Source organism: Oncorhynchus gorbuscha, linkage group LG04 (genome assembly GCF_021184085.1).
Source record: "Oncorhynchus gorbuscha isolate QuinsamMale2020 ecotype Even-year linkage group LG04, OgorEven_v1.0, whole genome shotgun sequence".
NCBI lineage: Eukaryota > Metazoa > Chordata > Actinopteri > Salmoniformes > Salmonidae > Oncorhynchus > Oncorhynchus gorbuscha.
Genome location: NC_060176.1, coordinates 62,069,310 through 62,141,124, shown reverse-complemented (window position 1 = coordinate 62,141,124; position 71,815 = coordinate 62,069,310).

The window sequence follows — 71,815 nt, the reverse complement described above, 5'->3', positions numbered from 1 at the left end:
TGATTCAAGGTAATACTATTCAACTGTCACCCTAAGTAACACTCACAGAGGTCAAGTCCCTATATCAAACCATAACTCTTCTATTTCTGATGTACTGATAAGCTATAACATGTATTCCCGAGCCTTCTATCAGTTTGCAGGCCGTCAGTCCGGGCCGGGATATCATTGACTATGGAGGGAAACGCAGGCTCAGCAACAGACAAGGGCTGTGGGGAAAGCTCTATAATCAGCATGGCTTAGCAGATGATAAATCATGTGTTCACAGAAGTATACTGTCAGTGCTCTGAGGGAGAGAGATACAGAGAGAGAAAGGGGTGGGAGGGACAGAGGTAGGGAGATAGAGAAATAAAGAGAGAGGAAGAGAGAGAGCGAGAGAAAGAGAGAGAGAGAGAGAGGGGGAGAGAGGGAGAGAGAGTGGGGGAGCGTGAGAGAGAGAGGGGAGAGAGAGGGAGAGATAGAGATAGAGGGGGAGAGGGAGAGGGAGAGAGAGAAAGGGGTGGGAGGGACAGAGGAAGGGAGATAGAGAAATAAAGAGAGAGGAAGAGAGAGAGAGAGAGAGAGAGAGAGAGAGAGAGAGAGAGAGAGAGAGAGAGAGAGAGAGAGAGAGAGAGAGAGAGAGAGAGAGAGAGAGAGAGAGAGAGAGAGAGAGGGAGAGATAGAGAGAGAAAGGGGTGGGAGCGACAGAGGCAGGGAGATATAAAGAGAAATAAAGAGAGAGGAAGAGAGATAAAGAGAGAGGAAGAGAAAGAGAGAGATAGAGGGGGAGGGGGAGGGAGAGAGGGAGAGGGGGAGAGGGAGAGAGATAGAGCGTGAGAGAGAGGGGGAGAGAGGGGGAGAGAGAGTGGGGGGAGTGTGAGAGAGAGGGGGGAGAGAGTGGGGGAGCGTGAGAGAGAGAGGGAGAGAGAGTGGGGGGAGTGTGAGAGAGAGAGGGGGAGAGAGGGGAGAGAGTGGAGGGGAACGTGAGAGAGAGGGGGAGAGGAGGAGAGAGAGTGGGGGGAGCGTGAGAGAGAGAGAGAGGGGGAGAGAGAGGGAGAGAGAGTGGGGGGAGCGTGAGAGAGAGAGGGAGAATGAAAGGTTGAAAGGGAGAGGCTGGAGAGAAGGATAGAAAAAGTGGAAGAGAAAGAAACATTACTGATGTTTTTACTGTAATTTAAAATGGAAAAATACAATAATGCTGGCTACCACGTCAGCAAGAAGGAGAGAGAGAAAGGGGAGAGAAAGAAACATTACCGATGTTTTTACTGTAATTTAAAATGGAAAAATACAATAATGCTGGCTACCACGTCAGCAAGAAGGAGAGAGAGAAAGGGGAGAGAAAGAGGAGAGTAAAATTCAAAGCTCTGCCAACACTCCAGTTAATACAATCTTCTGCCTGTCAGATTACCTACTTTAATCCAGAAAGGTTAAACGCCTCTTAGAAATCTGAAAGGAGACATGAATTCAGCTGAGATTTCCTCATGCAGCGAGAGAGGAGGAAAGTGCCTGAAAGAGAGGTTAAGACTCTATGCAACTAACTAACTCTCTGGATCGATGCTCTTAACTCTGCTCCCCTGACTGGTTACACCTCAACAGATAGCTACTATATGAGCCAAAAGGAAGTCCATGCATTTATCTAATGCCTGGCATGGAGCTTTATTAACAGCACAGGACATCAGAGCTGTAATGTGCTACTTTAGTTCAATCAAATCAGCGATATTATGAGTGACATTGATTGAGCCTTGGCTTGCCAATACCTGACTATGCCCAAACTCAACTATGCATACATAGAATGGTAAAGACTAAGTTATCAGGGCAGAGTGGACTCTGTGACGAGGCAGGGGCCACAGTGTTGTTAGTGTGCTGCTGGGACCGGAGCTCACGCTGTGACACAGAGACAGACTACTGAGGAATAGAAATGCTTAGTTCCTTACACTGATTGATGGGTGCAGTTTTACACAGGACGATGTGGCAGTTTCTACTCCTGTCTGCTAGAGGAAGCTCAGACGATAAGACGCCAATGGGTCAAAGAAGTGGGCCACACATGAACTACTGACGTGCAGAGAAGACAAAAGGGTTCCTGGTAAGGTCCACATTCATCGTGCTCATCCCTGGGTGGCAGGTAGCCTAGCGGTGAAGAGTGTTGGGGCTGTAACTGAAAGGTTGCTAGTTCAAATCCCTGAGCCTGCAAGGAGGAAGAATCTGCCTGGGCAAAGCAGTTAACCCAAAACAACAACTGCTCCCGGGTGTGGATTATGTTGAATAAGGCATCCCCCTTCACCTCTCTAATTCATAATGTGGAAGACACATTTTGGTTGAATGCATTCAGTTGTGCAAATGACTAGGTAATGCCTTATGTGGAATAACCAAGTCCATTCTACTGAGAACAAGGGATAGACTTGGCGTGCCAATACCTGCCATAAGGCAACTCAACTCCAGGACAAAAGAAACGTCTATCTATATTCAGGTCATTCCCATGCTGGCTCACTGCACTGGCTCCCAGTGATAACAGAAACATGAAATCAGAGATCCCACCCCTCCCTGCTTTTTAAAATCTCACTGTGTGAGACATCCCCTCCATTGAGCCACCAGTGGGGGGTGGAGAGGCAGGTGGGAGAAGACGAGAGTAGAGATGGAGGGGAAGGAGAGATGGAGGGGAAGGAGAGATGGAGGGGAAGGAGAGATGGCGGGCGGCTGCATGCTTTATTTATTGTGATTCAGATTGCAGTGAGTGCAAACAGTCAGCAGAGGAGAAACTAATCCTCTGGGCTTGGAGATGATGCCATGACTGCACTGCGTCTACGCGGCATCTTACAGATGAATTATGCGCCATAAACAAGTGTTGTGTAACCTTTTGTTTGAGTCAGCCTTGAGGGGAAAAGTAGTATGAAAATGTATGCACTCACTACTGTAAGTCATTTCTCAATAAGAGCATCTGCTAAATGACTCAAATGTTAATCTAGGAAACATTTTTCCGTGTTCAGAGAAATATGTCTGCTATGCATTCTTTAACGACTTAACTAACACATCTTCAAATAAACTGTACTATAGCTCTGATAACAATATATCATAGGACCACAGTTGTGGATTTTGGTCTGAGCTCTATGACAAAGCCAGTGTTTAGGGGGCCAGTGGACCTGACCAATGAAAAGAGGCTCCTCGAGACAGACGTGACAGCAGACACCAGGGAAATGTCACGGCTAACTCCAGTAGACACTAGCAAAGGGCTGCATCCTTTTATGTTAGTAATCTTCAGAACTGCTCAGAGAAAGAGATTCAAATACATATTCATCAGCTTAACCACTCCTGATTAACACAAGCCAGTGCTGCTTCACATCTGAAAGTAGACGGTGACATATTCTGAACTCTACTCAGTTCATCACTTTAACAGAGCCAGTCTGAGGTGACAGGACCTATCCCAAGAGAGAGAGAGAGAGAGAGAGAGAGAGAGAGAGAGAGAGAGAGAGAGAGAGAGAGAGAGAGAGAGAGAGAGAGAGAGAGAGAGAGAGAGAGAGAGAGAGAGAGAGAGAGAGAGAGAGCATTCCAGTCTGTGAGAAGGTAGAATGATAGCTAGCTGCAGTGGGTGTGTGAGGAGATATTGAAATGTAAAAGAAACAGCCCAGTTTCCGGACTGAGAGAAGTGATCTAGTCCCATTTTATAAAACTGAGACACTCTCTTCGTAAAGAGTTATTTGTCTCCTTACACTACTAGCTAAGCTCATCCCTTTGTGTGAAGGAGGAGGTTAGCTGCGACAGCGTGGAGGGTTAGATAGAGTTAACCCTCAACGCTCTCAGGCGGCTCTAAGTGCTTTTTGGCATTGAAGATGAAAGAAATGGCTATGGCTGGCGCGCTGAGCATTGGAAATGAAACACCCGGAGCATTGGCAGCGTCAGCGGTGGCACGTGGAGGGTTCTGAAGGCTTGGCATGGCGGACTGGGGCTTGGCGCTCTGCCTGGCAGAGATCTCCGAGTAGTAGTTCCTCAGCGCTGGGGGTGGTCCTTCCTTCCACCTGAGCCTCAAGAGTATCACACCAACTGTACCGCTAGCTAACCACTAGCTACTCCACTACGAAACTGTAACAGACATCAACTATCACTACACCATAGCGGGACACTTAACATGATACTGCCCCACTGCACCACTAAATCGAATTAAAAATACTTCATTTAGAAGAGGGATGTCCATTTCTATAAGTGAATAACTTGTTAAATCTGACTTAAGAGCACATATTCTGACTGGCATGGCAATTAAGGCATATTTGTTGGATTTGATTAGAGTTTTCTAACAAAATTCAGACCACTCCATAAAGTGATGAAATGTGTCTTTAACAAGATATACAATGAAATGACAGTGTCCAAGGTCATTGTGTAATGCTGACAGACACTCAGAGACGTAGTGGAGTCGGTAAGTCAGAGCATGTCGCAGGCCGATAGAGACTCAGGAGAGGATTTTTGATCTGGCATGTTAAAAGTGTCAGATTAAAGGGATTTATCTATATCCCCAGAGTCAGACGAAATTGTGGATAATACATTTTTATGCTAGTAGATACCCATAGGCTTCCAGTCATTGCGCTAACGCTAGTTAGTATTGGCGCTAACTACCTCTAACTTCCTTCATACTGTACAGAGACATGAACATGGTATCCACAAGCTCAACTGACTCTGGGGAAGTAGATAACATCCTGAATTATCCCTTTAAAAGTGGGTACAGTATGTGACAAAATGCTCTCACACATTCCCACCGTCAAATATATGTGTTTAAATGCAGTCTCCTCATGTCTACTGTAGATTGTATTAGATCAAATGTTAATAAGACACAGATTGCCTAGCCTGGGTTTTTAGTGTCAGATAGGTAGAATCCAGGATCCTGTTTATGGATTTGAGCACCATGACGTCAGCCAGTCAGACAGTACACAGTGTGCCATTCTCATTGTCTGACCTCTGGAATGTGCTGGCTGTGCAGAGTTCACATTGGTTCAGTGAGTGTTACAGTTAAATCCAGTTCACTCTGTGGCCTCCTAGTTCACTGTTATTAACTCACTCAAACAGTCCAGAACGCTCAGTTCTGATTTCCCAACTTGACAGTTATGCAAAGTGCAGTGAAAAAAAAACAGATTGTTTCAGTGATAGCAGCCTGGGTTGTCTTAGACAGAAGTGGTGCATTATTCCAACCTATTTATAAGTAAATATGTGCGGATTGTGGGATTGCCCATGTGTTCTGTGTGCAAACAGAACAGGTCAGTCAAACGAAATGAGAGAAAAGAGATATTCCTAAATGAAAAGCCCCTGTGTGTCTGGGACAGACAGCCAAAGTGTACAAGTGCATAGGAAAGTAGGAAACCACAACCAACCCAAAGCCAGGATAATCTCTGACCAGGCTGAAAAACAATCACTGCTTACTTTGAAACTCAAGATCCTGGATGAGAGAAAAATGCTTTTCCAACCAATTTTGGTTAAACATCCAAATTACTACAGAAAATAACTTGCATGGGACGTATGAAATTAGATTGAATGTGAGAAACATGACAACAGAATACTGTAGTGATAGTGGTGTCTCAGTGAACTGTGTCCGAATGCTACATATTAATAGTCTATTAATTCCACCAACTGAGCACTTCATTCTTTCTGCACAGTATGGATGATGGTGGGTCTCTTACATCAGCCTGAAGGTGTAGAGACAACGCTACTGTATCAAACTCAGAGGTCTGGTGAACCAATCAATTATATCAGTCTTTCATGTTTGATAGAACGAACAGAGACAGAAAGCCTGTAACCCAGTGCTCTATACCAAAACACATTCTAAAGCCAAAAATATCCCTCTAATTAGTTGCATAATATTCCATATTTTTTTAACCAGGCTTTGTATTCGACCACCCATCCTGAATACCAGATGTGCCAAAGAGTAGAAGAAATAACAAAAGCAAGAGAAGTGTCTAAAATCCCTGCTGCATGTTGCATAGTTAAGAGGAGCAGCCCAATTGGAGAGTCCGTTAATAAAACATGACTGTTTGAGTCTCCAACCTCAAAGAGGATAACACAGTAAGATGCCGCGTTCCCTGTGCAGTGCAGAGCAGTGGCTGGGGTTAGGAGCAGGGTAGCGGGAACAGCCGTCAAACCACTAACAACGCTGCAGTGCAACGGTTTAGCCTGGAGAGGATTTTTCTACAACACTCGCTCAAATAACCATCATGCTATAATCCCATTTCTCCAAGAAATTCTTTAAGGATTGATTTACTTGCTGTATTGGATTGTATATGCACGCTCTTTCTTCTTCTCTGTCTGTTTCCCCCACATCACAGGTGACTGGGATGTGTGAGGAAGAGAGGTGTGAGAGGAGGAGAGGAGCGCGAGGAGGAGAGGAGTGTGAGGATGGAAGATGCTGGAGGAGAGGGGAGTGCTGCTCTGGGCTCAGTGAGAGGTGAGAGTCTTGTTCGCAGCAGCAGAAGAGGAAGATGATAATAGAATTCACCACAGCTGCAGGAACGACTATTTCGGGAAACCTAACACCATGACTCTCCACTCCTCTCCTGCTGGCACCCTATCAACACCAGCATGGGTGATATCAAACTGGGCATCCACATTGTAATGAGCAGCCTTCTATATCTGCTGGGCTAGGAACAGCAGCCTATATTATGGGGTGTAGTGGTTGCTGATCTAAGGACATGAGAGTGACAACTAAAGGATGAGAACTTTCTGCTGGTGCCCTCGGTAAACATTCAACGCTGTCGGTGAGTTTGAGCATCTGTCCAAAACCATCGACCGTTAAATGTACCCTGTGGGCCACCGTTAAAGAGACACCCGGCAAGAAGAGAGATGAATACTTTCTCTAAATCTTCCCTGCTCCCATGGTGAACAGAATCTTCAGTTACTTCCCATACTGGACTAGTTAAGAGGCCCAACTCTTAAGGCTGCAATAAACATTCATTGCTGTCGGTGGGTTTACATGAGAACAACTCACTGATCAATGAATGCAGACTGCGGTACAAACACCTCAAGGCCTTTATTTCAGCAGAGAGTGATGGAATAGAATGGATGACATGTACCGTGCCTTCAGGAAGTATTCATACCCCTTGATTTATTCCACATTTTGTTGTGTTACAGCCCGAAATCAAAATGGATTAAATATATGTTTTATTCTCATCCATCCATCCAATACCCCATAATGACAAAGTGAAAACATGTTTTTGTGAAAACATGTTTTTAGAAATGTTTGCACATTTATTGAAAATGAAATTCAGAAATATCTTTGGCAGCAATTCCGGCTGTGAGTCTTTGTGGGTAAGTCTCTAAGAGCTTTCCACACCTGGATTGTGCAACATTTGCCCATTTTCCCCTTCAAAATTCTTCAAGCTCTGTCAAATTGGTTGTTGATCATTGCTAGACACACATTTTCAGGTCTTGCCATAGATTTTCAAGTAGATTTAAGTCAAAACTATAACGCAGACACTCAGGAACATTCACTGTCTTCTTGGTAAACAACTCCAGAGTAGATTTGACCTTGTGTTTTAGGTTATTGTCCTGCTGAAAGGTGAATTCCTCTCCCAGTGGCTGGTGGAAAGCAGACTGAACCAGGTTTTCTTCTAGGATTTTGGCTGTGCTTAGCTACAGTTTCTTTTTAATTAACGATTACAAGCCACCACTATGCTTGAAAACATGAAGAGTGGTACTCAGTAATGTGTGGTATTGGATTTGCCACAAACATAAAATGTTGTATTCAGGACAAAAAGTTCATTGCTTTGCCACATTTTCTCGCAGTATTACTTCAGTCCCTTGTTGCAAACAGGATGCATGATTTGGAATCATTTTTATTCTGTACTCTGTCAATTAGGTTAGTATTGTGGAGTAACTACAATGTTGTTGATCCATCTTCAGTGTTCTACTATCACAGCCATTAAACTCTGTAACTCTGTAAAGACACCATTTATAGAATAACTATGTTCAAAGTAATGACTCGGGACATCGGTTATAAGATGAACGCTTATTTTTAGTAATAATAGTTGTTCACGTTGCATTGTTAGATTCTACAAAATAATAAAATAAAGTTTGCTAGCAAAAGCCAGGATAATCACTTCTCACATAACTGGAGCGTTCTCGTTCGTTTGTTCTTACTTCCTGTCGCAAGGCATTCTGATACTAACCAATACAACAGAAATATGTGCATTGTTCTCTCAATCTCCATCACATGAATTCTAATACAATTACTATTGTACACATGTAAATAACTTTAAAATAAAATATATTTAGTGTCACGCCTTGGTCATTGTATTTTGTGTTTTTGTTATATGTTTGGGTATGCCAGGGTGTGACATGGGTTTATATGTTGTGTTTCGTATTGGGGTTTGTAGTAATTGGGATTGTGTATGATTAGGGGTGTGTCTAGTTAGGCTTGGCTGCCTGGGGCGATTCTCAATCAGAGTCAGGTGCTTGTCGTTATTTAGACAGCCTGACTTTCGCGTTGTATTTTGTGGGTGTTTGTTCCTGTCTTAGTGTTGTAGTCACCAGATAGGCTGTAATAGGTTTCACGTTTCGTTTGTTGTTTTCACATACAGTTATTTCATGTACCGCGATTATTTTCATTAAAGTCGTGAGTAACCTACACGCTGCATTTCGGCCTGACTCTCTTCATACAACAGACTAACGACATTACAGAAACACCCACCACTCACAGACCGAGCAGGGTGTGAACTGGCAGGATCTGAAGGAGGACGTTATGGACAGCAGAAGCATGGAGTATACTAAGTGGGAAGAAATCGACAGGTGGGCGGCCGACCCAGAGCGAGTGCAGGAGCCCGCCTGGGATTCCCTACAGCAATGCGAAGAGGGCTATAGACGTATGGAGTCGAAAAGGAGAGCACGGCTATACAGAGCGAAAACCGAAAGTAATGGGGGAAAGCGCAGAGAGAGAGTGGCTGAGTCAGGAGTCAGACTTGAGCCTACTCTCCCTGTTAATCATGAAGAGCAGTTGCAGTGGGAGAGACTGCACCATTTGGAGATTTGGACATGGGAGGAGGAATTAGACGGTAAAGGACCCTGGGCGCAGCCGGGAGAATATCGCCGTCCCAAGGAGGAAATAGAAGCAGCTAAAGCGGAGAGGCGCAGGTATGAGGAGGCAGCACGGCAACGCGGTTGGAAACCGGAAAGTCACCCCAAAAAATGTATTGGGGGGGCTAGAAGGGAGAATAGTTATGCCAGGTAGGAGACCTGCGCATACTCCCTGTGCTCACCGTTGGGCTAGAAAGACCGGGCAGGCACCGTGTTATGCTATGGAGCGCACAGTGTTTCCAGTGCGGGTGCAGAGCCAGCTGCGGCACATACCAGCCCTTCCTATTGGCCGGGCTAGAGTGGGCATCGAGCCAGGTAAGCTTGGGCAGGCTCGGTGCTCAAGAGCTCCAGTGCGCCTGCACGGTCCGGTCTATCCAGAGCCACTTCTACACACCAGTCCTCCGGTAGCAGCTCCCCGCACCAGGCTTCCTATGCGTGTCCTAGCGCCAGTACCACCAGTTCCAGCACCACGCACCAGGCCTCCAGTGCGCCTCGCCTGTTTAGCGCAGCCAGCGCTTTTCTCCTCTCCTACGCTGCCGGAGTCTCCCGCCTGTTTAGCGCAGCCAAAGCTTTTCTCCTCTCCTGCGCTGTTGGAGTCTCCCGCCTGTTTAGCACAGCCAGAGCCTTTCTCCTCTCCTGCGCTGCCGGAGTCTCCAGTCTGCCCAGCTCCGCCAGTGCTCCCAGTCTGCCCAGCGCGGCCAGTGCTCCCAGTCTGCCCAGCGCGGCCAGTGCTCCCAGTCTGCCCAGCTCCGCTAGTGCTCCCAGTCTGTCCAGCGCCGCCAGTGCTCCCAGTCTGCCCAGTGCTCCCAGTCTGCCCAGCGCCGCCAGTGCTCCCAGTCTGCCCAGTGCTCCCAGTCTGCCCAGCGCCGCCAGTCAGTCCAGTGTCGCCAGTCTGCCAGGATCCGCCAGAAGTGCCAGTCTGCCAAGATCCGCCAGAAGTGCCAGTCTGCCAAGATCTTCTAGATCGGCCAGACAACCTGAATCATCCAGTTCCACCAGCCAGCCAGGATTTACCGGAGCCTACTACCTGCCTGAGCTTCCTCTTAGTACTGAGCTTCCTCTTAGTACTGAGCTTCCTCTCAGTACTGGGATTCCTCTCAGAACTGGGCTGCCTCTCAGTACCGGGCTTCCCCTCAGTACCGGGCTGCCCCTCTGTCCCGGGCTGCCCCTCTATCCCAGGCTGCCCCTCTGTCCTGAGATGCCCCTCTGTCCCGAGATGCCCCTCTGTCCCGAGATGCCCCTCTGTCCCGAGATGCCCCTCTGTCCTGAGCTGCCCCTCTGTCCCGAGCTGCCCCTCGGTCCCGAGCTGCCCCTCAGTTATGTGGCGATCAGGGTGAGGACTATTAGGCCATGGTCGGCGGAGAAGGTGGATTATCCCAAGACGCGAAGGGGAGGAACTAGGACATTTATGGAGTGGGGTCCACGTCCCGAGCCAGAACCGCCACCATGGACAGACGCCCACCCGGACCCTCCCTATGCTCTTGAGGTGCGTCCCGGAGTCCGCACCTTAGGGGGGGGTTCTGTCACGCCTTGGTCATTGTATTTTGTGTTTTTGTTATATGTTTGGGTAGGCCAGGGTGTGACATGGGTTTATATGTTGTGTTTCGTATTGGGGTTTGTAGTAATTGGGATTGTGTATGATTAGGGGTGTGTCTAGTTAGGCTTGGCTGCCTGGGGCGATTCTCAATCAGAGTCAGGTGCTTGTCGTTGTCTCTGATTGAGAACCGTATTTAGACAGCCTGACTTTCGCGTTGTATTTTGTGGGTGTTTGTTCCTGTCTTAGTGTTGTAGTCACCAGATAGGCTGTAATAGGTTTCACGTTTCGTTTGTTGTTTTCATATACAGTTATTTCATGTACCGCGATTATTTTCATTAAAGTCGTGAGTAACCTACACGCTGCATTTCGGTCTGACTCTCTTCATACAACAGACGAACGTCGTTACATTTAGATTCATCAGTGAAATGACTTTAAACATTAACTCTGTAACCCATTAAAGTTACAACACGACTGTGTTGTGTGTGGGGCACAGCGATGAGGTAATCATTCAAAAATCATGTTAACCACTATTATTGCACACAGAGTGAGATCATGCAACTTATATTATGACTTGTTAAGCACATTTTTCTTGTTCTTGTTTGGTGGGGGAGCTCAATAAAATAATAGCCAGTGTTTAGAATAATACAAAGGAGGATATGGTATATTTCTACCATTGTGTACCGATTTAAGATACATCACCATGAAGAGAATGACATTCATATCCATAATGATGCATTTCTGTGTAGTACAGATCAGGGACCCATGATGAAATTCCGTTACCGCAATGCTGTTACTGAGTGTAAATCCACTTCACTTACTGTAGTTCAATAACAAAAAAAGTTTTTTCAAACACAAGGTGTTGTGTCATAGCTGACTCCCCATTCTTTCTGCAGACATCTTTAAAACTGAGTTTAACATAAAAAACTGAGGGAGATTTTACTGAAATTCTGTTACCAAACTTTGTATCTGTACAATTCTTCCAGTTAGGGCTGACCCCATTTAGCCGACTAGTCGATTGTTTGGTTGATAAGCCGAGGTTTCTTTAGTCAAGAGGTTGGAAAAAAAGATATAGTAATCATGGTGTATAAGACACGTCTGAGTGGACTGATCCATTGTGGAGGCCGTGGGGATGGCACAGTCCATCACTCTAAGACATGTTCTACTGAAATTGTATATGGTTATATTACATAAGAAGGAATGGTGCAACACTAATAAAAAATATATTATTTCATAGCAAATGCGCTTTCTCCCACGTTGGATAGTGGTCACTGTCCTCGGTTCTGAAACATCAGTGCGCTGTCGAATTGGCGCCTTTTCCTAGACCATGTTGCTATGTGCATAATAGCAAAGTTACCCAGCATATGTGTGTTGAGAACAATGCAGTGGAGGCAGCAGAGGGGTTAGGAGATGAGAAAACAGCCCTTGTCTTAATTGTCTAAGAAAAGTGAGGAGACTTAATTAGGTCTATAATCAACATCCTAACTGTTAAGTGACTATTCCAAATCCAGTCTTGTTCCTTATATTTCTGCCTTAAATACACTGCCTTCTTCTCTCATCATTAACATATTGTTGCATTCCAGGATGTATGCAATAGGCATGCCCCTTTTAAGAAATTCACAATTAAGGGCAGAGAGAACCCTTGGTTTACTAAGGAACTTACAAAAATCATAAGGGAGCGAAATGCTATGTAGGCTAAAGCAAGAGGGACTGGTTTGGCAGATGATTGGATGGCTTTTAAACATCTTCGAAATATGGATGTAGCTATGATCCGTAAATTGAAAGCAAACCACTACCTGAAATCTACTTCACAAAATGTAAATAATCCATCCAAATTTTGGCAAGTAGTGAAGGGTTTGGGGTGCAAAAACGATACACAGCTTCCCAAACAATTGTTGGTCGATACACAGATTGTAACTGAGAGAAACTCCACTCCGAAAGCCTTGAATACGCATTGCTGTTTAGATGAAGGCAGTTTATTTGAAAAGGTCAAAGTTATAATTGAGCCCCCTATGAATTGACCTGACACCCCTGTGCACTCCTTCACCAGGTTCTCCTTTTCATCCTTCTCTTTTTCAGAAGTGTGTAAAGCCCTGAAAGAAATTGATTTTTTAAAATCCCCTGGTCCTGATGAACTAGACCCCGCCTCCTACACTTAGATACAGACATCATTGCTCCACCCTTAACATGTATTTTTAACCTCACACTTGATGTTAAGGAAATCCCCAATTTATGGAAATCTGCTTTTGTACTGCATCTCCTGAAAGGTGGAGATCCTTCGCTACTTGACAACTATCTAAAATGTATGTATTGTCAAAGGTACTGGAGTACTTAGTTAGTAGGCAGCTAAAGGTCTACTTCCAAGAAAACAAAATCTTAAATGGAATGCAATCAGGTTTTAGGTCTGGCCACAGCACTGTGCTCTTGATAAGAAGTTACATTGTGTGTCTGTTTTTATTGATTTGTCGAAGGCTTTTGACACCATGGACCATGCTGTGTTAGTGCAAAGGTTAAAATGTTGTGAAATTACTCGTCATGCTCTAGATTGGTGTACAAATTACCTATCAAATCGGATGGTTGTCAATCTGAGTCCATAGAGGTGTGCTCAGGTGTTCCGCAAGGTTCTATTTTGGGCCCACTGTTGTTCATTTTGTATATAAACAACATTGGGGATCTTATTGAAACAGTGGATGTTCATTTTTATGCAGATGATACTGTTCTTTATTCAAGTGGTAGTAGTTTATCTTTAGCTTTTGAAAATGCCCAAAGAGCATTTAACATCATACAACAGAATCTGTATGATTTAAAGCTGATTCTAAATTTGGGTAAAACAAAATGCATGATATTTTCAAATGCCAGGCATATTACAAATCATGTCATTGCTACATTGTCTGGACCCACTATAGAGCAAGTTAAAGTGTACAAATATTTGGGTGTGTGGGTTGATGATAAGGTGAGCTTCACTGTGCATGTAGAGAACTTGATAAGGAAGCTCAAGCTGAAAATAGGATTTTATTACCAGCATAAGGCTTGTTTTTCTTTTGAGGCCAGGAAGGAGCTGGTACGATGTACATTACTGTTGGTTTTAGATTTTAGTGATGTTATATATATTCAGGCCTCAGCCACGACCCCGAGAGCACTAGATTCAGTGTATCATGCAGCCCTCAGGTTCATTTCAAATCAGAAACGTCTAACACATCATTGTGATCTCTACAGCGCTGTTGACTGGTCGTCATTGACCTTGCGTCGGCTTAAACACTGGTATACACTGATTTATAAGGCCATATTGGGTAAAATGCCATTTTATCTCTGTTCTTTTTAGTCAGGTCAGTAAATAAATATCAATTACGGTCCCATTCTGATTTGCTTCTAACAGCACCAAAAATTAGAACAGGACATGGTAGAAATAGTTTTAGTTACTTAGCTCTGTGGTCCTGGAATTCTGTCATGAACATTTTAAAATGTGATGATCTAGTTTCGATGATGGAGTTTAAACGCTTGATCGATGTATATATCATAGAAGAGTGTAATTGTTTTTAGGCCAGCTGTTTTTAGTCAAGACGTTTGTGTTTTTAATGTCAAATGTTTTTGTCGTACTGTACGAGTTTTGTTTAATGTTGTTAGTGTATGTAAGTTGTTTTGTCTGAAACGTTGTTCCCTCTGCTGCTATTGGACCAGGTCTCTATTGGAAAAGAGATGTTATCTCAATGAGAAAAAACCTGTATAAGTAAAGGTCAAATAAAAAAGAATAATAAATGTGCCTGGTTATATAGCCTACGGGCCGGATTGAAGTGCGCGGCGGGGTGGATACAGCCCGTGGGCCGTACTTTCCCCCCCTTTGGCCTAGTGTCTCATTGTGAAACAACAATATAATCCAAGATGAATCAATCAATCCAAGATGGCGTTGCAGTAGGACGTGTGTATCTGTCGTTGTCTTGTCCTGTGTCTTATCCCGTGTAAATAGCCAGTCTTTTTCGTATATATCTTAATCTCACTTTCTATCTACGAACTAAATATACTTTCCAGCAACCCGCCTCAACTAATGTGGTACGGATCTGCTAATTTTATTCCTTATAACTGGAACTTCCATCAGGAGCAAGCCAGCTAACTAGCTACTAGTCTTTGTTAGCCATGGCTAGCGGTCTTCGCCTTTTTTCCCCGTCATCAGCCAGCCTTAGCTCGGACAACACCTGCCAGTCTGCACAGCGCTATATCAACCCAGAGCATATCAGACTGCTTCTCTCTACCATATCACCAGATTCCTGCCGCTCTGGATCATTACACCGGATCATTGCAGATAGCTAGCTGCAAACGAGTGGCTACTGTTAGCTAACGCACCTGACCAAAATCAAGCACCAGCTAGCCTTGTGCTAGCCTCGAGCTAGGCCCATATAATAGCACATTCTAGGGCAACAATAGCTCCTTTGCCAATTGACCTGGACCCTTTATTGTCGACATGGAGCTCCGCCTATCCATCATGACTTGACTGCCGACGTGATCACCCGATGTGGTCTCAACAGGCTATTCTGTTACAATGTTGCTGAAGAACCATCTACTAGTCCAGGCCCGCTAGCTTTTCTGAACGCTGTGTCCCCTGCTCGCCTACCGTAGTAGTGATACAGTAAAGGCACCCTGACTCACTTATTGCTGCTCTTTTGACCCTATGATCACTCGGCTACAGAGCTGATGCCCCCTGGACTGTTTCAATAACATGGTACCTCATTTTGTTTACCTGTCGGCCCCAGCCTCAAACTCAGCTCCTGTATGAACCTAACTGACCCGCTCTACCCATTCATCGCCATTTACCCGTTGTTGTCTTAGCTCTCCTGATCAATACCTGTGATTGCTTTATGCCTCTCTCTAATGTCAATATGCCTTGTCTACTGCTGTCTTGGATAGTTCTTACTGTTTTATTTCACTGTAGAGCCCTCAGTCTCAATCAAAATGCCTTAGATAGCTCCTTTGTCCCAACCCACACACATGCGGAGAACTCACCTGGCTTAACTGTTGCCTCCAGAGACTAAACTTCTCTCATCGTCACTCAACGCCTAGGTTTACCTCCACTGTACTCACATCCTACCATACCTTTGTCTGTACATAATGCATTGAATCTATTCTACCATGCCCAGAAATCTGCTCCTTTTATTCTCTGTCCCCAACCCACTAGACGACCAGTTCTTACAGCCTTTAGCTGTACCCTTATCCTACTCCTCCTCTGTTCCTCTGGTGATGTAGAGATTAACCCAGGCCATGAGGCCCCAGTTCCACCCCTATTCCCCAGGCGCTATCATTTGTTAACTTCAAATCCTTGGTTTCATGCATGTTAACATCAGAAGCCTCCTCCTTAAGTTTGTTTTATTCACTGCTTTAGCACACTCTGCCAACCCTGATGTCATAGCCGTGTCTGAATCCTGGCTAATCCTGGCCACCAAAAATTCTGACATTTCCATCCCCAAATACAACATTTTCCGCCAAGATAGAACGGCCAAAGGGGGTGGAGTTGCAATCTACTGCAGAGATAGCCTGCAGAGTTCTGTCTTACTATCCAGGTCTGTGCCCAAACAGTTCGAGCTTCTACTTTTAAAATTCCACCTTTCCAGAAATAAGTCTCTCACTGTTGCCGCTTGTTATAGACCCCCCTCAGCCCCCAGCTGTGCCCTGGACACCATATGTGAATTAATCCCCCCCCCCCATTTATCTTCATGTTGAACTAAGAATAGATATAGCCCTTGGTTCACTCCAAACCTGACTGCCCTTGACCAGCACAAAAACAACATGTGGCGTTCTGCATTAGCATCAAATAGCGCCTGCGATATGCAACTTTTCAGGGAAAGTTGCAGGCAGTTAGGAAAGCAAAGGCTAGCTTTTTCAAACAGAAATTTGCATCCTGTAGCACAAACTCCAAAAAGTCCTGGGACACTGTAAAGTCCAGGGAGAATAAGATCACCTCCTCCCAGCTGCCCACTGCACTGAGGCTAGGAAACACTGTCACCACCGATAAATCTACGATAATCGAGAATGTCAATAAGCATTTGTCTATGGCTGGCCATGCTTTCCACCTGGCTACCCCTGCCCCAGTCAACAGCTCTGCACCCCCCACAGCAACTTGCCAAAGCCTCCCCAGCTTCTCCTTCACCCAAATACAGATAGCTGATGTTCTGAAAGACCTGCAAAATCTGGACCCCTACAAGTCAGCTGGACTAGACAATCCGGACCCTCTCTTTCTAAAATTATCTGCAGCAATTGTTGCAACCCCTATTACTAGCCTATTCAAACTCTCTTTCGTATCGTCTGAGATTCTACTTCTGGCCCTTCTTTGGACACTGTGTAAACAAACCTCCAGACGAGCTTCAATGCCATACAACACTCTTTCCGTGGCCTCCAACTGCTCTTAAATGCAAGTAAAACTAAATGCATGCTCTTCAACCGATCGCTGCCCGCACCCGCCCGCCCGTCCAGCATCACCACTCTGGACGGTACTGACTTAGAATATGTGGACAACTACAAATACCTAGGTGTCTGGTTAGACTGTAAACTCTTCTTCCAGACTCACATTAAGCATCTCCAATCCAAAATGAAATCTAGAATCGGCTTCCCATTTCGCAATAAAGCATCCTTCACTCATGCTGCCAAACATACCCATGTAAAACTGTTAATCCTACCAATCTTTGACTTCGGTGATGTCATTTACAAAATAACCTCCAACACTCTACTCAGCAAATTGGATGTAGTCTATTACAGTACCATCTGTTTTGTCACCAAATCCCCATATACTACCCACCACTGCGACCTGTATGCTCTCGCTTCATATTCGTCGCCAAACCCACAGGCTCCAGATCATCTATAAGTCTTTGCTAGGTAAAGCCTCGCCATATCTCATCTCACCATAGCAACACTCACCCATAGCACGCACTTCAGCAGGTATATATATATATATATATATATTTTTTTTTTTTACCGTTATTTAACCAGGCAAGTCAGTTAAGAACACATTCTTATTTTCAATGACGGCCTGGGAAGAGTGGGTTAACTGCCTGTTCAGGGGCAGAACGACAGATTTGCACCTTGTCAGCTCGGGGGTTTGAACTCGCAACCTTCCGGTTACTAGTCCAACGCTCTAACCACTAGGCTACGCTAGGCTATATCTCCCTCACTAACTTTAAGCATCAGCTGTCAGAGCAGCTTACCTATCATCGCACCTGTACACAGCACATCTGTGTACAGGTGCATCTTTTTTGCACTTTGAACCCCAGTATCTCTACTTGTACATTCATCTTCTGCACATCTATCACTCCAGTGTTTAATTGCCAAATTGTAATTATTTCGTCACTATGGCCTATTTATTGCCTTTCCTCCCTAATCTTAACACATTTGCACACACTGTATTGTGTTATTGACTGTACGTTTGTTTATCCCATCTGTAACTCTGTGTTGTTTGTGTCCACTGCTTTGCTTTATCTTGGCCAGGTCGCAGTAAATGAGAACTTGTTCTCAACTGGCCTACCTGGTTAAATAAAGGTTTCAAAATAACAAAATTATAATGATAATAAATTGTATGGGAAATTACAAATTATAGCGCAAAATAATAAGAGAAATCGTGTGTCTCGTTAATCAATAGGGCATTTCAAAATATACGTAGGTGATATTTGGGTGTCTGTGAATCGTTTAGCCCCTTTGGATCGACAGTGTCTAAGGAATACTGCCATAATTGTCAGGATTTGGCCAGGGTTGTTCCGGTTTTTGGTCACTAGATGCCCCCATTGTGCTTTTTGACCTTTTGTTGTCCCTTGATCCCCATTATTATTTGCACCTGTGCCTCGTTTCCCCTGATTGTATTTAAACCCTTAGTTTTCCTCAGTTATTTGCTCTGTGTTTATATGTTAGCACCCAGCCCTAGTATTCTGTGAACTATTGTTGATCCCGGTGGACTCTTGTGGAATTCTGTTTTTTGTTCTTGTTTATTTATTTTTGAGTATCTTTTGATACTTAGGTAGGCTTTTTATGCTATACCTACCACCTTGTGGATTTACCTTTTTTTTCTTGGAGGATTACCTTTGTTCTTGTGGAATTCCTTTTGAGGTTGTGGAGTTACATGTTTTCCTGAAGGACTTCACTTCAGGAAGTCCTTCATTAAATACACCGTCTCAAGTACTGCTGTGTCTGCCTCATCTTCTGGGTTCTGCCGACTATTCGTGGCTCAGTTGGTTAAGTGACTGTTTCTCACTCCGGAGGCCCGGGTTCGTAACCGGGTCCTGGCAATAATGGCTCTCTTTGTTTTAGTTTACATACAATCAGCTCCTCTTGGTGAAATGGGGACATGTTCTATGGCTACAAAGCGCAGGGAGGAAGGTGTGCCATGGTTGGCTTCGATGCAGTGGCACGCAAATAGCATAGTCTGTGTTTTTATTTCAAATTGCAGCCTTATGTTCTGCAATGCGAAGTTTCAATGTTTATTTTCACCAATATAAATAGCCCTGCATATGCATTTGAGTATTTGTGGTGCTACAATTAATGAAGCTTTGTATTTTGTATTCTTTACCTGTTCTCAGGTGGTAAAAAACGTTAGTATTGGTCGCGGTGTCACAATGTACACAGTGGCCACACTTGTAATTGCCATTGGGTGGGCCTGGGAGCCAGGTGTCACGCTTCTTGGGTCGATGCATGCTGTGTGTAACGGAATCGGCTAGATTGCGCTCACCGGCACAACCCATGTTCTTCTATTAGTGCCAGTGAGTACACTTTAACATTCAGTCTCTCTAGCACGAGTATAAGCCTGTTCAATGACACCCTTATCACACCCGCTTTGCAGGAACCTGGTGAGCATATCATTAACTTTGCACTAGAAATCAACATCTGTACTACAGTTATGTCAAAGACTTAGTAATTGACCCACTGGTATGTTCCGCTTAAGGTGTACTGGGTGGTTACTGTCTGGGCGTAAAAGTGTGTTCCTACTCCAACTTGTTTTCTTTATTTTTGTGTATTGTAAGATCCAAGAAGTCTACTTTCTCCCAACTTCTCTCTGCTGTGAATTTGAGATTGGGGTCAGATAAATGAATATAAAAAATTAACTCTGATAGGAGAGCGTCAGTACCCTTCCATACCAATAGTTGTCGTCAATGTATCTTTTCCAAAGTGCGACATTCTGGAAATATGTTTTTTTATGGAAATCATAAATGAAGGTCTCCTCCCAGTGGTCCCATAAATACATTTACATAGATTGGAGCAAATCCAGCTCCCATCACTGTACGCAGAATCTGTTGGTAGAAACTGCCTGCATATTGGAGATCATTTGATGTGAGGGCTTTTTCAATGAGCGACAAAATAAAGTTAGACGGAGGTAAGATACCTTCCAGTCTAGTGTTGAGATAGTGAGAGAGCGCTCGTAGGCCTGTGTCATGTGGGATATTAGTGTAGAGAGACTAAACGTCAAGTGAAACCAAGATGCTTTCAGCGTGGCATCTATAGTTATTGATGATCTTAAGCACATCCCTGGTATCTCCTAAAAAGACTGGCAATACTGGCACAAGTCAACATACCGAGACAGGGGTTCAATAGGGCTACTGTTACCTTACACTATGGGACGTAAAGGAGGTTGATCCACGCTTTTCTGTATTTTCGGTAGGCCATAATAAACTGGACAGGCTGGATGTGGCATAATGAGAAAATCCTTCTCCTTTTCCGTTGTCAGTGTGGCATAATGAGAAAGTCCTTCTCCTTTTCCGTTGTCAGTGTGGCATAATGAGAAAGTCCTTCTCCTTTTCCGTTGTCAGTGTGGCATAATGAGAAAGTCCTTCTCCTTTTCCGTTGTCAGTGTGGCATAATGAGAAAGTCCTTCTCCTTTTCCGTTGTCAGTGTGGCATAATGAGAAAGTCCTTCTCCTTTTCCGTTGTCAGTGTGGCATAATGAGAAAGTCCTTCTCCGTTTCCGTTGTCAGTGTGGCATAATGAGAAAGTCCTTCTCCGTTTCCGTTGTCAGTGTGGCATAATGAGAAAGTCCTTCTCCTTTTCCGTTGTCAGTGTGGCATAATGAGAAAGTCCTTCTCCGTTTCCGTTGTCAGTGTGGCATAATGAGAAAGTCCTTCTCCGTTTCCGTTGTCAGTGTGGCATAATGAGAAAGTCCTTCTCCTTTTCCGTTGTCAGTGTGGCATAATGAGAAAGTCCTTCTCCGTTTCCGTTGTCAGTGTGGCATAATGAGAAAGTCCTTCTCCGTTTCCGTTGTCAGTGTGGCATAATGAGAAAGTCCTTCTCCGTTTCCGTTGAGAAAGTCCTTCTCCGTTTCCGTTGTCAGTGTGGCATAATGAGAAAGTCCTTCTCCTTTTCCGTTGTCAGTGTGGCATAATGAGAAAGTCCTTCTCCTTTTCCGTTGTCAGTGTGGCATAATGAGAAAGTCCTTCTCCTTTTCCGTTGTCAGTGTGGCATAATGAGAAAGTCCTTCTCCTTTTCCGTTGTCAGTGTGGCATAATGAGAAAGTCCTTCTCCTTTTCCGTTGTCAGTGTGGCATAATGAGAAAGTCCTTCTCCTTTTCCGTTGTCAGTGTGGCATAATGAGAAAGTCCTTCTCCTTTTCCGTTGTCAGTGTGGCATAATGAGAAAGTCCTTCTCCTTTTCCGTTGTCAGTGTGGCATAATGAGAAAGTCCTTCTCCTTTTCCGTTGTCAGTGTGGCATAATGAGAAAGTCCTTCTCCTTTTCCGTTGTCAGTGTGGCATAATGAGAAAGTCCTTCTCCGTTTCCGTTGTCAGTGTGGCATAATGAGAAAGTCCTTCTCCGTTTCCGTTGTCAGTGTGGCATAATGAGAAAGTCCTTCTCCTTTTCCGTTGTCAGTGTGGCATAATGAGAAAGTCCTTCTCCTTTTCCGTTGTCAGTGTGGCATAATGAGAAAGTCCTTCTCCTTTTCCGTTGTCAGTGTGGCATAATGAGAAAGTCCTTCTCCTTTTCCGTTGTCAGTGTGGCATAATGAGAAAGTCCTTCTCCTTTTCCGTTGTCAGTGTGGCATAATGAGAAAGTCCTTCTCCTTTTCCGTTGTCAGTGTGGCATAATGAGAAAGTCCTTCTCCTTTTCCGTTGTCAGTGTGGCATAATGAGAAAGTCCTTCTCCTTTTCCGTTGTCAGTGTGGCATAATGAGAAAGTCCTTCTCCTTTTCCGTTGTCAGTGTGGCATAATGAGAAAGTCCTTCTCCTTTTCCGTTGTCAGTGTGGCATAATGAGAAAGTCCTTCTCCTTTTCCGTTGTCAGTGTGGCATAATGAGAAAGTCCTTCTCCGTTTCCGTTGTCAGTGTGGCATAATGAGAAAGTCCTTCTCCTTTTCCGTTGTCAGTGTGGCATAATGAGAAAGTCCTTCTCCGTTTCCGTTGTCAGTGTGGCATAATGAGAAAGTCCTTCTCCGTTTCCGTTGTCAGTGTGGCATAATGAGAAAGTCCTTCTCCTTTTCCGTTGTCAGTGTGGCATAATGAGAAAGTCCTTCTCCGTTTCCGTTGTCAGTGTGGCATAATGAGAAAGTCCTTCTCCTTTTCCGTTGTCAGTGTGGCATAATGAGAAAGTCCTTCTCCTTTTCCGTTGTCAGTGTGGCATAATGAGAAAGTCCTTCTCCTTTTCCGTTGTCAGTGTGGCATAATGAGAAAGTCCTTCTCCTTTTCCGTTGTCAGTGTGGCATAATGAGAAAGTCCTTCTCCGTTTCCGTTGTCAGTGTGGCATAATGAGAAAGTCCTTCTCCTTTTCCGTTGTCAGTGTGGCATAATGAGAAAGTCCTTCTCCGTTTCCGTTGTCAGTGTGGCATAATGAGAAAGTCCTTCTCCGTTTTCAGTGTGGCATAATGAGAAAGTCCTTCTCCTTTTCCGTTGTCAGTGTGGCATAATGAGAAAGTCCTTCTCCGTTTCCGTTGTCAGTGTGGCATAATGAGAAAGTCCTTCTCCGTTTCCGTTGTCAGTGTGGCATAATGAGAAAGTCCTTCTCCGTTTCCGTTGTCAGTGTGGCATAATGAGAAAGTCCTTCTCCGTTTCCGTTGTCAGTGTGGCATAATGAGAAAGTCCTTCTCCTTTTCCGTTGTCAGTGTGGCATAATGAGAAAGTCCTTCTCCTTTTCCGTTGTCAGTGTGGCATAATGAGAAAGTCCTTCTCCTTTTCCGTTGTCAGTGTGGCATAATGAGAAAGTCCTTCTCCGTTTCCGTTGTCAGTGTGGCATAATGAGAAAGTCCTTCTCCGTTTCCGTTGTCAGTGTGGCATAATGAGAAAGTCCTTCTCCGTTTCCGTTGTCAGTGTGGCATAATGAGAAAGTCCTTCTCCTTTTCCGTTGTCAGTGTGGCATAATGAGAAAGTCCTTCTCCGTTTCCGTTGTCAGTGTGGCATAATGAGAAAGTCCTTCTCCGTTTCCGTTGTCAGTGTGGCATAATGAGAAAGTCCTTCTCCTTTTCCGTTGTCAGTGTGGCATAATGAGAAAGTCCTTCTCCGTTTCCGTTGTCAGTGTGGCATAATGAGAAAGTCCTTCTCCTTTTCCGTTGTCAGTGTGGCATAATGAGAAAGTCCTTCTCCTTTTCCGTTGTCAGTGTGGCATAATGAGAAAGTCCTTCTCCGTTTCCGTTGTCAGTGTGGCATAATGAGAAAGTCCTTCTCCTTTTCCGTTGTCAGTGTGGCATAATGAGAAAGTCCTTCTCCTTTTCCGTTGTCAGTGTGGCATAATGAGAAAGTCCTTCTCCGTTTCCGTTGTCAGTGTGGCAGTGTGGCATAATGAGAAAGTCCTTCTCCTTTTCCGTTGTCAGTGTGGCATAATGAGAAAGTCCTTCTCCGTTTCCGTTGTCAGTGTGGCATAATGAGAAAGTCCTTCTCCTTTTCCGTTGTCAGTGTGGCATAATGAGAAAGTCCTTCTCCTTTTCCGTTGTCAGTGTGGCATAATGAGAAAGTCCTTCTCCTTTTCCGTTGTCAGTGTGGCATAATGAGAAAGTCCTTCTCCTTTTCCGTTGTCAGTGTGGCATAATGAGAAAGTCCTTCTCCTTTTCCGTTGTCAGTGTGGCATAATGAGAAAGTCCTTCTCCTTTTCCGTTGTCAGTGTGGCATAATGAGAAAGTCCTTCTCCGTTTCCGTTGTCAGTGTGGCATAATGAGAAAGTCCTTCTCCTTTTCCGTTGTCAGTGTGGCATAATGAGAAAGTCCTTCTCCGTTTCCGTTGTCAGTGTGGCATAATGAGAAAGTCCTTCTCCGTTTCCGTTGTCAGTGTGGCATAATGAGAAAGTCCTTCTCCGTTTCCGTTGTCAGTGTGGCATAATGAGAAAGTCCTTCTCCGTTTCCGTTGTCAGTGTGGCATAATGAGAAAGTCCTTCTCCTTTTCCGTTGTCAGTGTGGCATAATGAGAAAGTCCTTCTCCTTTTCCGTTGTCAGTGTGGCATAATGAGAAAGTCCTTCTCCGTTTCCGTTGTCAGTGTGGCATAATGAGAAAGTCCTTCTCCTTTTCCGTTGTCAGTGTGGCATAATGAGAAAGTCCTTCTCCTTTTCCGTTGTCAGTGTGGCATAATGAGAAAGTCCTTCTCCGTTTCCGTTGTCAGTGTGGCATAATGAGAAAGTCCTTCTCCTTTTCCGTTGTCAGTGTGGCATAATGAGAAAGTCCTTCTCCTTTTCCGTTGTCAGTGTGGCATAATGAGAAAGTCCTTCTCCTTTTCCGTTGTCAGTGTGGCATAATGAGAAAGTCCTTCTCCGTTTCCGTTGTCAGTGTGGCATAATGAGAAAGTCCTTCTCCTTTTCCGTTGTCAGTGTGGCATAATGAGAAAGTCCTTCTCCGTTTCCGTTGTCAGTGTGGCATAATGAGAAAGTCCTTCTCCTTTTCCGTTGTCAGTGTGGCATAATGAGAAAGTCCTTCTCCTTTTCCGTTGTCAGTGTGGCATAATGAGAAAGTCCTTCTCCTTTTCCGTTGTCAGTGTGGCATAATGAGAAAGTCCTTCTCCTTTTCCGTTGTCAGTGTGGCATAATGAGAAAGTCCTTCTCCTTTTCCGTTGTCAGTGTGGCATAATGAGAAAGTCCTTCTCCGTTTCCGTTGTCAGTGTGGCATAATGAGAAAGTCCTTCTCCGTTTCCGTTGTCAGTGTGGCATAATGAGAAAGTCCTTCTCCTTTTCCGTTGTCAGTGTGGCATAATGAGAAAGTCCTTCTCCTTTTCCGTTGTCAGTGTGGCATAATGAGAAAGTCCTTCTCGTTTCCGTTGTCAGTGTGGCATAATGAGAAAGTCCTTCTCCTTTTCCGTTGTCAGTGTGGCATAATGAGAAAGTCCTTCTCCGTTTCCGTTGTCAGTGTGGCATAATGAGAAAGTCCTTCTCCTTTTCCGTTGTCAGTGTGGCATAATGAGAAAGTCCTTCTCCTTTTCCGTTGTCAGTGTGGCATAATGAGAAAGTCCTTCTCCTTTTCCGTTGTCAGTGTGGCATAATGAGAAAGTCCTTCTCCTTTTCCGTTGTCAGTGTGGCATAATGAGAAAGTCCTTCTCCGTTTCCGTTGTCAGTGTGGCATAATGAGAAAGTCCTTCTCCTTTTCCGTTGTCAGTGTGGCATAATGAGAAAGTCCTTCTCCTTTTCCGTTGTCAGTGTGGCATAATGAGAAAGTCCTTCTCCTTTTCCGTTGTCAGTGTGGCATAATGAGAAAGTCCTTCTCCTTTTCCGTTGTCAGTGTGGCATAATGAGAAAGTCCTTCTCCTTTTCCGTTGTCAGTGTGGCATAATGAGAAAGTCCTTCTCCTTTTCCGTTGTCAGTGTGGCATAATGAGAAAGTCCTTCTCCTTTTCCGTTGTCAGTGTGGCATAATGAGAAAGTCCTTCTCCTTTTCCGTTGTCAGTGTGGCATAATGAGAAAGTCCTTCTCCTTTTCCGTTGTCAGTGTGGCATAATGAGAAAGTCCTTCTCCTTTTCCGTTGTCAGTGTGGCATAATGAGAAAGTCCTTCTCCTTTTCCGTTGTCAGTGTGGCATAATGAGAAAGTCCTTCTCCTTTTCCGTTGTCAGTGTGGCATAATGAGAAAGTCCTTCTCCTTTTCCGTTGTCAGTGTGGCATAATGAGAAAGTCCTTCTCCTTTTCCGTTGTCAGTGTGGCATAATGAGAAAGTCCTTCTCCTTTTCCGTTGTCAGTGTGGCATAATGAGAAAGTCCTTCTCCTTTTCCGTTGTCAGTGTGGCATAATGAGAAAGTCCTTCTCCTTTTCCGTTGTCAGTGTGGCATAATGAGAAAGTCCTTCTCCGTTTCCGTTGTCAGTGTGGCATAATGAGAAAGTCCTTCTCCGTTTCCGTTGTCAGTGTGGCATAATGAGAAAGTCCTTCTCCTTTTCCGTTGTCAGTGTGGCATAATGAGAAAGTCCTTCTCCGTTTCCGTTGTCAGTGTGGCATAATGAGAAAGTCCTTCTCCTTTTCCGTTGTCAGTGTGGCATAATGAGAAAGTCCTTCTCCTTTTCCGTTGTCAGTGTGGCATAATGAGAAAGTCCTTCTCCGTTTCCGTTGTCAGTGTGGCATAATGAGAAAGTCCTTCTCCTTTTCCGTTGTCAGTGTGGCATAATGAGAAAGTCCTTCTCCTTTTCCGTTGTCAGTGTGGCATAATGAGAAAGTCCTTCTCCTTTTCCGTTGTCAGTGTGGCATAATGAGAAAGTCCTTCTCCTTTTCCGTTGTCAGTGTGGCATAATGAGAAAGTCCTTCTCCGTTTCCGTTGTCAGTGTGGCATAATGAGAAAGTCCTTCTCCTTTTCCGTTGTCAGTGTGGCATAATGAGAAAGTCCTTCTCCTTTTCCGTTGTCAGTGTGGCATAATGAGAAAGTCCTTCTCCTTTTCCGTTGTCAGTGTGGCATAATGAGAAAGTCCTTCTCCTTTTCCGTTGTCAGTGTGGCATAATGAGAAAGTCCTTCTCCTTTTCCGTTGTCAGTGTGGCATAATGAGAAAGTCCTTCTCCTTTTCCGTTGTCAGTGTGGCATAATGAGAAAGTCCTTCTCCTTTTCCGTTGTCAGTGTGGCATAATGAGAAAGTCCTTCTCCTTTTCCGTTGTCAGTGTGGCATAATGAGAAAGTCCTTCTCCTTTTCCGTTGTCAGTGTGGCATAATGAGAAAGTCCTTCTCCTTTTCCGTTGTCAGTGTGGCATAATGAGAAAGTCCTTCTCCTTTTCCGTTGTCAGTGTGGCATAATGAGAAAGTCCTTCTCCTTTTCCGTTGTCAGTGTGGCATAATGAGAAAGTCCTTCTCCTTTTCCGTTGTCAGTGTGGCATAATGAGAAAGTCCTTCTCCTTTTCCGTTGTCAGTGTGGCATAATGAGAAAGTCCTTCTCCTTTTCCGTTGTCAGTGTGGCATAATGAGAAAGTCCTTCTCCGTTTCCGTTGTCAGTGTGGCATAATGAGAAAGTCCTTCTCCGTTTCCGTTGTCAGTGTGGCATAATGAGAAAGTCCTTCTCCGTTTCCGTTGTCAGTGTGGCATAATGAGAAAGTCCTTCTCCGTTTCCGTTGTCAGTGTGGCATAATGAGAAAGTCCTTCTCCTTTTCCGTTGTCAGTGTGGCATAATGAGAAAGTCCTTCTCCTTTTCCGTTGTCAGTGTGGCATAATGAGAAAGTCCTTCTCCTTTTCCGTTGTCAGTGTGGCATAATGAGAAAGTCCTTCTCCTTTTCCGTTGTCAGTGTGGCATAATGAGAAAGTCCTTCTCCTTTTCCGTTGTCAGTGTGGCATAATGAGAAAGTCCTTCTCCTTTTCCGTTGTCAGTGTGGCATAATGAGAAAGTCCTTCTCCTTTTCCGTTGTCAGTGTGGCATAATGAGAAAGTCCTTCTCCTTTTCCGTTGTCAGTGTGGCATAATGAGAAAGTCCTTCTCCTTTTCCGTTGTCAGTGTGGCATAATGAGAAAGTCCTTCTCCTTTTCCGTTGTCAGTGTGGCATAATGAGAAAGTCCTTCTCCTTTTCCGTTGTCAGTGTGGCATAATGAGAAAGTCCTTCTCCTTTTCCGTTGTCAGTGTGGCATAATGAGAAAGTCCTTCTCCTTTTCCGTTGTCAGTGTGGCATAATGAGAAAGTCCTTCTCCTTTTCCGTTGTCAGTGTGGCATAATGAGAAAGTCCTTCTCCTTTTCCGTTGTCAGTGTGGCATAATGAGAAAGTCCTTCTCCTTTTCCGTTGTCAGTGTGGCATAATGAGAAAGTCCTTCTCCTTTTCCGTTGTCAGTGTGGCATAATGAGAAAGTCCTTCTCCTTTTCCGTTGTCAGTGTGGCATAATGAGAAAGTCCTTCTCCTTTTCCGTTGTCAGTGTGGCATAATGAGAAAGTCCTTCTCCTTTTCCGTTGTCAGTGTGGCATAATGAGAAAGTCCTTCTCCTTTTCCGTTGTCAGTGTGGCATAATGAGAAAGTCCTTCTCCGTTTCCGTTGTCAGTGTGGCATAATGAGAAAGTCCTTCTCCTTTTCCGTTGTCAGTGTGGCATAATGAGAAAAGTCCTTCTCCTTTTCCGTTGTCAGTGTGGCATAATGAGAAAGTCCTTCTCCTTTTCCGTTGTCAGTGTGGCATAATGAGAAAGTCCTTCTCCTTTTCCGTTGTCAGTGTGGCATAATGAGAAAGTCCTTCTCCTTTTCCGTTGTCAGTGTGGCATAATGAGAAAGTCCTTCTCCTTTTCCGTTGTCAGTGTGGCATAATGAGAAAGTCCTTCTCCGTTTCCGTTGTCAGTGTGGCATAATGAGAAAGTCCTTCTCCTTTTCCGTTGTCAGTGTGGCATAATGAGAAAGTCCTTCTCCTTTTCCGTTGTCAGTGTGGCATAATGAGAAAGTCCTTCTCCTTTTCCGTTGTCAGTGTGGCATAATGAGAAAGTCCTTCTCCTTTTCCGTTGTCAGTGTGGCATAATGAGAAAGTCCTTCTCCTTTTCCGTTGTCAGTGTGGCATAATGAGAAAGTCCTTCTCCTTTTCCGTTGTCAGTGTGGCATAATGAGAAAGTCCTTCTCCTTTTCCGTTGTCAGTGTGGCATAATGAGAAAGTCCTTCTCCTTTTCCGTTGTCAGTGTGGCATAATGAGAAAGTCCTTCTCCTTTTCCGTTGTCAGTGTGGCATAATGAGAAAGTCCTTCTCCTTTTCCGTTGTCAGTGTGGCATAATGAGAAAGTCCTTCTCCTTTTCCGTTGTCAGTGTGGCATAATGAGAAAGTCCTTCTCCTTTTCCGTTGTCAGTGTGGCATAATGAGAAAGTCCTTCTCCTTTTCCGTTGTCAGTGTGGCATAATGAGAAAGTCCTTCTCCGTTTCCGTTGTCAGTGTGGCATAATGAAAGTCCTTCTCCTTTTCCGTTGTCAGTGTGGCATAATGAGAAAGTCCTTCTCCTTTTCCGTTGTCAGTGTGGCATAATGAGAAAGTCCTTCTCCTTTTCCGTTGTCAGTGTGGCATAATGAGAAAGTCCTTCTCCTTTTCCGTTGTCAGTGTGGCATAATGAGAAAGTCCTTCTCCTTTTCCGTTGTCAGTGTGGCATAATGAGAAAGTCCTTCTCCGTTTCCGTTGTCAGTGTGGCATAATGAAAGTCCTTCTCCTTTTCCGTTGTCAGTGTGGCATAATGAGAAAGTCCTTCTCCTTTTCCGTTGTCAGTGTGGCATAATGAGAAAGTCCTTCTCCTTTTCCGTTGTCAGTGTGGCATAATGAGAAAGTCCTTCTCCTTTTCCGTTGTCAGTGTGGCATAATGAGAAAGTCCTTCTCCTTTTCCGTTGTCAGTGTGGCATAATGAGAAAGTCCTTCTCCTTTTCCGTTGTCAGTGTGGCATAATGAGAAAGTCCTTCTCCTTTTCCGTTGTCAGTGTGGCATAATGAGAAAGTCCTTCTCCTTTTCCGTTGTCAGTGTGGCATAATGAGAAAGTCCTTCTCCTTTTCCGTTGTCAGTGTGGCATAATGAGAAAGTCCTTCTCCTTTTCCGTTGTCAGTGTGGCATAATGAGAAAGTCCTTCTCCTTTTCCGTTGTCAGTGTGGCATAATGAGAAAGTCCTTCTCCTTTTCCGTTGTCAGTGTGGCATAATGAGAAAGTCCTTCTCCTTTTCCGTTGTCAGTGTGGCATAATGAGAAAGTCCTTCTCCTTTTCCGTTGTCAGTGTGGCATAATGAGAAAGTCCTTCTCCGTTTCCGTTGTCAGTGTGGCATAATGAGAAAGTCCTTCTCCTTTTCCGTTGTCAGTGTGGCATAATGAGAAAGTCCTTCTCCTTTTCCGTTGTCAGTGTGGCATAATGAGAAAGTCCTTCTCCTTTTCCGTTGTCAGTGTGGCATAATGAGAAAGTCCTTCTCCTTTTCCGTTGTCAGTGTGGCATAATGAGAAAGTCCTTCTCCTTTTCCGTTGTCAGTGTGGCATAATGAGAAAGTCCTTCTCCTTTTCCGTTGTCAGTGTGGCATAATGAGAAAGTCCTTCTCCGTTCCTTTTCCGTTGTCAGTGTGGCATAATGAGAAAGTCCTTCTCCTTTTCCGTTGTCAGTGTGGCATAATGAGAAAGTCCTTCTCCGTTTCCGTTGTCAGTGTGGCATAATGAGAAAGTCCTTCTCCTTTTCCGTTGTCAGTGTGGCATAATGAGAAAGTCCTTCTCCTTTTCCGTTGTCAGTGTGGCATAATGAGAAAGTCCTTCTCCTTTTCCGTTGTCAGTGTGGCATAATGAGAAAGTCCTTCTCCGTTTCCGTTGTCAGTGTGGCATAATGAGAAAGTCCTTCTCCTTTTCCGTTGTCAGTGTGGCATAATGAGAAAGTCCTTCTCCTTTTCCGTTGTCAGTGTGGCATAATGAGAAAGTCCTTCTCCTTTTCCGTTGTCAGTGTGGCATAATGAGAAAAAGTGTGGCATAATGAGAAAGTCCTTCTCCTTTTCCGTTGTCAGTGTGGCATAATGAGAAAGTCCTTCTCCTTTTCCGTTGTCAGTGTGGCATAATGAGAAAGTCCTTCTCCTTTTCCGTTGTCAGTGTGGCATAATGAGAAAGTCCTTCTCCTTTTCCGTTGTCAGTGTGGCATAATGAGAAAGTCCTTCTCCTTTTCCGTTGTCAGTGTGGCATAATGAGAAAGTCCTTCTCCTTTTCCGTTGTCAGTGTGGCATAATGAGAAAGTCCTTCTCCTTTTCCGTTGTCAGTGTGGCATAATGAGAAAGTCCTTCTCCTTTTCCGTTGTCAGTGTGGCATAATGAGAAAGTCCTTCTCCTTTTCCGTTGTCAGTGTGGCATAATGAGAAAGTCCTTCTCCTTTTCCGTTGTCAGTGTGGCATAATGAGAAAGTCCTTCTCCTTTTCCGTTGTCAGTGTGGCATAATGAGAAAGTCCTTCTCCTTTTCCGTTGTCAGTGTGGCATAATGAGAAAGTCCTTCTCCTTTCCGTTGTCAGTGTGGCATAATGAGAAAGTCCTTCTCCTTTTCCGTTGTCAGTGTGGCATAATGAGAAAGTCCTTCTCCTTTTCCGTTGTCAGTGTGGCATAATGAGAAAGTCCTTCTCCTTTTCCGTTGTCAGTGTGGCATAATGAGAAAGTCCTTCTCCTTTTCCGTTGTCAGTGTGGCATAATGAGAAAGTCCTTCTCCTTTTCCGTTGTCAGTGTGGCATAATGAGAAAGTCCTTCTCCTTTTCCGTTGTCAGTGTGGCATAATGAGAAAGTCCTTCTCCTTTTCCGTTGTCAGTGTGGCATAATGAGAAAGTCCTTCTCCTTTTCCGTTGTCAGTGTGGCATAATGAGAAAGTCCTTCTCCTTTTCCGTTGTCAGTGTGGCATAATGAGAAAGTCCTTCTCCTTTTCCGTTGTCAGTGTGGCATAATGAGAAAGTCCTTCTCCTTTCCGTTGTCAGTGTGGCATAATGAGAAAGTCCTTCTCCTTTTCCGTTGTCAGTGTGGCATAATGAGAAAGTCCTTCTCCTTTTCCGTTGTCAGTGTGGCATAATGAGAAAGTCCTTTCCGTCCTTCTCCTTTTCCGTTGTCAGTGTGGCATAATGAGAAAGTCCTTCTCCTTTTCCGTTGTCAGTGTGGCATAATGAGAAAGTCCTTCTCCTTTTCCGTTGTCAGTGTGGCATAATGAGAAAGTCCTTCTCCTTTTCCGTTGTCAGTGTGGCATAATGAGAAAGTCCTTCTCCTTTTCCGTTGTCAGTGTGGCATAATGAGAAAGTCCTTCTCCTTTTCCGTTGTCAGTGTGGCATAATGAGAAAGTCCTTCTCCTTTTCCGTTGTCAGTGTGGCATAATGAGAAAGTCCTTCTCCTTTTCCGTTGTCAGTGTGGCATAATGAGAAAGTCCTTCTCCTTTTCCGTTGTCAGTGTGGCATAATGAGAAAGTCCTTCTCCGTTTCCGTTGTCAGTGTGGCATAATGAGAAAGTCCTTCTCCTTTTCCGTTGTCAGTGTGGCATAATGAGAAAGTCCTTCTCCTTTTCCGTTGTCAGTGTGGCATAATGAGAAAGTCCTTCTCCTTTTCCGTTGTCAGTGTGGCATAATGAGAAAGTCCTTCTCCTTTTCCGTTGTCAGTGTGGCATAATGAGAAAGTCCTTCTCCTTTTCCGTTGTCAGTGTGGCATAATGAGAAAGTCCTTCTCCTTTTCCGTTGTCAGTGTGGCATAATGAGAAAGTCCTTCTCCTTTTCCGTTGTCAGTGTGGCATAATGAGAAAGTCCTTCTCCTTTTCCGTTGTCAGTGTGGCATAATGAGAAAGTCCTTCTCCTTTTCCGTTGTCAGTGTGGCATAATGAGAAAGTCCTTCTCCTTTTCCGTTGTCAGTGTGGCATAATGAGAAAGTCCTTCTCCTTTTCCGTTGTCAGTGTGGCATAATGAGAAAGTCCTTCTCCTTTTCCGTTGTCAGTGTGGCATAATGAGAAAGTCCTTCTCCTTTCCGTTGTCAGTGTGGCATAATGAGAAAGTCCTTCTCCTTTTCCGTTGTCAGTGTGGCATAATGAGAAAGTCCTTCTCCTTTTCCGTTGTCAGTGTGGCATAATGAGAAAGTCCTTCTCCTTTTCCGTTGTCAGTGTGGCATAATGAGAAAGTCCTTCTCCTTTTCCGTTGTCAGTGTGGCATAATGAGAAAGTCCTTCTCCTTTTCCGTTGTCAGTGTGGCATAATGAGAAAGTCCTTCTCCTTTTCCGTTGTCAGTGTGGCATAATGAGAAAGTCCTTCTCCTTTTCCGTTGTCAGTGTGGCATAATGAGAAAGTCCTTCTCCGTTTCCGTTGTCAGTGTGGCATAATGAGAAAGTCCTTCTCCGTTTCCGTTGTCAGTGTGGCATAATGAGAAAGTCCTTCTCCGTTTCCGTTGTCAGTGTGGCATAATGAGAAAGTCCTTCTCCTTTTCCGTTGTCAGTGTGGCATAATGAGAAAGTCCTTCTCCTTTTCCGTTGTCAGTGTGGCATAATGAGAAAGTCCTTCTCCTTTTCCGTTGTCAGTGTGGCATAATGAGAAAGTCCTTCTCCTTTTCCGTTGTCAGTGTGGCATAATGAGAAAGTCCTTCTCCTTTTCCGTTGTCAGTGTGGCATAATGAGAAAGTCCTTCTCCTTTTCCGTTGTCAGTGTGGCATAATGAGAAAGTCCTTCTCCTTTTCCGTTGTCAGTGTGGCATAATGAGAAAGTCCTTCTCCTTTTCCGTTGTCAGTGTGGCATAATGAGAAAGTCCTTCTCCTTTTCCGTTGTCAGTGTGGCATAATGAGAAAGTCCTTCTCCTTTTCCGTTGTCAGTGTGGCATAATGAGAAAGTCCTTCTCCTTTTCCGTTGTCAGTGTGGCATAATGAGAAAGTCCTTCTCCTTTTCCGTTGTCAGTGTGGCATAATGAGAAAGTCCTTCTCCTTTTCCGTTGTCAGTGTGGCATAATGAGAAAGTCCTTCTCCTTTTCCGTTGTCAGTGTGGCATAATGAGAAAGTCCTTCTCCTTTTCCGTTGTCAGTGTGGCATAATGAGAAAGTCCTTCTCCTTTTCCGTTGTCAGTGTGGCATAATGAGAAAGTCCTTCTCCTTTTCCGTTGTCAGTGTGGCATAATGAGAAAGTCCTTCTCCTTTTCCGTTGTCAGTGTGGCATAATGAGAAAGTCCTTCTCCTTTTCCGTTGTCAGTGTGGCATAATGAGAAAGTCCTTCTCCTTTTCCGTTGTCAGTGTGGCATAATGAGAAAGTCCTTCTCCTTTTCCGTTGTCAGTGTGGCATAATGAGAAAGTCCTTCTCCTTTTCCGTTGTCAGTGTGGCATAATGAGAAAGTCCTTCTCCTTTTCCGTTGTCAGTGTGGCATAATGAGAAAGTCCTTCTCCTTTTCCGTTGTCAGTGTGGCATAATGAGAAAGTCCTTCTCCTTTTCCGTTGTCAGTGTGGCATAATGAGAAAGTCCTTCTCCTTTTCCGTTGTCAGTGTGGCATAATGAGAAAGTCCTTCTCCTTTTCCGTTGTCAGTGTGGCATAATGAGAAAGTCCTTCTCCGTTTCCGTTGTCAGTGTGGCATAATGAGAAAGTCCTTCTCCTTTTCCGTTGTCAGTGTGGCATAATGAGAAAGTCCTTCTCCTTTTCCGTTGTCAGTGTGGCATAATGAGAAAGTCCTTCTCCTTTTCCGTTGTCAGTGTGGCATAATGAGAAAGTCCTTCTCCTTTTCCGTTGTCAGTGTGGCATAATGAGAAAGTCCTTCTCCTTTTCCGTTGTCAGTGTGGCATAATGAGAAAGTCCTTCTCCTTTTCCGTTGTCAGTGTGGCATAATGAGAAAGTCCTTCTCCTTTTCCGTTGTCAGTGTGGCATAATGAGAAAGTCCTTCTCCTTTTCCGTTGTCAGTGTGGCATAATGAGAAAGTCCTTCTCCTTTTCCGTTGTCAGTGTGGCATAATGAGAAAGTCCTTCTCCTTTTCCGTTGTCAGTGTGGCATAATGAGAAAGTCCTTCTCCTTTTCCGTTGTCAGTGTGGCATAATGAGAAAGTCCTTCTCCTTTTCCGTTGTCAGTGTGGCATAATGAGAAAGTCCTTCTCCTTTTCCGTTGTCAGTGTGGCATAATGAGAAAGTCCTTCTCCTTTTCCGTTGTCAGTGTGGCATAATGAGAAAGTCCTTCTCCTTTTCCGTTGTCAGTGTGGCATAATGAGAAAGTCCTTCTCCTTTTCCGTTGTCAGTGTGGCATAATGAGAAAGTCCTTCTCCTTTTCCGTTGTCAGTGTGGCATAATGAGAAAGTCCTTCTCCTTTTCCGTTGTCAGTGTGGCATAATGAGAAAGTCCTTCTCCTTTTCCGTTGTCAGTGTGGCATAATGAGAAAGTCCTTCTCCTTTTCCGTTGTCAGTGTGGCATAATGAGAAAGTCCTTCTCCTTTTCCGTTGTCAGTGTGGCATAATGAGAAAGTCCTTCTCCTTTTCCGTTGTCAGTGTGGCATAATGAGAAAGTCCTTCTCCTTTTCCGTTGTCAGTGTGGCATAATGAGAAAGTCCTTCTCCTTTTCCGTTGTCAGTGTGGCATAATGAGAAAGTCCTTCTCCTTTTCCGTTGTCAGTGTGGCATAATGAGAAAGTCCTTCTCCTTTTCCGTTGTCAGTGTGGCATAATGAGAAAGTCCTTCTCCTTTTCCGTTGTCAGTGTGGCATAATGAGAAAGTCCTTCTCCTTTTCCGTTGTCAGTGTGGCATAATGAGAAAGTCCTTCTCCTTTTCCGTTGTCAGTGTGGCATAATGAGAAAGTCCTTCTCCTTTTCCGTTGTCAGTGTGGCATAATGAGAAAGTCCTTCTCCTTTTCCGTTGTCAGTGTGGCATAATGAGAAAGTCCTTCTCCTTTTCCGTTGTCAGTGTGGCATAATGAGAAAGTCCTTCTCCTTTCCGTTGTCAGTGTGGCATAATGAGAAAGTCCTTCTCCTTTTCCGTTGTCAGTGTGGCATAATGAGAAAGTCCTTCTCCTTTTCCGTTGTCAGTGTGGCATAATGAGAAAGTCCTTCTCCTTTTCCGTTGTCAGTGTGGCATAATGAGAAAGTCCTTCTCCTTTTCCGTTGTCAGTGTGGCATAATGAGAAAGTCCTTCTCCTTTTCCGTTGTCAGTGTGGCATAATGAGAAAGTCCTTCTCCTTTTCCGTTGTCAGTGTGGCATAATGAGAAAGTCCTTCTCCTTTTCCGTTGTCAGTGTGGCATAATGAGAAAGTCCTTCTCCTTTTCCGTTGTCAGTGTGGCATAATGAGAAAGTCCTTCTCCTTTTCCGTTGTCAGTGTGGCATAATGAGAAAGTCCTTCTCCTTTTCCGTTGTCAGTGTGGCATAATGAGAAAGTCCTTCTCCTTTTCCGTTGTCAGTGTGGCATAATGAGAAAGTCCTTCTCCTTTTCCGTTGTCAGTGTGGCATAATGAGAAAGTCCTTCTCCTTTTCCGTTGTCAGTGTGGCATAATGAGAAAGTCCTTCTCCTTTTCCGTTGTCAGTGTGGCATAATGAGAAAGTCCTTCTCCTTTTCCGTTGTCAGTGTGGCATAATGAGAAAGTCCTTCTCCGTTTCCGTTGTCAGTGTGGCATAATGAGAAAGTCCTTCTCCTTTTCCGTTGTCAGTGTGGCATAATGAGAAAGTCCTTCTCCTTTTCCGTTGTCAGTGTGGCATAATGAGAAAGTCCTTCTCCTTTTCCGTTGTCAGTGTGGCATAATGAGAAAGTCCTTCTCCTTTTCCGTTGTCAGTGTGGCATAATGAGAAAGTCCTTCTCCTTTTCCGTTGTCAGTGTGGCATAATGAGAAAGTCCTTCTCCTTTTCCGTTGTCAGTGTGGCATAATGAGAAAGTCCTTCTCCTTTTCCGTTGTCAGTGTGGCATAATGAGAAAGTCCTTCTCCTTTTCCGTTGTCAGTGTGGCATAATGAGAAAGTCCTTCTCCTTTTCCGTTGTCAGTGTGGCATAATGAGAAAGTCCTTCTCCTTTTCCGTTGTCAGTGTGGCATAATGAGAAAGTCCTTCTCCTTTTCCGTTGTCAGTGTGGCATAATGAGAAAGTCCTTCTCCTTTCCGTTGTCAGTGTGGCATAATGAGAAAGTCCTTCTCCTTTTCCGTTGTCAGTGTGGCATAATGAGAAAGTCCTTCTCCTTTTCCGTTGTCAGTGTGGCATAATGAGAAAGTCCTTCTCCTTTTCCGTTGTCAGTGTGGCATAATGAGAAAGTCCTTCTCCTTTTCCGTTGTCAGTGTGGCATAATGAGAAAGTCCTTCTCCTTTTCCGTTGTCAGTGTGGCATAATGAGAAAGTCCTTCTCCTTTTCCGTTGTCAGTGTGGCATAATGAGAAAGTCCTTCTCCTTTTCCGTTGTCAGTGTGGCATAATGAGAAAGTCCTTCTCCTTTTCCGTTGTCAGTGTGGCATAATGAGAAAGTCCTTCTCCTTTTCCGTTGTCAGTGTGGCATAATGAGAAAGTCCTTCTCCTTTTCCGTTGTCAGTGTGGCATAATGAGAAAGTCCTTCTCCTTTTCCGTTGTCAGTGTGGCATAATGAGAAAGTCCTTCTCCGTTTCCGTTGTCAGTGTGGCATAATGAGAAAGTCCTTCTCCTTTTCATAATGAGAAAGTCCTTTCCGTTGTCAGTGTGGCATAATGAGAAAGTCCTTCTCCTTTTCCGTTGTCAGTGTGGCATAATGAGAAAGTCCTTCTCCTTTTCCGTTGTCAGTGTGGCATAATGAGAAAGTCCTTCTCCTTTTCCGTTGTCAGTGTGGCATAATGAGAAAGTCCTTCTCCTTTTCCGTTGTCAGTGTGGCATAATGAGAAAGTCCTTCTCCTTTTCCGTTGTCAGTGTGGCATAATGAGAAAGTCCTTCTCCTTTTCCGTTGTCAGTGTGGCATAATGAGAAAGTCCTTCTCCTTTTCCGTTGTCAGTGTGGCATAATGAGAAAGTCCTTCTCCTTTTCCGTTGTCAGTGTGGCATAATGAGAAAGTCCTTCTCCTTTTCCGTTGTCAGTGTGGCATAATGAGAAAGTCCTTCTCCTTTTCCGTTGTCAGTGTGGCATAATGAGAAAGTCCTTCTCCTTTTCCGTTGTCAGTGTGGCATAATGAGAAAGTCCTTCTCCTTTTCCGTTGTCAGTGTGGCATAATGAGAAAGTCCTTCTCCTTTTCCGTTGTCAGTGTGGCATAATGAGAAAGTCCTTCTCCTTTTCCGTTGTCAGTGTGGCATAATGAGAAAGTCCTTCTCCTTTTCCGTTGTCAGTGTGGCATAATGAGAAAGTCCTTCTCCTTTCCGTTGTCAGTGTGGCATAATGAGAAAGTCCTTCTCCTTTTCCGTTGTCAGTGTGGCATAATGAGAAAGTCCTTCTCCTTTTCCGTTGTCAGTGTGGCATAATGAGAAAGTCCTTCTCCTTTTCCGTTGTCAGTGTGGCATAATGAGAAAGTCCTTCTCCTTTTCCGTTGTCAGTGTGGCATAATGAGAAAGTCCTTCTCCTTTTCCGTTGTCAGTGTGGCATAATGAGAAAGTCCTTCTCCTTTTCCGTTGTCAGTGTGGCATAATGAGAAAGTCCTTCTCCTTTTCCGTTGTCAGTGTGGCATAATGAGAAAGTCCTTCTCCTTTTCCGTTGTCAGTGTGGCATAATGAGAAAGTCCTTCTCCGTTTCCGTTGTCAGTGTGGCATAATGAGAAAGTCCTTCTCCTTTCCGTTGTCAGTGTGGCATAATGAGAAAGTCCTTCTCCTTTTCCGTTGTCAGTGTGGCATAATGAGAAAGTCCTTCTCCTTTTCCGTTGTCAGTGTGGCATAATGAGAAAGTCCTTCTCCTTTCCGTTGTCAGTGTGGCATAATGAGAAAGTCCTTCTCCTTTTCCGTTGTCAGTGTGGCATAATGAGAAAGTCCTTCTCCTTTTCCGTTGTCAGTGTGGCATAATGAGAAAGTCCTTCTCCTTTTCCGTTGTCAGTGTGGCATAATGAGAAAGTCCTTCTCCGTTTCCGTTGTCAGTGTGGCATAATGAGAAAGTCCTTCTCCGTTTCCGTTGTCAGTGTGGCATAATGAGAAAGTCCTTCTCCGTTTCCGTTGTCAGTGTGGCATAATGAGAAAGTCCTTCTCCTTTTCCGTTGTCAGTGTGGCATAATGAGAAAGTCCTTCTCCTTTTCCGTTGTCAGTGTGGCATAATGAGAAAGTCCTTCTCCTTTTCCGTTGTCAGTGTGGCATAATGAGAAAGTCCTTCTCCTTTCCGTTGTCAGTGTGGCATAATGAGAAAGTCCTTCTCCTTTCCGTTGTCAGTGTGGCATGAGAAATGAGAAAGTCCTTCTCCTTTTCCGTTGTCAGTGTGGCATAATGAGAAAGTCCTTCTCCTTTTCCGTTGTCAGTGTGGCATAATGAGAAAGTCCTTCTCCTTTTCCGTTGTCAGTGTGGCATAATGAGAAAGTCCTTCTCCTTTTCCGTTGTCAGTGTGGCATAATGAGAAAGTCCTTCTCCTTTTCCGTTGTCAGTGTGGCATAATGAGAAAGTCCTTCTCCTTTTCCGTTGTCAGTGTGGCATAATGAGAAAGTCCTTCTCCTTTTCCGTTGTCAGTGTGGCATAATGAGAAAGTCCTTCTCCTTTTCCGTTGTCAGTGTGGCATAATGAGAAAGTCCTTCTCCTTTTCCGTTGTCAGTGTGGCATAATGAGAAAGTCCTTCTCCGTTTCCGTTGTCAGTGTGGCATAATGAGAAAGTCCTTCTCCGTTTCCGTTGTCAGTGTGGCATAATGAGAAAGTCCTTCTCCTTTTCCGTTGTCAGTGTGGCATAATGAGAAAGTCCTTCTCCTTTTCCGTTGTCAGTGTGGCATAATGAGAAAGTCCTTCTCCTTTTCCGTTGTCAGTGTGGCATAATGAGAAAGTCCTTCTCCTTTTCCGTTGTCAGTGTGGCATAATGAGAAAGTCCTTCTCCTTTTCCGTTGTCAGTGTGGCATAATGAGAAAGTCCTTCTCCTTTTCCGTTGTCAGTGTGGCATAATGAGAAAGTCCTTCTCCTTTTCCGTTGTCAGTGTGGCATAATGAGAAAGTCCTTCTCCTTTTCCGTTGTCAGTGTGGCATAATGAGAAAGTCCTTCTCCTTTTCCGTTGTCAGTGTGGCATAATGAGAAAGTCCTTCTCCTTTTCCGTTGTCAGTGTGGCATAATGAGAAAGTCCTTCTCCTTTTCCGTTGTCAGTGTGGCATAATGAGAAAGTCCTTCTCCTTTTCCGTTGTCAGTGTGGCATAATGAGAAAGTCCTTCTCCTTTTCCGTTGTCAGTGTGGCATAATGAGAAAGTCCTTCTCCTTTTCCGTTGTCAGTGTGGCATAATGAGAAATGAGAAAGTCCTTCTCCTTTTCCGTTGTCAGTGTGGCATAATGAGAAAGTCCTTCTCCTTTTCCGTTGTCAGTGTGGCATAATGAGAAAGTCCTTCTCCTTTTCCGTTGTCAGTGTGGCATAATGAGAAAGTCCTTCTCCTTTTCCGTTGTCAGTGTGGCATAATGAGAAAGTCCTTCTCCTTTTCCGTTGTCAGTGTGGCATAATGAGAAAGTCCTTCTCCTTTTCCGTTGTCAGTGTGGCATAATGAGAAAGTCCTTCTCCTTTTCCGTTGTCAGTGTGGCATAATGAGAAAGTCCTTCTCCTTTTCCGTTGTCAGTGTGGCATAATGAGAAAGTCCTTCTCCTTTTCCGTTGTCAGTGTGGCATAATGAGAAAGTCCTTCTCCTTTTCCGTTGTCAGTGTGGCATAATGAGAAAGTCCTTCTCCTTTTCCGTTGTCAGTGTGGCATAATGAGAAAGTCCTTCTCCTTTTCCGTTGTCAGTGTGGCATAATGAGAAAGTCCTTCTCCTTTTCCGTTGTCAGTGTGGCATAATGAGAAAGTCCTTCCTCCGTTTCCATAATGAGAAAGTTGTCAGTGTGGCATAATGAGAAAGTCCTTCTCCTTTTCCGTTGTCAGTGTGGCATAATGAGAAAGTCCTTCTCCTTTTCCGTTGTCAGTGTGGCATAATGAGAAAGTCCTTCTCCTTTTCCGTTGTCAGTGTGGCATAATGAGAAAGTCCTTCTCCTTTTCCGTTGTCAGTGTGGCATAATGAGAAAGTCCTTCTCCTTTTCCGTTGTCAGTGTGGCATAATGAGAAAGTCCTTCTCCTTTTCCGTTGTCAGTGTGGCATAATGAGAAAGTCCTTCTCCTTTTCCGTTGTCAGTGTGGCATAATGAGAAAGTCCTTCTCCTTTTCCGTTGTCAGTGTGGCATAATGAGAAAGTCCTTCTCCTTTTCCGTTGTCAGTGTGGCATAATGAGAAAGTCCTTCTCCTTTTCCGTTGTCAGTGTGGCATAATGAGAAAGTCCTTCTCCTTTTCCGTTGTCAGTGTGGCATAATGAGAAAGTCCTTCTCCTTTTCCGTTGTCAGTGTGGCATAATGAGAAAGTCCTTCTCCTTTTCCGTTGTCAGTGTGGCATAATGAGAAAGTCCTTCTCCTTTTCCGTTGTCAGTGTGGCATAATGAGAAAGTCCTTCTCCTTTTCCGTTGTCAGTGTGGCATAATGAGAAAGTCCTTCTCCTTTTCCGTTGTCAGTGTGGCATAATGAGAAAGTCCTTCTCCTTTTCCGTTGTCAGTGTGGCATAATGAGAAAGTCCTTCTCCTTTTCCGTTGTCAGTGTGGCATAATGAGAAAGTCCTTCTCCTTTTCCGTTGTCAGTGTGGCATAATGAGAAAGTCCTTCTCCTTTTCCGTTGTCAGTGTGGCATAATGAGAAAGTCCTTCTCCTTTTCCGTTGTCAGTGTGGCATAATGAGAAAGTCCTTCTCCTTTTCCGTTGTCAGTGTGGCATAATGAGAAAGTCCTTCTCCTTTTCCGTTGTCAGTGTGGCATAATGAGAAAGTCCTTCTCCTTTTCCGTTGTCAGTGTGGCATAATGAGAAAGTCCTTCTCCTTTTCCGTTGTCAGTGTGGCATAATGAGAAAGTCCTTCTCCTTTTCCGTTGTCAGTGTGGCATAATGAGAAAGTCCTTCTCCTTTTCCGTTGTCAGTGTGGCATAATGAGAAAGTCCTTCTCCTTTTCCGTTGTCAGTGTGGCATAATGAGAAAGTCCTTCTCCTTTTCCGTTGTCAGTGTGGCATAATGAGAAAGTCCTTCTCCTTTTCCGTTGTCAGTGTGGCATAATGAGAAAGTCCTCCTTTTCCGTTGTCAGTGTGGCATAATGAGAAAGTCCTTCTCCTTTTCCGTTGTCAGTGTGGCATAATGAGAAAGTCCTTCTCCTTTTCCGTTGTCAGTGTGGCATAATGAGAAAGTCCTTCTCCGTTTCCGTTGTCAGTGTGGCATAATGAGAAAGTCCTTCTCCTTTTCCGTTGTCAGTGTGGCATAATGAGAAAGTCCTTCTCCTTTTCCGTTGTCAGTGTGGCATAATGAGAAAGTCCTTCTCCTTTTCCGTTGTCAGTGTGGCATAATGAGAAAGTCCTTCTCCTTTTCCGTTGTCAGTGTGGCATAATGAGAAAGTCCTTCTCCTTTTCCGTTGTCAGTGTGGCATAATGAGAAAGTCCTTCTCCTTTTCCGTTGTCAGTGTGGCATAATGAGAAAGTCCTTCTCCTTTTCCGTTGTCAGTGTGGCATAATGAGAAAGTCCTTCTCCTTTTCCGTTGTCAGTGTGGCATAATGAGAAAGTCCTTCTCCTTTTCCGTTGTCAGTGTGGCATAATGAGAAAGTCCTTCTCCTTTTCCGTTGTCAGTGTGGCATAATGAGAAAGTCCTTCTCCTTCTTTTCCGTTGTCAGTGTGGCATAATGAGAAAGTCCTTCTCCTTTTCCGTTGTCAGTGTGGCATAATGAGAAAGTCCTTCTCCTTTTCCGTTGTCAGTGTGGCATAATGAGAAAGTCCTTCTCCTTTTCCGTTGTCAGTGTGGCATAATGAGAAAGTCCTTCTCCTTTTCCGTTGTCAGTGTGGCATAATGAGAAAGTCCTTCTCCTTTTCCGTTGTCAGTGTGGCATAATGAGAAAGTCCTTCTCCTTTTCCGTTGTCAGTGTGGCATAATGAGAAAGTCCTTCTCCTTTTCCGTTGTCAGTGTGGCATAATGAGAAAGTCCTTCTCCTTTTCCGTTGTCAGTGTGGCATAATGAGAAAGTCCTTCTCCTTTTCCGTTGTCAGTGTGGCATAATGAGAAAGTCCTTCTCCTTTTCCGTTGTCAGTGTGGCATAATGAGAAAGTCCTTCTCCTTTTCCGTTGTCAGTGTGGCATAATGAGAAAGTCCTTCTCCTTTTCCGTTGTCAGTGTGGCATAATGAGAAAGTCCTTCTCCTTTTCCGTTGTCAGTGTGGCATAATGAGAAAGTCCTTCTCCTTTTCCGTTGTCAGTGTGGCATAATGAGAAAGTCCTTCTCCGTTTCCGTTGTCAGTGTGGCATAATGAGAAAGTCCTTCTCCGTTTCCGTTGTCAGTGTGGCATAATGAGAAAGTCCTTCTCCTTTTCCGTTGTCAGTGTGGCATAATGAGAAAGTCCTTCTCCTTTTCCGTTGTCAGTGTGGCATAATGAGAAAGTCCTTCTCCTTTTCCGTTGTCAGTGTGGCATAATGAGAAAGTCCTTCTCCTTTTCCGTTGTCAGTGTGGCATAATGAGAAAGTCCTTCTCCTTTTCCGTTGTCAGTGTGGCATAATGAGAAAGTCCTTCTCCTTTTCCGTTGTCAGTGTGGCATAATGAGAAAGTCCTTCTCCTTTTCCGTTGTCAGTGTGGCATAATGAGAAAGTCCTTCTCCTTTTCCGTTGTCAGTGTGGCATAATGAGAAAGTCCTTCTCCTTTTCCGTTGTCAGTGTGGCATAATGAGAAAGTCCTTCTCCTTTTCCGTTGTCAGTGTGGCATAATGAGAAAGTCCTTCTCCTTTTCCGTTGTCAGTGTGGCATAATGAGAAAGTCCTTCTCCTTTTCCGTTGTCAGTGTGGCATAATGAGAAAGTCCTTCTCCTTTTCCGTTGTCAGTGTGGCATAATGAGAAAGTCCTTCTCCTTTTCCGTTGTCAGTGTGGCATAATGAGAAAGTCCTTCTCCTTTTCCGTTGTCAGTGTGGCATAATGAGAAAGTCCTTCTCCTTTTCCGTTGTCAGTGTGGCATAATGAGAAAGTCCTTCTCCTTTTCCGTTGTCAGTGTGGCATAATGAGAAAGTCCTTCTCCTTTTCCGTTGTCAGTGTGGCATAATGAGAAAGTCCTTCTCCTTTTCCGTTGTCAGTGTGGCATAATGAGAAAGTCCTTCTCCTTTTCCGTTGTCAGTGTGGCATAATGAGAAAGTCCTTCTCCTTTTCCGTTGTCAGTGTGGCATAATGAGAAAGTCCTTCTCCTTTTCCGTTGTCAGTGTGGCATAATGAGAAAGTCCTTCCTTTTCCGTTGTCAGTGTGGCATAATGAGAAAGTCCTTCTCCTTTTCCGTTGTCAGTGTGGCATAATGAGAAAGTCCTTCTCCGTTTCCGTTGTCAGTGTGGCATAATGAGAAAGTCCTTCTTTTCCGTTGTCAGTGTGGCATAATGAGAAAGTCCTTCTCCTTTTCCGTTGTCAGTGTGGCATAATGAGAAAGTCCTTCTCCTTTTCCGTTGTCAGTGTGGCATAATGAGAAAGTCCTTCTCCTTTTCCGTTGTCAGTGTGGCATAATGAGAAAGTCCTTCTCCTTTTCCGTTGTCAGTGTGGCATAATGAGAAAGTCCTTCTCCGTTTCCGTTGTCAGTGTGGCATAATGAGAAAGTTTCCGTTGTCAGTGTGGCTCCGTTTCCGTTGTCAGTGTGGCATAATGAGAAAGTCCTTCTCCTTTTCCGTTGTCAGTGTGGCATAATGAGAAAGTCCTTCTCCTTTTCCGTTGTCAGTGTGGCATAATGAGAAAGTCCTTCTCCTTTTCCGTTGTCAGTGTGGCATAATGAGAAAGTCCTTCTCCTTTTCCGTTGTCAGTGTGGCATAATGAGAAAGTCCTTCTCCTTTTCCGTTGTCAGTGTGGCATAATGAGAAAGTCCTTCTCCTTTTCCGTTGTCAGTGTGGCATAATGAGAAAGTCCTTCTCCTTTTCCGTTGTCAGTGTGGCATAATGAGAAAGTCCTTCTCCTTTTCCGTTGTCAGTGTGGCATAATGAGAAAGTCCTTCTCCTTTTCCGTTGTCAGTGTGGCATAATGAGAAAGTCCTTCTCCTTTTCCGTTGTCAGTGTGGCATAATGAGAAAGTCCTTCTCCTTTTCCGTTGTCAGTGTGGCATAATGAGAAAGTCCTTCTCCTTTTCCGTTGTCAGTGTGGCATAATGAGAAAGTCCTTCTCCTTTTCCGTTGTCAGTGTGGCATAATGAGAAAGTCCTTCTCCTTTTCCGTTGTCAGTGTGGCATAATGAGAAAGTCCTTCTCCTTTTCCGTTGTCAGTGTGGCATAATGAGAAAGTCCTTCTCCTTTTCCGTTGTCAGTGTGGCATAATGAGAAAGTCCTTCTCCTTTTCCGTTGTCAGTGTGGCATAATGAGAAAGTCCTTCTCCTTTTCCGTTGTCAGTGTGGCATAATGAGAAAGTCCTTATGAGAAAGTCCTTTTCCGTTGTCAGTGTGGCATAATGAGAAAGTCCTTCTCCTTTTCCGTTGTCAGTGTGGCATAATGAGAAAGTCCCAGTTCTCCTTTTCCGTTGTCAGTGTGGCATAATGAGAAAGTCCTTCTCCTTTTCCGTTGTCAGTGTGGCATAATGAGAAAGTCCTTCTCCTTTTCCGTTGTCAGTGTGGCATAATGAGAAAGTCCTTCTCCTTTTCCGTTGTCAGTGTGGCATAATGAGAAAGTCCTTCTCCTTTTCCGTTGTCAGTGTGGCATAATGAGAAAGTCCTTCTCCTTTTCCGTTGTCAGTGTGGCATAATGAGAAAGTCCTTCTCCTTTTCCGTTGTCAGTGTGGCATAATGAGAAAGTCCTTCTCCGTTTCCGTTGTCAGTGTGGCATAATGAGAAAGTCCTTCTCCTTTTCCGTTGTCAGTGTGGCATAATGAGAAAGTCCTTCTCCTTTTCCGTTGTCAGTGTGGCATAATGAGAAAGTCCTTCTCCGTTTCCGTTGTCAGTGTGGCATAATGAGAAAGTCCTTCTCCGTTTCCGTTGTCAGTGTGGCATAATGAGAAAGTCAGTGTGGCATAATGAGAAAGTCCGTTTCCGTTGTCAGTGTGGCATAATGAGAAAGTCCTTCTCCTTTTCCGTTGTCAGTGTGGCATAATGAGAAAGTCCTTCTCCTTTTCCGTTGTCAGTGTGGCATAATGAGAAAGTCCTTCTCCTTTTCCGTTGTCAGTGTGGCATAATGAGAAAGTCCTTCTCCTTTTCCGTTGTCAGTGTGGCATAATGAGAAAGTCCTTCTCCTTTTCCGTTGTGAGAAAGTCCTTCTCCTTTTCCGTTGTCATAGTGTGGCATAATGAGAAAGTCCTTCTCCTTTTCCGTTGTCAGTGTGGCATAATGAGAAAGTCCTTCTCCTTTTCCGTTGTCAGTGTGGCATAATGAGAAAGTCCTTCTCCTTTTCCGTTGTCAGTGTGGCATAATGAGAAAGTCCTTCTCCTTTTCCGTTGTCAGTGTGGCATAATGAGAAAGTCCTTCTCCTTTTCCGTTGTCAGTGTGGCATAATGAGAAAGTCCTTCTCCTTTTCCGTTGTCAGTGTGGCATAATGAGAAAGTCCTTCTCCTTTTCCGTTGTCAGTGTGGCATAATGAGAAAGTCCTTCTCCTTTTCCGTTGTCAGTGTGGCATAATGAGAAAGTCCTTCTCCTTTTCCGTTGTCAGTGTGGCATAATGAGAAAGTCCTTCTCCTTTTCCGTTGTCAGTGTGGCATAATGAGAAAGTCCTTCTCCTTTTCCGTTGTCAGTGTGGCATAATGAGAAAGTCCTTCTCCTTTTCCGTTGTCAGTGTGGCATAATGAGAAAGTCCTTCTCCTTTTCCGTTGTCAGTGTGGCATAATGAGAAAGTCCTTCTCCTTTTCCGTTGTCAGTGTGGCATAATGAGAAAGTCCTTCTCCTTTTCCGTTGTCAGTGTGGCATAATGAGAAAGTTCTTCTCCTTTTCCGTTGTCAGTGTGGCATAATGAGAAAGTCCTTCTCCGTTTCCCTCTAAAAGAGTGTTATCAATGAAGCAATCTATATCCTTTTATATTCTACCTGTGGCGTTGGAACGGAGAGAGACAAAGAACTTAGGGTCAGAAAGTTGAGCATAATCTCACCCCCTTATCAGCATTTGTCTTTCAGTTCCTTCAAAGCATTTTGTTCATCATTACTGAGACTAACTGCTTGTTTCAGAGTGTTGCGGGCCAATTTAGCAAAATCCTGTTCTGTCAGTCAGTACGTGAGAACAGAGGTACTCAAATTAGCATAAGGCACATCAGAAATACCAGATGCATTATGGTTTCTAAACACTGCATTGCTATTACACAATGGTTGCCTATTAGCACAGAATAAATTATTTAAATGTAATTGGCGAACAAATCTGAAAGTGTTAACTTGTCATGCAAAAGGTGCCAAAGCCATCCTATTACAGGGTGAGAAAGAGTCCTTCATTCTGGTCTGATACTTGGGCATCCTGAGAGGCCCTGGTGATATGTTGATGACCCAAAGTTGTTGTTGCGGTTCCAACTGGACCTCCTCAGGTGGGCTGGGGGTGGATTTCCTTCCCCTCCAACCCAGCCGCGTCTTCCCGGCGGGTTGCTGCCGCTGGTTGCCTCGCACCCGATCACGGCTGGTTGTGATACAACCTGGATAGATGGTGCCATCTTGGTAGTCCCTTGGGTCTCATTCATATTTATTCCAAGCCTTTGTAGCTTGTGTTGCTTCTGTTCATTTTGGAACGCAGTGAGAGATGTGGATATCTCATTGGAGAATGTGTTGTTTACACTGTTCCAAAATTGTCCCCAAAATTATATTTGAATATAACCCTCCTTTTTCTTGATCTCCTTCTTATTGTTATTATTAGTATTATTATTATGATCATCATTTTAATAAGTAATGTAATTATCATTAGTATGCTCAGTAGCCTATAGCAGCCTTGTATAACCACCATCGACCTGTAGGCCTAAGACTGCATCCTGTTTAGTCTTAATACAGTAACTTACTTTGGCCTGTATTTAAATAATTACTGTTTACAGGCTAATGTATGAATCAATCATTAATTTGTTCATGTTACCACACAGCATGAGTCATTCATGATTTGAAATGCAATAAATATCAAACCGAACCTTGAATAATGAGCATAAACAATAAATAAACCGTTCCATGTTGGCAATTGCATTCACAAATGGATGTGACTGTTTTAAGTCTTTGCTGTAAAGGCTTTCAACAGACTTTCTGGTACACTTAGTGTTTTTTACATTGTTCCAAACGATAAGAAAAATGATATTGTAATCTAACAGCACCTGTTCGGCACGCCGGCTTGCTCCTTACTTTTTCTTGATCTCCACTATTTCCCACAACAAGTCAAATGTATTCCCCATATCTGACTTCCAATTACCTCCTGACAGAATATTCTTGGTCGATCAATATTATTTTTGGTCGGGGACAGCCCTACTTCCAGTAAATGTGTTTTTGTAAAATGTTCATTGTAAATTGTTAAAAGTTGTCCTGGTGCATAGAGCTGTGTGGTTTGTTAAACTTTTCAATTAATGGTGTTTGTTTGGCATACTTTTTAAGTGACAGATCTCAGCACAAATCTTTTTCCATAGAATTGGCCAGTACTTCATAATTCATTTCATAATGATTAGAGCTTCTGTACAGAGAAGCTGAGGACTGTGAGACCCTATTTCACAGGATTGATTGTTTAGTGGACACTTTTGTTACTTTTTAATGTAACCTTTATTTAAACCATGAAGTTCCTTTTTTAATGTAACCTTTATTTAAACCAGGAAGTTCCTTTTTTAATGTAACCTTTAATTAAACCAGGAAGTTCATTTTTTAACGTAACCTTTATTTAAACCAGGAAGTTCCTTTTTTAATGTAACCTTTATTTAAACCAGGAAGTTCCTTTGAGATAAAGAATCTCTTTTTCAGAGACCAGTGGCCAAGAAGAGAGCTCCAGTATTAGAAGGCCGGCTGCAGCAAACCGTTGGGAGTGTTCACGCTTTCATTATGCCAAAACAAAAGAGCCTGAAATAGAGTTTAAACTCAGCAAATTCACAGTGGCAAGAACAATCACAGGGCTGAAACAGAGCAACACTTTTCCACACATTTTTTCAGTTTCGGTTCAAGTCAACCTTCTCAAATAAAAAGTGAAACAATCAGCATGCTTAATTCTTGGAAAGTTAATTTCCCCTTTTCTTTCTGTAATTGGAGGAGACATATGGAAATAATATGCCAGTAATTGCCCTGTAAGGTTATGTTAACATGCTGGGAAATCTCAAACACATTGATGTTTTCCAGCCAGGCCAGACCCAATGCATATTTGATCATTTATTTACAGTGGGAAAATGTCTGGGGAACAATGGAAACCAGCCTGGGTTTCTCCTCTCTCAACTAGCTTTTAAAACACACAGCACACCACTATGGAAACTCTATAGTATATTATTTCACTCTGTCCACCTTTCATGTACCCTGAATACAGTGTGGCAAATTATTTATTGAAAATAAAAATATGGGATACACATTACACACACCAAAATGGCGCCGGAGAAGAAGGCAGATGTTTTACGTGTCCCCAACCAATTGTGTTTTTTGTTCGTTTATTTGCGTTGTTTGTAACTTATTGTCTACATAATGTTGCCGCTACCGTCTCTTATGACCAAAAAATAACTTCTAGACATCAGGACTGTGATTACTGACCACAGACTGGCAGAATCCTTTTCCTTAACGAGTCTGACGACCCTGATGCGAACGATACACTGCTTTCTTGGGAACAGGCCCAGATTCCCGTGAATTGTGTGAAGAGGAAGCTGAGGAAAGGGGGCCAGAGGGCGAGCTGCATCTGAGAATAAAATTGATGACCTACGAGCAAGATCAAACTACCAACGGGACATTCAAAACTGTAATATCTTATGTAATATCTTATGAGTCGTGGCTGAACGACGACACTGTCAACATACAGCTAGCTGGTTATACGCTGTACCGGCAGGATAGAACAGTGGCGTCTGGTAAGACAAGGGGCGGTGGACTATGTATTTTTATAAATAACAGCTATGATAAGCTGTAGACCTCATTATCTACCTTGAGATTTTTCACCTGTATTTTTCGTAGCTGTTTACATACCACCACAGTCAGAGGCTGGCACTAAGACAGCATTGAATGAGCTGTATTCCGCCATAAGCAAACAAGAAAATGCTCACCCAGAGGCGGCGCTCCTAGTAGCTGGGGACTTTAATGCAGGGAAAGTTAAATCCGTTTGACCAAATTTCTATTAGCATGTTAAAACCTGTTGGGGCTAGGGGGCAGCATTTTCACTTTTGGATGAAAGGTGTGCCCATAGTACATTGCCTCCTACTCTTTCCCAGATGGGAATATATGCAAATTGTTATTACTGGTGGATAGAAAACACTCTGAAGTTTCTAAAACTGTTTGAATTATGTCTGTGAGTATAACATAACTCATATGGCAGACAAACACCTGAGAAGAAATCCAAGTCAATTTAGAAAACAGTGCCATTTGAAGTCCAGCTTAGATATGGATGTTTATGCACAAACAGTTTAGGGCTTCCACAAGATGTCACCGTGATAGGTTCTGGTTGTATGATTCTACTATAAAGGCGGGGCTCATAATAGCTCTTTGAGTGGGTGGCCTGGCAGAAAGCCTCGGTCTCATTGCTCGCGGTCACGAGAGAGTGTGTTCCAATGGGTTTCTTCAGACAATGAAATTCTCAGGTTGGAACCTTATTGCTGATTAATGTTTAAAACATCCTAAATATGGATTGCATACATCATTTGACTTGTTTCTACGGCCTGTAACTTAACTTTTTGAGTTTTTGTCTGGAGGAATTGCTCGTGCTTTTTGAGGATTGAATGCTGGGCTGAACAAGCTAACAACAAGTGGCTAAATGGTGGGCTTTATGGAACTTTATGGAACAAATCAGTCATTTATTGTCGAACTGGGATTCCTGGAACTGCCTTCTGATGAAGATATTCAAAGGTAAGTGAATATTTATAGTGGTTTTTGTAGCTTCTGTTGACGCCAAAATGGCGGCTATTTCTTTGGGTTCTGAGCGCCATTCTCAGATTATTCTTTTTCCGTAAAGTTTTTTTAAAGATCTGACACAGCGGTTGCATAGAGGATACGTTTATCTTTAATTCTGTGAATAACACTTGCATCTTTTATCAATGTTTATTGTGAGTATTTCTGAAAAATCACCGGATGTTTTGGAATCAAAACATTACTGCACGTAACACGCCAATGTAAACTGAGATTTTTATATATATATATATATATATATATATATATATATATATATATATATATATATATATATATATGCACATTATCTAACAAAACACACAATACATGTATAACATGATGTCCTATGAGTGTCATCTGATGGAGATAATCAAAGGTTAGTGATTCATTTTATCTATATTTATGCTTTTGTGACTGTAAAAAAATCGCTGTGTGTGTTTTTGAATTTGGTGGTCATCTAAAATAAATATATGTTGTGTTTTCGCTGTAAAACATTTAAAAAATCGGACACGATGGGTAGATTAACAAGATGTTTATCTTTCATTTGCTGTATTGGACTACAGATGGTAGCGCAAACAGCCCAGTACATGTACTGGGTCCAGGCTTCCTGCCATCCAGGACCTCTATACCAGGCGGTGTCAGAGGAAGTCCCCAAAAATTGTCAGACTCCAGCCACCCTAGTCATAGACTGTTCTCTCTGCTATCGCACAGCAAACGGTATCGGAGCGTGAGGCTTTTAAACAGCTTCTACCCCCAAGCCATAAGACTCTTGAACACCTGATCAATTGGCTACCCAAACTGTTTGCATTGCCCCTCCCCCTTACACCGCTGCTACTCTCTGTTTTTATTATCTATGCACTGTCACTTCAATAACTCTACCTACATGTACATATTACCTCAACTAACTGGTGCCCTCACACATTGACTCTATACCGGTACCCCCCTGTATATAGTCTCTATATTTTACTGCTGCTCTTTAATTACTTGTTGCTTTTATTTATTATTATTATATTTTTTTAAACTGCATTGTTGGTTAGGGTCTTGTAAGTAAGCATTTCACTGTAAGTTCTATGCCTGTTTTATTCCGCGCATGTGACTAATAAAATTGGATTTGACAGTAAATGCACTGTCATCAGAGGCTGGTGTACTGTAAGTAGAGGAGACTGTCTCTACTCAGAAGGGACAGTTTGTGACATACATTAGTCACCCACACAAAGGCCTGCCTGTTTATCCTGCTGGAGTTGGGCTTTGTCATCACACACAGTGAAGTTATAGGGACTGACACTGGGAACAGCATGACCCACTTCTGGTTGACCTGAAAACACTCCGCAGGCTTTACCCCCAGTCTCACGCCAAAGCAAGTGGCATCAAACAGAGGTTAAACAAAATTGGGAATTAATCCAATCTGGGCTGATCAAAAGTTATTAAATGTGAAAATGAAGAGATGGAACAGAGGTCAGCACTCAGATGCTTTACACATTCACACCAAGACTGCAGAGTAAAATGGCTGGCACAAACATACATTACATTGACAAAGATACATGATTTCAATTACGGTGCACTTGTAAAAGACTTCTAACACAAAATGGCAGTATTTTAAAGATAACATGAGCTCAATGTGTGAGAGGAAAAATAGAAGCTCAACAATCAAGTGCAAAACAAATCCCTCAAAAGTAAAGAAAGTGAAATTCACCGAGCTACATTTACTTTCACTTACTCTTTCACTTACTCTTTCTGTTCTTTAGCACACAGATTCCACATACACTCCTCACTTACAAATTAACTCCATTTCACGAAGGGATGTAATTCAAAGGAATAAAGGAAGGAATCAGAAACAACAGTAAGTGTTGGGCTGTATTCTGAAATGAACTAAAGATATGGAAATGAAAAACGTCTGTTCTTAAATTACTTTTGGAAAAGAACATCAAACTTTATCCCAGTTATGTGAGGACAAAGGAAAAACATGTTTTGGGACAGGGCCAAGTATTTCCATAAGAGTTTTGAGTTCACCAAGTCCAACCTACAACTTGGAGTCATAGATCCTGTGAAAACAATATTATGTGATTACTACCCCCTTGTGGATAGAACTCCACATTACACATTGGTGGACAGACCGTGTAATGCACTGAAAACAATGCAATACAAATCAATAAAATTACGTGTTTTTTATGCCCACCTAAAAATATAATAGAAATGGTATTTTCCAATATCAAATAATGAGTCAAACATACAGTATTATTACGTTATTAAATATATTTAGGCTTTTCCTGCACGGTGATGTCACATCAAACCATCGGGGGGTTGATGAGTGACAAAAGCCATCAACGTAACAATACAACCATGAAATGGACACAAACCCCCAGTTGCAGCTCCTGAGGTAAGCAGAGCACCTTGCTCTGAGAGTAGAACAACAAGTCAGGTCTAAGCTGTAACACTAGGCCACATCCCACTTGCTGAACCCTCTCACTCATAATCCAACTAGTCACGCCAGTACTGGAGGCTGACATTACCATACAAACACAGGTATCCGTGGAAACCGCTGGGATGGCACAGTGAGCTGACAGAACATGCAGCTCAGATTAAGTGGAGACATAAATAGGTAGGTCTTACTTAAATGCACTGTCAGGATGGCACCTAAATCCTCAGGGACGCTGTCTCGCAGTCTTACAGCTAAGAACATCTGTCCCTGTGAGATTCAGGGATCTTTCATCTTTCCTCGTCTTCAGGGAGGACAGCTACTTAAAGCCACTACTGATCCTACATAGCACCGTTTAATATTCTGCTTCTACAGCTATAAAATCAATTATACAATGTATTTCATCCTTATCATGAATATTGCCAAATGAAATACCTATCTGATCATTCATCTCTAAGCTATATTGAAGTAGCTACAGTGAGTGATAGTGTAATGATCAATGCGACCAACTGACAAATCAGTTGCACCATTTCAAGGCAAAGTTAAACAATGAAAGTTCTCCTGGCCCAATTTCACTGTAATGAATGGACACCTGGTAATGATTGACCTTCGGACAGAGAGAGAAACTCTAAGCACCTGAAAACCTCCGAAATGGCTGAATCAGCAGTGATTGGTCAACTGTGTCCATTGGGCCGAGTACAGAGGGCGAGAGGGTGGTGGTTTGGACCCATGGACAGAGGCAGGTCAGAGTAGAGGTGACCAGGGGGTGGAGCAATCCCTGCTGCTTTGAGTGAAACGTGACCCATAGACAAGCTCATGGTTGTAAACACTTTCCCATCAGAAAGGAAAAACACTTTTCCACCTTTTCAATAAAACGTCATTAACCATTCTTTATCTGCTCTAACAAATTGAGGCAATATGACGAAACAATTCCACATATACAATAATTATCTACAAGAAAGCTTGACACCAACAATTACAGGTACACATAGATGACGACGGCAGCTTTTACAAGGAAATAGAGAGATCACAGATTCTAATTCTCTGGTGTTTTAGGGGACTGAGTGGTGGCAAGATTAGGACTTCATCTATTGCATAGTGTTGAAAACAGCTGTTGCAAACTTGGCTAAAATGCCCCCTGACCTGTGTTTTGGTCCCTGAATGGGGGTCTCTGGATTCCCATCACTGTCACAGCATTTACAAGCTCAGGGAGCCCTGCTTCAGCACCCCCCCCCCCTCCACCCTCTACAGCCCCTTGACCCCCACATTACCCCTGCCCACTCCATGCATGAGGCTTCCTGGGTCTTGAATAGGCCAAGGGAGAGTAGTGTTGTCCATGGGTACTCTCTGATCCTGCCTCCTCAAGTTTACAATCCAATCAGGTTTTGCCTCATAAACCCATGCCTCCTCCCATAGGGGGCAACAATGCCAGTCTTTCTCTGTGCACAGGTTTAATAGTTCCCCCAAGCTTCCTTCCAAGTATTACTGACTCCCACAGGTTTATAGAGGCCAGGACACAGAGGCTGCTGAGAAAGTCTAGTCCACAGGAGAGCTGCAACAATCAGGTCAACGTGGAGTCACGGCGAGGTCAGACGTTTCTGAACTGAGTTTAACCTCTGACCTCTAGATGGTGCCACCTGGCTCCACAGCCAGGACGAAGTGAAGGGAGCATCTCAAATGAACTTCACCTGAACCTGGACCTTAACATTGGACAATTCCACCAGCCTGTTGCCCCACGGTGAGAGGAGAGAGGGCCTGCAACCACATTGTACCACGGTAGCCAACAAACACACAAACACAGTTTTAGGGGGGACTGAGAAATGCCTGACTATATCCCTTACAAAACTGTACAGGTGTTTAATTTACTGTGTGTGTAAGTGTATGTGAGTAACATTTATCTGTTCAATGGACACATTGAGACTATTCTCTGCAAATATTCAATTCCATCCCATATCTTGCTGCATCTGTGAGACAGAGGCTGGCTGTACACAAACAGTGACCATGTTGTGGGCCAGCTTCTGTTCTATTTTCAGTTGAACATGTCCCCCTGGTGGAGATGGAAGGAGTCACATGCTACATTGAAGACATGCTTATTATGCCATTCCAGTAATGGGAAAGGCAAGAGGAACAGCAAAACCTGTATCAATTATTTTCTCCTGAACTTGGAATGATTTTACATTTCAGAGGGAACCTGGATGCTGGCAAACTGAGATATTTGCACGAGTAAAAAAGGCCATATGAACCACAAAGCTTTTTTTGTTTTTGTTTGTTTCATATAAATCTATTTTTCTTCATTGTATTTTTTAAAAACTCCATATACAAACTTATACATAGGAACAAAAATGTACAGACGCACACAAACAATGACTACCTCATCTATCTCATCTGCCCAGACCCGCATGCTCACACCCCCATCCCTATTGTTTTTCACTTGGCCTTAAATTGTATCAATTTGTTTTTCTCTGCTACCCATGCCATTTCAATATTTAAATCATAAATAATCATATTTTTCCATTGTGTTAATGATCGCGGATTGATTGATTTCCATGTTTTTGGAATATGTTTTTTCAAGATGAGAAGAGAATTGTCCAGCCCATTTGCGTATCTCACTACACCCCCATATGCCATGTCTTGAAATCTGCAGACAGATGGATTAAAAGTATGTTTACATTGTAATACGTCTGACAGACAACTTTCTAGCTCCGCCCACAACTTCCAGACCATAGCATTCCCAGAACACATGGATTATTGAGTGATTATTCGTTTTTCACTTAAGAAATTCTGCATTTGTGCTGTAGAACTTATTCATTTTGTCTCTTGTATAATAAATTCTATACATTACTTTATACTGGATTAAACGTACATTTTCATTTTGTCAGTTTATGCTCCAACTTTCCTCCCATCTTGTGCCAACATCTGTTATTTTTAAGTCTGGGTTCCAATAGTTTATATTTTTTTCTAAGAGATTGAAGGTTGGATAGGCTCCCTGACTTTGTAAACTGCATCCTATCATATGAACATCCTTTTCTGACTCAAATAACATTCCCTCAAGGTTTCTCTGATGTCCAAAAGATGTCAAATCTAAATGTTGTGATATGTAACTTTTAAGTTGCATGTATTTGAAACATACATGAAACATAGAACAAACATACAACAAACATGTACATTGGTCAGTCCAAAATTAATTTGTAATTCTCTCATGGAAATAAATGTACTTCCGGGTCACCAAGTCATTTACAGTTTATATGCCTTTAGTTTTCCATGTGGACCAATTTATTAGTGAACTCTGAAAAGCTATCCAAGGATTATTCCATACGGTTGTGTTTTTAGGGAGTAATATTGGTTCTTTTTTCAAACATTTTCTTCCACATTGTTATAGTGTTCTTAACTATGAAGTTGTTAATGTTCTTAGCTTTATCATTTGAAAATAGACACTTAAAAAGATTCTGGGGATGAGCATGCGCATCTTCAATACGTACAAAATGTTCCTCTTTAGTGCATTTAACTATATGTCGCAATTAAAATGCTTGGGTAGCAAGACTTAGGAAGATGTAAAACTTTCCTCTTTTTTCTATGAATTGTATTTGTCCATAAAGTCTGTTAAGACCCAGTATCTATATTTTTTAAAGAATGTCTTCGGTGGGGTAATTGGTATTACCAAAAATAAATACAGAAATTTAGCAGCCGTGCTATTCTAAAGAGGTAAGATTTATGAGAAAATCATTCAATTGAATTATATCTGCTTTAATATTGTTAAGTAATGGAATAATCTTTATATATTTGTTGTTTGTTGTCAGTTATTAACCAGTATTTAATATTTTTGTGGTCCAGTTAAAGGATTGCTATGAGTTATTATTTTTATTTTTCCTATTGACATTATTTTTTTAAATCCATGTAAATGTCACAGTTGAAGTTGGAAGTTTACATACACTTAGGTTGGACTCATTAAAACTCCACACATTTCTTGTTAACAAACTATAGTTTTGGCAAGCTGGTTAGGACATCTACTTTGTACATAAATAACACAAGTCATTTTTCCAACAATTGTTTACAGACAGATTATTTCACTTATAATTCACTGTATCACAATTCCAGTGGGTCAGAAGTTTACATACACTAAGTTGACTGTGCCTTTAAACAGCTTGGAAAATTCCAGAAAATTATGTCATGGCTTTAAATGCTTCTGATAGGCTAGTTGACATAATTTGAGTCAATCGGAGGTGTACATGTGGATGTATTTTAAAGCCTACCTTCAAACTCAGTGCTTCTTTGCTTGACATCATGGGAAAATCAAAAGAAATCAGCCAAGACTTCAGAAAATAAATTGTAGACCTCCAAGTCTGGTTCATCCTTGGGAGCAATTTCCAAACGCCTGAAGGTACCACATTCATCTGAACAAACAATAGTACGCAAGTATTAACACCATGGGACCACGCAGCCGTCATACCGCTCAGGAAGGAGACGCGTTCTGTCTCCTACAGATGAACTTACTTTGGTGCGAAAAGTGCAAATCAATCCCAGAACAACAGCAAAGGACCTTGTGAAGATGCTGGAGGAAACAGATACAAAAGTATCTATATCCACAGTAAAACGAGTCCTATATTGACATAACCTGAAAGGCTGCTCAGCAAGGAAGAAGCCACTGCTCCAAAACCGCCATAAAAAAGCCAGACTACGATTTGCAACTGCACATGGGGACAAAGATCATACTTGTTTGAGAAATGTCCTCTGGTCTGATGAAACAAACATTGAACTGTTTGGCCATAATGACCATCGTTATGTTTGGAGGAAAAGGGGGAGGCTTGCAAGCCGAAGAACATCATCCCAACCGTGAAGCACGGGGGTGGCATCATCATGTTGTGGGGGTGGCAGCAGCATGTTGTGGGGGTGCTTTGCTGCAGGAGGGACTGGTGCACTTCACAAAATAGATGGCATCATGAGAGAGAGAAATTCTGTGGATATATTGCAGCAACATCTCAAGACATCAGTCAGGAAGTTAAAGGTTGGTCACAAATGGGTCTTCCAAATGGACAATGACACCAAGCATACATTTGAAACATTTGTGGGCAGAACTGAAAAAGTGTGTGCGAGCAAGGAGGCCTATAAACCTGACTCAGTTACACCAGCTCTGTCAGGAGGAATGGGCAAACATTCACCCAACTTATTCTGGGAAGCTTGTGGAAGGCTACCTGAAATGTTTGATCCAAGTTAAACAATTTAAAGGCAATGCTACCAAATACTATGAGTGTATGTCAACTTCTGACCCACTGGGAAGGTGATGAAAGAAATAAAAGCTGAAAGAAATAATTCTCTCTACTATTATTCTGACATTTTACGTTCTTAAAATAAAGTGGTGATCCTTACTGACCTAAGAGAGTGAATTTTTACTAGGATTAAATGTCAGGAATTGTGAAAAACAGAGTTTAAATGTATTTGGCTAAGGTGTATGTAAACTTCCGACTTCAACTGTAGGTCTAGTACAGTGTTGTCTTGTTAAATCCACGTGTCCTAAACTATGGGTTACATTTAACACAATATTGACATTGATTACTGTTTATTCAGAAACTGGGGGAATAGTGGCATCCTGGCTAGGTAACTCCTTAAACCACGTGTCAAACTCATTCCTCAAAGGGCCGAGTGTCTGCTGATTTTCGCTCCTCCCTTGTACTTCATTGATTAATTAAGGTCACTAATTAGTAAGGAACTCCCTTCACCTGGTTGTCTATGTCTTAATTGAAGGGGAAAAAAACAAAACCCTGCGTACACTTGGCCCTCCATGGAACGAGTTTGACACCCCTGCCCTACACCTAGGACCAGTACATGTACTATTCTATCTCACCACTAGAGAGAGTCATTGAGCCAATTTTACTGCCATCCCAACGTATTGCTGCTGGGTGAATGTAACAAACCTGACATTAAATGATGTGTGGAATTAATATCACCACTCACAATAAAATCCAAACTCAACTGAACATTTACAGAAGAACAGGAAAATACATGAATGACTTTATCACTAATGATAGTGGTTAGATGTGTATTTGTCCTATCATGATGTTGAAATACAAATAAACTCACCTACGACATCATTCTGTTCAACTTCCAAGGGATGTTCACCATAGAAGCCTGAAAAACAAGAGACGTGAAGACAGAAGGACAATCAGATATCACTAGATACTTTTGTATGCATAGTGTATGTGGACACCCCTTCAAATTCGTGAATCAGGCTATTTCAGCCACACCCGTTGCTGACAGGTGTATAAAATCGAGCACACCGCCATGCATTCTCCATAGACAAACATTGGCAGTAGAATGGCCTTACTGAAGATCTCAATGACTTTCAACATGGCACCATCATAGGATATAACCTTTCCAACAAGTCAGTTTGTCAAATTTCTGCCCTGCTGGAGCTGCCCTGGTCTACTGTAAGTGCTGTTACTGTAAAGTGGAAACGTCTAGGAGCAACAATGGCTTAGCGGTGAAGTGGTAGGCCACACAAGCTCACAGAACGGGACTGCAGAGCACTGAAGCGGTAGTGTGAAAAAATCATCTGTCCTTGGTTGCAACACTAACTACCGAGTTCCAAACTGCCACTAGAAGCAAAGTAGCACAAGAACTGTTCGCCGGGAGCTTCATGAAATGGGTTTCCATGGCCGAGCAGCGGCACACAAGCCTACGATCACCCTGCGATGTTAAGCAATGTTAAGGGTTGGCTGGAGTGGTGTAAAAGATGCCGCCATTGGACTCTGGAGAAGTGGAAACGCGTTCTCTGGAGTGATGAATTACAATTCACCATCTGGCAGTCTGACGGACAAAGCTGGGTTTGGCGGACAGCAGGAGAACGCTCCCTGCCAAATTCATAGTGCCAACTGTAAAGTTTGGTGGGAGAGGACTAATGGTCTGGGGCTGTTTTTCATGGTTCGGGCTAAGCCCCTTACTTCCAGTGAAGGGAAATCTTAACGCTACAGCATACAATTACATTCTAGACGATTCTGTGCTTCCAACTTTGTGGCAACAATTTGGGGAAGGCCCTTTTCTGTTTCAGCATGACAATACCCACATGCACAAAGCGAGGTCCATACAGAAATTGTTTGTTGAGATCGGTGTGGAAGAACTGGCCTGAACAGAGCCCTGACCTCAACCCCATCAAACACCATTGGGATAAATTTCAGGCTGACCACACCACTCGCGTCGCGTGCACGAGCGTTGCAAAATACATTTCGAAATCTATGTTACTCAATTATTGCACCCACACTGCTCGTGCGCGCCAATGAGCGTCTGCGTTGCCAAGGGCTAAAATAGAAATCAGTTCTATTTCTGATGCAGATCGCGCTGCAAGTCCTGCCTCTCCCATCTCCTCATTGGTTTATAGAAGCAGGTACGTGCAATCTCCTAATTGGTTATACCCACGTGGGTGACTGAAAGACGAACGAGGTCAGTGGCGGTAATGCACCTAACTTATGAAAGTTGCCAATCGCAATATAAAGTAAAGAGAATAAAAAGCCTGGAAGGAAGAGAGTTGACTAGAAACGATTTGGTTGACCGTGTGTGGATTAATTGGCGGATTAGAGGACCTTGTGCATTTCAGGTAAAATAACAACTCAATGTTTATATCCCAGGACAAATTAGCTAGCAACAGCAAGCTAGCTAAATAGGACAAATTAGCTAGCAAGTGCAAGCTAACTAGCTAAATTGCCATAAATGTTTAATGGTTTTCGACCTGTCCCCAAATTAATATAATTGGTTCAGAGTTTGTTTTGATATTTTAACCTGCGTGTCGTGATCGCGTTTGGTATGGGGGGACAAAATACATTCATGCACGATGGCGCACGTGCGCAGCCGGTTTGGGTTCTGTGTTAGAACGCCGACTGCAAGCCAGGCCTAATCGCCCATCATCAGTGCCCGACCTCACTAACGCTCTTGAGGCTTAATGGAAAGCAAGTCCCTGCAGCAATGTTCCAACATCTAGTGGAAAGCCTTCCCAGAAGAGTGGAGGCTGTTATAGCAGCAAACTCCATTTTACTGCCCATGATTTTGAAATGAGATGTTCGATGTTCAGGTGTCCACATACTTTTGGTTATGTGTTGTAGCTCTTGCTGAAGCCACTAATTGCTCATGTGGACTATGAAGTGAGACCATTTCTGTGCCTAGTCCATCAGTACCATCTATGCTGTGCACTGGGTGTAGACCAAAGAGCCAGGGTTCTGGTCTAGAAGCACGGTTTCAACAGTTTTGCTTCACACCTCTCTGATTCAGAGGAGTTGGGTTAAATGTGGAAGATACATTTCAGTTTACTGTATTTAGTTGTGCAACTGACTAGGTATCCCCTTTCCCTTTAACTGACGCCCGGCACAGAGCACAATTTCCATAGACGGCCACATAGAGAAGTCAGATTAGTACATTCCTAATAAGACACTTATTTGTGCACAAAACATCCATATAATTATTCAAATAAATGTCACTGAAGCTGATTTTTTTTTACATCACTCAGAACCAAAGATATACACATATTATATTAATCCAATGCCTGCCATATTTTGTGATTACGCGATGACATCGTTGCTGCTCGCGCTGCTCCCTGTGTGCTCTGAGCATTAGTGTGCATGTGATGTTGGTCCATACAAACCGGATGCAACCCGAATATCGACCGTCCATGAATCGGAGTAAGCGAACATGAGTAGATTACCTTGGAAATAACGGTCAGACATCTTGGACAGTATCCAGTTATTTTTATACCTCAGAGGTCTAGACCAATGATTGACAATGACAGGGGGCAGTCATTCTTCCCTGGTCTAGACGCCAGTCCACTTCTCACTTACACACTCAATGACAAGCCATCATTCAAACACAACACAGTAGCGCCCTGTCAGTATACTATATAACCCCCCCACCCCCCACCCCCACCACCACCATTATAGTACATCCCCACCCCGCTCGTGTCAGCACACCACCCTGCTATCAACAGCTGTAGACCCCTGACCCGACACACGCGAGCCGCCCCCTGTACCCTCGACTGAACACACTGGCATATGGTGTCCCTCGAGCAAACACACTGCACCAACACAGACACAGGCAGACACACATGCCAGGCTCAGACACACAGACACACAGTCACATATGCCAGGCTCAGACACACAAACACTCACTCACCCACTCACACTCACACTCACACACACACCCACAGACACACACACATACACACAGCACTGAATTACAGTATACGCACAAGCACATACAGTAAAACCCCAAACATGGTTAGCACAAACAAGAGTTAACTCATTCAAACTCATTCTCACTCCATACATTGCCAACTGTTATTATAATTAATAATAAAAATAATAAATATTAATACTAAATTGCATTTTGTAGAGCACTTTTCATTTACATACATAAATCACAAAGCTCTTTACATTGTGAGGAACCATTACAAGAAAAAAGCTTCAATAAACAGTGCTAAAAACATCATATAAGAAAAGATTGGCTAAAACTTCAACGACAAATTCTGAAACACTTGTGTTTTAGCTAAGAATGGGACAGTCCCAGAGAATAAAAAAGAATGGAGCTCCAGTGTGTGATTCCTTCGATAATCTTCCTGTCACCCGACTGATAGCCTGGGGCTGTGAGGGATTCTGCAGCAGCCTATACTATGCAGCTTGAGCCTCCTCCGCTGCAGCCCATTGTGTGTTGATTGTGTGTTGACAAAGAAGGGCCGTCTTTAACCTCTAAAACCTCTGGAACCTTGGCACAATGAACACACAATCATAATAACATACAGGCTCTTAAGCGTTCTCTTCCCTCCACAGGGATAAGAGGCCAGGCATGCTCAACAGAGCTCTCAAACCTGTCATCGAAATACTGTAAGTCTTTCAGTATTTCTTTAGAAACCTCATCTCTGAAATAACTCATAAGAACAGCATGCTGTAGTCCAGAGGGTGTACCTGTCATATTACCTTGACCAAGTCTATTTATGATTCCTACTGTTGTAGTTTCTACATTATAATAACCATGTCCTCCTATAGAGAGAACTACTTATTCCACAAATCTTTCACCTTTTGCTCTTGTATTCCTGTGAGATCAGGGATTAAAGCATTCCCTCCAGGGCATGTTTTGTCTACCACCATCAGTACACATACTGATTAGCTGCTCAGCTCTGGCAACCAGCTCCATGACTCCAGCAGGGCCAATGCTAATGTTAATCACATTAACCAAGCTACAGGCTACAGACTGGGGAACACAAGCTAACCCACGGCTTCAGCTCTCCCCCTGCAGTCCACATTAATGGAAACACAGTACAACCTATTGAACAACCTCTTGGTACCATACTCAACTCAAAAACAACGACAATTGGGAATATGTGTAGTACCCACATTTTGGGTCTCAACATACTGTAAATCAAATTCAAAACACGTTTGAGAGACATTATATTCATTTTCAACATGAGCCATATGGTTAGGGTAAGTGTGTGAGGCCATGGTGGTGCAGAAGTAATATGATCATGTACAACAGAGTGTAACAGTAAGTGTCATGCAGCAATTACCCCTTATACCCCTACCCCTTACTATGTCCCCCATGTCAGTCCATCCCCATCTCACCTCATCACCCTGCCTCTACCCCAACCCCTTACTATGTCCCCCATGTCAGTCCATCCCCATCCCACCTGATCACCCTGCCTCTACCCCAACCCCTTACTATGTCCCCCATGTCAGTCCATCCTCATCCCACCTCAGCACCCTGCCTCTACCCCAACCCATTACTATGTCCCCCAAGACAGTCCATCCTCATCCCACCTCAGCACCCTGCCTCTACCCCAACCCATTACTATGTCCCCCAAGACAGTCCATCCTCATCCCACCTCAGCACCCTGCCTCTACCCCAACTCATTACTATGTCCCTCATGTCAGTCCATCCCACCTCAGCACCCTGCCTCTACCCCAACCCATTACTATGTCCCCCATGTCAGTCCATCCCCAACCCACCTCAGCACCCTGCCTCTACCCCAACCCATTACTATGTCCCTCATGTCAGTCCATCCCATCTCAGCACCCTGCCTCTACCCACTAACATCCACCTAGCCCCTAGATCACTCCATCACTGTCCCAGATCGTCTGTCCCAGATGGCCAGTGTTCCGCTTGGCCAGTGGAGGGGCACGCCACCCTGTCATCTGAGTAGAGTGGCCTGGCCCCTACCTACCTGTCAGCCTGGTCCTGGTTATCTCACCAATACACACAGTCACATCTATCACGTCACACTGGGAGGCCAGGCATAGAGGGAGGGATGCATAGAGAGAGGGAAGGAGGGAAGGAGGGAAGGAGGGAAGGAGGGAAGGAGGGAAGGAGGGAAGGAGGGAAGGAGGGAAGGATGGAGGAAGTGAAAGAGTGATTGACTGATCATGTTAGTTGCATAATGAGGGAGGTCGGCCTAGATTTGACGAAGCGGGTTCAGTCATGAACACATTATTTAAAACCCCTTACAAATTGTTTGCTGCGTTCATGTATTCCCCTAACCCATTCATAGACACTAACTTTAATCCCCATTGACGATAGTATCTTCTGGTCGGGAGAGTTTTGTTAAGAGCCCTGATGCTCGGTCTGAACGTTGTGCTACGGTTTTGGAAACATAAGGAACATATCTTTCATTTCAGCAAGAAATCATTTTCAAAAATCAAAAGGTTCAATTACAACACACCTGTATAGGCTTAGACTTAGGGTTAGTGTTCCCACACGGCCATATCTTCGTGTAACATTGCTAGGTTGCTCCGAACACCTGTGTTTAAGCATATCTGGTGTAGTTCGTCAACTGGAGGCACACAGCTTGTGGATCTGTGCAAAACCGCTACAGTAAGTGTATCTTTTTATTTAAAATACTTTTTCTTGCTGATATGAAAGATAAGCGGCATATCAGCATGTGTTTCGAAAACCGGTTTGAAAGCGTTGATTATTGACGTTTTTAAACGTTAAAGTACATTTTTGTAGTTCACATGGAGCCAACCCTGGGTGAAGCTAACTGCTGAAAACCCTAAATACCGGGAAGGGTTTTTGAGTGCTAGTTTTCCCCCATATGCAGTATTTTGTCATTCATTTCTCCACAATGTATACAGTATATTGTTGTTCTTAACCTATTTTGCCAGGATCATAACTGGGCCTTTTTACTGAGCACAAGGTTAAGCATGCATCAAGGAAATGTTTGGTCAAGTTATTGATGCATTTCAGTTTCATTCAATTCAGTAATTTACCCGTTTGCAATCCTCCAAGTGGATGCGATGTTCAGGTGGACATGAACACTTGCTGTTTATAGTAGTGATTTGTTTGTTTGTAATTGGCGTGTCTCAGAGCTCCATGTCACTGTGTGTCTGTCATGTCTGTGCGTAACTGATCACCGACAACGAAGAGACAGCCTATAGGGAGGAGGTCAGAGACCTGGCCGGGTGGTGCCAAAATAACAACCTATCCCTCAACGTAACCATGACTAAGGAGATGATTGTGGACTACAGGAAAAGGAGGACCGAGCACGCCCCCATTCTCATCGAAGGGGCTGTAGTGGAGCAGGTTGAGAGCTTCAAGTTCCCTGCTGTCCACATCACCAACAAACTAGAATGGTCTAAACACACCAAGACAGTCGTGAAGAGGGCACGACAAAGCCTATTCCCCCCTCAGGAAACTAAAAAGATTTGTCATGGGTCCTCAGATCCTCAAAAGGTTCTACAGCTGCACCATTGAGAGCATCCTGACTGGTTGCATCACTGCCTGGTACCTGGTACGGCAATTGCTCGGCCTCCGACCGCAAGGCACTACAGTGGGTAGTGCGTACACTAAGTTGCCTGCCATCCAGGACCTCTACACCAGGCGGTGTCAGAGGAAGGCCCTAAAGATTGTCAAAGACCCCTGCCACCCCAGTCAGACTATTCTCTCTACTACCGCATGGCAAGCGGTAACGGAGTGCCAAGTCTAGGACAAAAAAGCTTCTCAACAGTTTTTACCCCGAAGCCATAAGACTCCTGATCTGAACAGGTAATCAAATGGCTACCCGGACTATTTGCATTGTGTGCCCCCCCCCCCCCCCTTTTACTCTACTGCTACTCTCTGTTTATCATATATGCATAGTCACGTTAACCATATCTACATGTACATACCTCAATCAACCCAACTAATCGGTGCCTGTTTATAGCCTCGCTACTGTTATAGCCTCGCTACTGTTATAGCCTCACTACTGTTATAGCCTAGCTGCTGTTATAGCCTCGCTACTGTTATAGCCTCGCTACTGTTATAGCCTAGCTACTGTTATAGCCTAGCTACTGTTATAGCCTCGCTACTGTTATAGCCTCGCTACTGTTATAGCCTAGCTACTGTTATAGCCTCGCTACTGTTATAGCCTCGGTACTGTTATAGCCTAGCTACTGTTATAGCCTAGCTACTGTTATAGCCTCGCTACTGTTATAGCCTCGCTACTGTTATAGCCTAGCTACTGTTATAGCCTAGCTACTGTTATAGCCTCGCTACTGTTATAGCCTAGCTACTGTTATAGCCTCGCTACTGTTATTTTTCACTGTCTTTTTTTACTGTTTTTATTTCTTACCTATTGTTCACCTAATACCTAATACCTTTTTTACACTGTTGGTTAGAGCCTGTAAGGTGACAAAACATGTTTGATTTTATTTGATTTAATGGCTCCATGCACACACTCCATTTAGCAATATGTTTTGCACCTATTGGCTTGCAATATTATTAGGAAATGTAGCCTACATTCATTCATTAAAAATGTTCCCTCTTTGAATTTAAGCCAGTAATATTTCAAATGTCCGTTTAAACTGAATTTGTAAATTTGGGTATTGACCAATGAAGATGAATGTTTTTTTTATTTTATGAAGAAGACAGTTTTGGGAATAAGAGAGCACGGTTAATGGTATGGTCCATAGGAACGGCCATTTGTATAAAGGTATCTGTTTTTCTTGTTAGCCTCACTCTGTGGGGAGGCTGTCACTGGCCTAGTATACATGCTATAGTATGTTAGGTTATACCAGACTAGTGACAGCCTCCCCACAGATCACATTCCTGAGCTAGAACAGAAGTGAGGCTTACATGAAAAACAGATACCTTCTACTAAAATTAAACTTCAATTCTACCAACTATAGTGTAGTGGAATTACAATTGGTAGAATTTAAGTCGAATTTGGTAGAATATATATATATTTTTTATGATGTACAATTTAACCTAATTTCATTCCTATTTTACAAACAGTTGTGTGCTTTAGTTACATGGCCAACTTGGATTGCCAGAAAGGGATGGAGAATAAATATTTCCCTTTGTACAGTAAAATATCTTGAGTTTCTAACAAATGACCTTCCTCAAGATGAATGTGATATCTGTCGGCCCACAGTGACAGGATATTGATGGGAGGAAGCAGCCACAGATAGATCTTTGTTTCTACTACATTACACGTGCAAATGAATCACCTGCTATGTGTAGTGTCACAGACCAATAGCCTGTATGCAGTGTTCAATTCATCCTGTTCCTAGTGACAGTGAAGCATGTCTTTAAGGAGAGTTTCAGTTTGCCCTCAGCTCCCTGCTGTAGAAAGCCTTGAAGAAGCAGATGGGTAGCATGATACACTGTTACCTGATATTAGTAGTCTCAGTCTGTATTACATGACATTAAATTAAGAGGGTCAGTGCTTCCTAAGTTGGGGTGGGTCACAGAGGGTAATTTGGCTGAAGTGGGTCATTGTTACTTGACTGGGGCTGTTACATTTAATTTTTTATAGGCAAGTCAGTTAAGAACAAATTCTTATTTTCTATGATGGCCTAGGAACAGTGGGTTAGGGGCAGAACGACAGATTTGTACCTTGTCAGCTCGGGGGTTTGAACTTGCAACCTTCCGGTTACTAGTCTAACGCTCTAACCACTAGGCCCTCCTTAGTTTGAGGGGCTAATAGGAATAAATGTATCAGTCAGGGGAAGCTGCTCTTTCATCGCCAGTAACAACTCTGTCTCCTGTAGCATTACCCGGGCTCTGATTGTGAGATCCACAGGAAAGGCATCCCTACTCTACATACCAAGTTCAGTGTTTTACAGCTCCCTGTAAACTCTAAATCTACGAGGAGTGCTACCCAACACTTAGTCTGAGACTACAACGGATCCCCAAATTACTATGCCCACTTATAAGCACCTATTTCTGCCTTCTCCTCAGGGAGTCACAACACAACCCTTCACTGTGGACTTGGCATAGAGCCAGATTAGCACCCTCACCTTCATTTCCAACACGACAAAGAGGCTAAGACCATTCACCAGAACACAGTGGATATATGTGACAGATTGTGGAGGAACTCGTGTTAGATCCACAGGCTGCGCTGCGGTCATTCCTATGACCTCAACACCTGACCTTTGACCCCTGTATGTAACACCACACAGCACAATGTCTACTCTGTCCTCCCCTCTGCTCCCTCAGGGCTACTCTTCGATGGACGGCTCACTCTCTCCAACAGGGACTCAAGTTCAGAGCAGCATCCTCCACTAAGTCAAGCTCTCAGTCTAAGATGGATCCTAAAGTTCAGTAACCTTTGTAGCTCAGTTGGTAGAGCAAGGTGCTAGTAATGCCAGGGTAGTGTGTTTGATTCCTGGAACCACCCATATGTGAAATGTATGTACACATGACTGTAAGTCACAATGGATAAAAGTGTCTGCTAAATGGCATGTATTATTATTGAAGTGGGAGTCAGATATTGGGGCTAAGAGACAAATTAGAAGCTACACAACCCATTACCATGAAATGCAGTCTTCAGTGGATATGAGAATCTAAAAACAATATTACTGGAATAAAAATGTCCCCCCAAAAGCGGTGCGAGCTCATTTCAACATGCATTTATCTGTCCTCTAGCCATGTATGTTGTTAGAGAAAGTGATTTAGTTGAAAGTGCTGAGTGTATGTCTTTATCTGCCATAATCCTGCCAGCCCCTTCAGCTCAGCTCTCAGGTCAAGCCCTGGTCAGGGCCACGGAAGATCTTGGGGGGGGGTCATTCAGTGCTGGTCGACCGACACGCTCAAAGGATCAACTTCCCTTTCATCATAACAGGGGTCAGAGTTTTACTACCACGCGCTACGCTGGATAGCAAAATACACACACACATGCACGCACACACACACACACACACACACACACACACACACACACACACACACACACACACACACACACACACACACACACACACACACACACACACACACACACACACACACACACACACACACACACACACACACACACACACACACACACACACACACACACACACACACACACACACACACACACACACACTGATGGCTCAGAGGCATCTGATAATAACCATCTTATTACACGAGTGCCAACAACTAAGATAAAAGTTATGGGATCAACCATGTGACACTATAAGGAACATGTTATCTTCTTGATCTTTCTTTTGGGCCTCTTTGAGTCCTCCAGGCTTCTCCACTGGCCAACCATGTACTGTAGAATAGTGTGTGGGGATTGTGAAATTATGAGGAGAGCTGAGGACGAAAGTTTAGAACGTCCAGATTGTTAACAGATTCCTGCTAAAACAGTCATTGGGAATGTGACTGTGTGTCTTTGCTGTTGATTGTGAAATGACTGTGGCGTCCGAGTCAGTAATATACTGTTCTGTCCTAAATCAGTGCAGATGGTTCAGGCAACAGATTCATGAATCTGTTGCCTGACCCCAAACTTTTGAACGGTAGTGTATCTTCATCAACAGAGATTTATATCAAACATCCATCACTACTCTATTGTTGATTGCACTTAGTTTGAGGGGCTAATAGGAATAAATGTGTCAGTCAGGGGAAGCTGCTCTTTCATCGCCAGTAACAACTCTGTCTCCTGTAGCATTACCCGGGCTCTGATTGTGAGATCCACAGGAAAGGCATCCCTACTCTACATACCAAGTTCAGTGTTTTACAGCTCCCTGTAAACTCATCCTTCACTCAAATTCAAACTCAAATTGAAGATGTTTATGACTCCTGGCTGGCCAAAGTGTTGAATATCACAGAGCCCTGACAAAAGCCTGCCCCTAGACTCACGCATCTGCGGTGTCACTGTACCAACTGCCTTGATGTACTTACTGTACTGCCTCCTTCCCGAAAAGCCTTTATGACACCCCACATCAGCCCCCCTGCATCTCAATACCAGCTGTTAGTTCCCTGTCCATCCCCTAAGGGTTCTGCTTTGTTTTCTGTTGGGCTGCTAGCTGGATGAATGAACAAAACATCTCTGTCCGCCTGCCAGTAACCTGCCTCGTTATTCCTCCTGGCCGGCTCAGTGGCTCTCCTCTAGCTCATGGCTCAAGTGGAGGTTGTAAATACTTTCCTGGGTTGTTTTGGGGTCACCAGAGACTTGGTCATTATTGCCTCAAGATCAAATCAAATCAAATTTGACTGGTCACATACACATATTTAGCAGGTGTTATTGAAGGTGTAGCGAAATGCTTGTATTACTAGCTCCAACGGTGCAGTAACATCTAACAATTCACAATACACACAAATCTAAAGTAAAATAATGGAGTTAAGAAATATAGAAAAAATAAATGTTCTAACTAGGAAAGTCAGTTATGAAGAACTTCTTATTTATGATGAAGTCCTACCCTGGTCAAACCCTAACAACGCTGTGCCATTTGTGTACCGCCATATGGGACTCCCAATCACGGCCAGTTGTGATACAGCCGGGAATTGAACCAGGGTCTGTTGTGACACCTCTAGCACTGAGATGCTGTGCTTAGACCAATGCGTCACTCGTGAGCCCCAAACAATGTTGGAGTGGCATTGACTAAAATATAGAAGAATAGAATGCAGTATATACATATGAAATGGGTAAGGCAGTATGTGAACATTATTGAAGTGACTAGTGTTCCATTATTAAAATGACCAGTGATTCCATGTCTATGAATATAGGGCAGCAGCATCTAAGGTGCAGGGTTGAGTAACCGGGTGGTAGCTGGCTAGTGATGGCTAATTAACAGTCTGATGGCCTTGAGAAAGAAGCTGTTTTTCAGTCTCTCGGTCCCAGCTTTGATGCACCTCTACTGACCTTGCCTTCTGGATGTTAGCGGGGTGAACAGGCTGTGGCTCAGGTGGTTTATCTCCTTGATTATCTTTTTGGCCTTCCTGTGACATCGGGTGCTGTAGGTGTCCTGGAGGGCAGGCAGTGTGCCCCCGGTGATGCGTTGGGAGGTTGCAGGCAGTGCAGTTGCTGTACCAAGCGGTGATACAGCCCAACAGGATGCTCTCAATTTGTAAAGGTTTGTGAGGGTCTTAGGTGCCAAGCCGAATTTCTGCAGCCTCCTGAGGTTGAAGAGAGTTTATTATGCCTTCTTGGGTGGACCATTTCAGATCGACGGTGAAGTGTAGGCAGAGGAACTTGAAATTTTTCAACTTCTCCACTACGGTCCCACCGTGGATAGGGGCGTGCTCTCTCTGCTTTTTCCTGAAGTCCATGATCAGCTCCTTTGTTTTGTTGACGTTGAGGGAAATGTTATTTTCCTGGCACCACACACTGCACCTCCTCCCTGTAGGCTGTTTCACCATTGTTGGTAATCAGGCCTACAACTCCTGTGTCATCTGCAAACTTGATGATTGAGTTGGAGGCGTGTGTGGCCACACAATCAGGGTGAACAGGGAGTACAAGAGGGTGCTGAGCACGCACCCTTGTGCGACACCTGTGTTGAGGATCAGCGAAGTGGAGGTGTTGTTTCCTACCTTCACCACTTGGTGCCGGCCCGTCAGGAAGTCCAGGACCCAGTTTCACAGGGCGGGGGCCCGAGTTTACTGATGAGCCCCGAGTTTACTGATGAGCTTGGAGGGTACTATGATGTTGAAGGCTGAGCTATATTCAATGAACAGCATTCTTACAGAAGCATTCCTCTTGTCCAGATGGGATAGGGCAGTGTGCAGTGTGATGGCGATTGCATCGTCTGTGGTTCTATTGGGACGGTATACAAGTTGAAGTGGGTCTAGGATGTCAGGTAAGGTAGAGGTGATATGATCCTTAAAACCTCTATGGGGTAGGGGGCAGTATGTTGACAT